This window comes from Fusarium coffeatum (assembly GCF_003316985.1).
Source record: "Fusarium coffeatum strain FIESC_28 chromosome Unknown BRIP53273_contig_167, whole genome shotgun sequence".
Taxonomy (NCBI): Eukaryota; Fungi; Ascomycota; class Sordariomycetes; order Hypocreales; family Nectriaceae; genus Fusarium; species Fusarium coffeatum.
The window spans coordinates 3721-71282 of record NW_022157960.1 but is presented as its reverse complement, the minus strand read 5'-3'; the positions used below and the strand labels follow the sequence as shown (position 1 = coordinate 71282).

The 67562-nt window shown below is 48.5% G+C and overlaps 20 protein-coding genes across 20 annotated transcripts; 10 read left to right on the top strand and 10 right to left on the bottom strand.

Annotated features, from left to right (window-relative positions):
- Positions 1–544: 544 nt before the first annotated feature.
- FIESC28_07528 (uncharacterized protein) lies at positions 545–3391 on the top strand (the record flags this gene model as incomplete). The annotated part of the gene is made up of 2 exons (XM_031161668.1): positions 545–845; positions 897–3391. The coding sequence occupies 2 exons, from the start codon at positions 545–547 to the stop codon at positions 3389–3391; spliced, it is 2796 nt and encodes a 931-aa protein (XP_031014276.1).
- Positions 3392–4597: 1206 nt separating this feature from the next.
- On the top strand, positions 4598–4915 carry FIESC28_07527 (uncharacterized protein; the record flags this gene model as incomplete). Its single annotated transcript, XM_031161667.1, has 1 exon — positions 4598–4915. One exon carries the CDS (start codon positions 4598–4600, stop codon positions 4913–4915), a length of 318 nt encoding a protein of 105 aa, XP_031014275.1.
- Positions 4916–8981: 4066 nt separating this feature from the next.
- FIESC28_07526 (uncharacterized protein) lies at positions 8982–9556 on the bottom strand (the record flags this gene model as incomplete). The annotated part of the gene is made up of 2 exons (XM_031161666.1): positions 8982–9314; positions 9380–9556. 2 exons carry the CDS (start codon positions 9554–9556, stop codon positions 8982–8984), a joined length of 510 nt encoding a protein of 169 aa, XP_031014274.1.
- Positions 9557–10666: 1110 nt separating this feature from the next.
- Positions 10667–12205, bottom strand: FIESC28_07525 (uncharacterized protein; the record flags this gene model as incomplete). Its single annotated transcript, XM_031161665.1, has 1 exon — positions 10667–12205. The coding sequence occupies one exon, from the start codon at positions 12203–12205 to the stop codon at positions 10667–10669; it is 1539 nt and encodes a 512-aa protein (XP_031014273.1).
- A 2178-nt stretch (positions 12206–14383) lies between these two features.
- FIESC28_07524 (uncharacterized protein) lies at positions 14384–15486 on the top strand (the record flags this gene model as incomplete). The annotated part of the gene is made up of 5 exons (XM_031161664.1): positions 14384–14594; positions 14648–14746; positions 14974–15048; positions 15195–15287; positions 15338–15486. 5 exons carry the CDS (start codon positions 14384–14386, stop codon positions 15484–15486), a joined length of 627 nt encoding a protein of 208 aa, XP_031014272.1.
- A 751-nt stretch (positions 15487–16237) lies between these two features.
- Positions 16238–19646, bottom strand: FIESC28_07523 (uncharacterized protein; the record flags this gene model as incomplete). The annotated part of the gene is made up of 7 exons (XM_031161663.1): positions 16238–16483; positions 16569–16716; positions 16788–16843; positions 16920–17243; positions 18140–19400; positions 19466–19522; positions 19576–19646. The coding sequence occupies 7 exons, from the start codon at positions 19644–19646 to the stop codon at positions 16238–16240; spliced, it is 2163 nt and encodes a 720-aa protein (XP_031014271.1).
- A 6895-nt stretch (positions 19647–26541) lies between these two features.
- On the top strand, positions 26542–30196 carry FIESC28_07522 (uncharacterized protein; the record flags this gene model as incomplete). Its single annotated transcript, XM_031161662.1, has 9 exons — positions 26542–26674; positions 27109–27142; positions 27196–27519; positions 27571–27700; positions 27754–27844; positions 27896–28083; positions 28141–28381; positions 28430–28497; positions 28556–30196. 9 exons carry the CDS (start codon positions 26542–26544, stop codon positions 30194–30196), a joined length of 2850 nt encoding a protein of 949 aa, XP_031014270.1.
- Positions 30197–31494: 1298 nt separating this feature from the next.
- On the top strand, positions 31495–33886 carry FIESC28_07521 (uncharacterized protein; the record flags this gene model as incomplete). Its single annotated transcript, XM_031161661.1, has 5 exons — positions 31495–31556; positions 31619–31698; positions 31747–31863; positions 32446–32790; positions 32838–33886. 5 exons carry the CDS (start codon positions 31495–31497, stop codon positions 33884–33886), a joined length of 1653 nt encoding a protein of 550 aa, XP_031014269.1.
- Positions 33887–34435: 549 nt separating this feature from the next.
- FIESC28_07520 (uncharacterized protein) lies at positions 34436–35345 on the bottom strand (the record flags this gene model as incomplete). Its single annotated transcript, XM_031161660.1, has 2 exons — positions 34436–35127; positions 35231–35345. 2 exons carry the CDS (start codon positions 35343–35345, stop codon positions 34436–34438), a joined length of 807 nt encoding a protein of 268 aa, XP_031014268.1.
- An 807-nt stretch (positions 35346–36152) lies between these two features.
- On the top strand, positions 36153–36997 carry FIESC28_07519 (uncharacterized protein; the record flags this gene model as incomplete). The annotated part of the gene is made up of 2 exons (XM_031161659.1): positions 36153–36231; positions 36282–36997. 2 exons carry the CDS (start codon positions 36153–36155, stop codon positions 36995–36997), a joined length of 795 nt encoding a protein of 264 aa, XP_031014267.1.
- Positions 36998–37162: 165 nt separating this feature from the next.
- FIESC28_07518 (uncharacterized protein) lies at positions 37163–39622 on the bottom strand (the record flags this gene model as incomplete). The annotated part of the gene is made up of 3 exons (XM_031161658.1): positions 37163–38666; positions 38719–38812; positions 38860–39622. The coding sequence occupies 3 exons, from the start codon at positions 39620–39622 to the stop codon at positions 37163–37165; spliced, it is 2361 nt and encodes a 786-aa protein (XP_031014266.1).
- A 982-nt stretch (positions 39623–40604) lies between these two features.
- FIESC28_07517 (uncharacterized protein) lies at positions 40605–41374 on the bottom strand (the record flags this gene model as incomplete). Its single annotated transcript, XM_031161657.1, has 5 exons — positions 40605–40650; positions 40794–40801; positions 40856–41015; positions 41138–41162; positions 41233–41374. The coding sequence occupies 5 exons, from the start codon at positions 41372–41374 to the stop codon at positions 40605–40607; spliced, it is 381 nt and encodes a 126-aa protein (XP_031014265.1).
- A 512-nt stretch (positions 41375–41886) lies between these two features.
- On the top strand, positions 41887–43896 carry FIESC28_07516 (uncharacterized protein; the record flags this gene model as incomplete). Its single annotated transcript, XM_031161656.1, has 5 exons — positions 41887–41914; positions 41962–41974; positions 42026–42071; positions 42132–42264; positions 42311–43896. 5 exons carry the CDS (start codon positions 41887–41889, stop codon positions 43894–43896), a joined length of 1806 nt encoding a protein of 601 aa, XP_031014264.1.
- A 1043-nt stretch (positions 43897–44939) lies between these two features.
- Positions 44940–45795, bottom strand: FIESC28_07515 (uncharacterized protein; the record flags this gene model as incomplete). Its single annotated transcript, XM_031161655.1, has 3 exons — positions 44940–45229; positions 45278–45540; positions 45596–45795. 3 exons carry the CDS (start codon positions 45793–45795, stop codon positions 44940–44942), a joined length of 753 nt encoding a protein of 250 aa, XP_031014263.1.
- A 1674-nt stretch (positions 45796–47469) lies between these two features.
- Positions 47470–48335, top strand: FIESC28_07514 (uncharacterized protein; the record flags this gene model as incomplete). The annotated part of the gene is made up of 3 exons (XM_031161654.1): positions 47470–47770; positions 47826–48167; positions 48220–48335. 3 exons carry the CDS (start codon positions 47470–47472, stop codon positions 48333–48335), a joined length of 759 nt encoding a protein of 252 aa, XP_031014262.1.
- Positions 48336–51148: 2813 nt separating this feature from the next.
- FIESC28_07513 (uncharacterized protein) lies at positions 51149–54699 on the bottom strand (the record flags this gene model as incomplete). The annotated part of the gene is made up of 5 exons (XM_031161653.1): positions 51149–51235; positions 51453–53866; positions 53923–54410; positions 54466–54606; positions 54665–54699. 5 exons carry the CDS (start codon positions 54697–54699, stop codon positions 51149–51151), a joined length of 3165 nt encoding a protein of 1054 aa, XP_031014261.1.
- Positions 54700–56039: 1340 nt separating this feature from the next.
- On the bottom strand, positions 56040–56702 carry FIESC28_07512 (uncharacterized protein; the record flags this gene model as incomplete). Its single annotated transcript, XM_031161652.1, has 3 exons — positions 56040–56370; positions 56484–56599; positions 56667–56702. The coding sequence occupies 3 exons, from the start codon at positions 56700–56702 to the stop codon at positions 56040–56042; spliced, it is 483 nt and encodes a 160-aa protein (XP_031014260.1).
- Positions 56703–57067: 365 nt separating this feature from the next.
- FIESC28_07511 (uncharacterized protein) lies at positions 57068–57782 on the top strand (the record flags this gene model as incomplete). Its single annotated transcript, XM_031161651.1, has 3 exons — positions 57068–57132; positions 57211–57309; positions 57371–57782. 3 exons carry the CDS (start codon positions 57068–57070, stop codon positions 57780–57782), a joined length of 576 nt encoding a protein of 191 aa, XP_031014259.1.
- Positions 57783–58095: 313 nt separating this feature from the next.
- On the bottom strand, positions 58096–59487 carry FIESC28_07510 (uncharacterized protein; the record flags this gene model as incomplete). Its single annotated transcript, XM_031161650.1, has 1 exon — positions 58096–59487. The coding sequence occupies one exon, from the start codon at positions 59485–59487 to the stop codon at positions 58096–58098; it is 1392 nt and encodes a 463-aa protein (XP_031014258.1).
- A 342-nt stretch (positions 59488–59829) lies between these two features.
- Positions 59830–64968, top strand: FIESC28_07509 (uncharacterized protein; the record flags this gene model as incomplete). The annotated part of the gene is made up of 2 exons (XM_031161649.1): positions 59830–60064; positions 60116–64968. 2 exons carry the CDS (start codon positions 59830–59832, stop codon positions 64966–64968), a joined length of 5088 nt encoding a protein of 1695 aa, XP_031014257.1.
- Between the last annotated feature and the right edge of the window lie 2594 nt (positions 64969–67562).

Sequence of the window (67562 nt, the reverse complement as noted above, 5' to 3'; positions counted from 1 at the left end):
TATCGTGTTTCTCGGATTTTGTTAATCTTTGGCGAGTTCACAACTGTCAGGTCGACTCCCCTTCCCCTAATTAGAACCCCTGCAGCGCCAACCTTAAATTCCCGTCGATCTTTAGCCGCGCCACTATTGTGTCTTGGGCTACGTCAAACAAACACGAGATCTTGCATTCGCACAAAGAACACCAAGCTTTAATCTCTCGTTACTCGGCGTCTCCCGTCTTCTCTTCTCTGACAAACCTTCCAATGTTTGACGATTCGTAACGACTGGTTTACGCTTTGCGACGACTTCTGACCGCTAGGATAGCGGCTTGCGAACGAAAACACTCACCGCGAACATCAATTCTAAGGCCTGCATTCCCCAACTTCATGTCCGAATCGACCGATTTCCCACCGCCGGACTCCTCAACCTCACTATACACTCCCTTCCATTCTTCAGAATAGCAAACGACTCCCGATAGCGATACTTGTATCGTAGAATCTGCCCTGGCGGGTTCGCCCGCATTCCGCCTTTTCCGACCCCTTACCATCATTTCTTGATCGTCAAAATGTTCGTGGTTCAACGACCCTCAGCAGCATCCTTTTGCTTCTTTGCTGCTCTGGGTGTTATTCCAACTGTATTCGGCCAAGATAGAATCTTCATTAATGGGACGGGCGACGATGGTGTATTCCACGATCGCCTAGACGTTAGCAGGACCCCTTCGCTCTATACCGGCGACTTCGATGACTGCTTAAATGATGGAAGTTTGTTCAATGTAACTGGCTTTGACACAGCTTATTACTCTGACAACCTCACTGTATCATTTCATCTATACGGAAGCTCCAATATCCGTCGAGAAAATGTCATGAGTGAGTTATGAAATCTATCCTGCCTTTCCGGCTCTTCTGACCAGATTCCAGTGCATCTCTCTATCGAGGTCTATGGGGAGGAGCGTTTCAATAAGACTTACGATCCATGCGCGGCTAACATCACAAGTCTCTGTCCACTTGAGGCCGGAGAGCTTGTCAACGCATATATCACTACTTCGATTTCAGCTGACGATATCGCCGGCATCCCTTCAATCGCGTTGAACATTCCTGATTTGGAAGGATTCTCCCGCCTGCGGATTTTTGCCAACTCGACACAGACCGAAATTGGATGTTTCCAGGCCACCATGAGCAACGGCAGGACTTTCTCACAGCCAGAGATCGTCGGAACGATCCTAGGAGTTTTCACCGTGTTTGCAGTCTTGGCCTCGTTCGCAACTGCTATTTACGGTGTGCAAATCCAGCACATGAGAATGCATTATGCCCATTCGTTCTCAATCTTAATCATCTTTGAGACTTTCCAGTCGATCTTTTTCTCGGGGGCGCTGTCTGTCAACTGGCCTGCTTTACTTCCGGCCTGGTGGAGCAACTTTGCATGGACCGCTGGTATGTTCGCGACCGACGATATGATCGGGGCTATCAGTCCCTTCGCAGGCGTTTCAGGCAACGCGAGCCAGGTTGGCTCTGCAGGTTCGATTCCTATCAACAATGGAGGCGGTCTGGCCCAACAAATCTTCGGCCGAAGCCTACAGAGTCGCGCTATTGTTCAGCAAGATGACGTTCTACACTCTCTCGTTCGCCGGGCTGATTTCAACTCTAGCAATCCATATGACTATAGTTGGGCCGGAGGACCTCGGAATCCAGGAATGCCACTACCGGGCGACTACTCTGGCTTTCCGGGAGTTTTATCTGTACTTGGGATCCCTCGGAATGATGCTTTCATTATTGGTCTCATTTGGCTTCTTGTCGTCTTGTTAGCCGTCGCCCTTTTCATAACGTTTGCCAAGCTCACACTTGAGTTGTGCGCCAAGTGCAAATTGACCAAGTCAGATGGCTTCGACTACTTCCGCTCGCACTGGCTTGGATATCTGGTAGCAGGCTTGCTGCGAACTCTTTTCATAGCGTTCTTCGTCATGACAACCCTTACACTGTTCCAATTCTCGATCAATGGGCCTCCAGGGCCAACTGCAATCGCCGCCGTCATCTTTGTCATGTTTATGGGGTTCGCCGGTTTTACAGCCTATGCTTGCTCGACAAGATTGCGTGAGGGCAAATATGAGGTTGTGTCTGACACTCTACGCTTTGAGCAAGGCAAGATTTTGAAAAAGATCCCATTTGTTGCGACGACTCTTGAGAGTTCGATAGGCGAAGAGGAACAAGCACAGAAGCCACGCCTGTTTGCCAGTTTGCCAATCCGACGTATCAGATTTGTTGACAAAGACCCCGAGCGACCCAAAGTTCACCAAGATGAGTCTTACATCAAGCGGTTTGGATGGCTCTCGGCTCGATATCGACTCTCTCGATGGTGGTTTTTCACAGTGTACCTGGCTTACCAATTTGTGCGCGCATGTCTTATCGGCGGAGGCCGTGCGAGCCCCTTGGCCCAAGTCTATGGTCTCTTTATATTTGAGATCATTTCTCTAACCATCATCATCAAACTCAAGCCCTTTGAGGGTTCTCGTAACACAACAGCAGCCATCTGGTTACTTTCAATTTCCAAGATTGTTACCACTGGCCTTTCCATCGCCTTCTTGCGAACTCTGGACCTGAGCCGCGTTGCAGCAACAGCTATTGGCATGATAATTCTTGTGGTCCAATGTTTTCTTGCGGCGGCTATCTTGGTTCTTATCGTGCTCGGAATGGTTTCCACGTGGATGTCCTTATCCCGGAACCGTGAGGATTTCCCCGAGAAAATTGACGATCTTCGTGTCCGATACTTCGAACACATGGAGGATAGGGCGGGTACTACGAAGCCCAAAGAGGACGACGTGGACGAACTTGAAGAGCTGTCGAAATCCATCTTCAGCGTGAGCAATGTGAAGCGTAACACCCACAACAATGCGTTTCCAACGTTGGAGGGCACGAGATCCCAAGTGCCGTCTCATCCAGCGCATCCACTGAACCGACCGCGCCGGACAAACAGTGCCAGTTCCCGGCACTCTGTCAATAGTCTGCCTCGGAGTGGTCGTACCCATCGTGCTTCATGGAGTTCAAAGGATTTTGCAGAGTGGGATGCTGATATGAATAGGGGCGACACGTCCCGAATCAGCCGCATGCGAAGCAGCTCGTTGCGCGTGCAAGCATCCAAATACTCTGTAAGCCGGCCCCCCATGACACCGACTCGAGAGTCTGCCGAGTTTCCGCGCATGAGTGTCAGCGCCGTGGACAAGGACGCGATTGCTCAAGACAAAATCGAAGAGAACGTTGCTACCCCGAAGAGAAGAAAAAGAACTGTCAGTTGGGCCGACCAGAGCTCAATATGCGAAGAGCCCCCCGAAGAGGTTTCAAAGAATGACGACAAGCCGCTGGAGAAGATTGACTCGACGGGGGGTCGACATGAAGCAACCGCGACAAAGTCCGAAGAATAATTGTCGCCTGTCTACTACAGAGATTCTGGATTTTCACCACGCAAGACTATCATCATCTCCCTGCATTTGCATTTGGAATTTAATCACGACCTTTACGCTTTGCGCTTACCCAGATTCCCCATATCGCCAGTCAGTAAATCTCAACTGCTGGGCATTAAACGTATGCATTTTGTAAATCCAAGCATGTTGCTGTCTTCCTGCAGGGACAGGAAGCAGCTTGTGGGTTTTGTTTTATTTACCGTTGGATTCATATTGAGATGAGGCATGAACACACACACAAAAGACTATAGAGTCTGGTCAACAATGATGTCTGGAGTTTCACGATGGGAATTTCAGATTGAGAATACATGGCATAGATAGTTAATTTGATCATTTTATGACATAAATGCGTCTTGGGTTGGCATGATCTCGTGTTGGTCGATATATCAGAGAGCAGACGATGTTTATTGGTAAGAAATTACAATTTCCATTACATTCCCTCAGAACCGTCTAGTCTAGATATCCAAGGCGGACAGAATGGATGCCAGTGCGCTCCAAGTGCCGCAAAATACAAGCCTCGTCATATAGCCCATTACCTAGTCAAAAAGGCGTGTTGCACGATTCTCCTCATGTCTAACACAGAAGATATTGGCATATAGCTGGATATCTATTAATAAAACGTGAACTGAACACCTAGATACCACATTATCGGGTTGTCGTGATGATCTTGTTGTATGTATACTTGGCTCCTTTAGATTTGAAAGGTCAGGTTCTCCGAAGTCGCACGCTCTCAACCTTCAAACAACTGAGCTCTTAGGTTTGTGCTCTTGTAAATAGCGAACCACGTTTGTGCTCTATTGTTAAACTGCGAGCTCCTCATGATGTGCTCATTCAGGCGCTCATTCGCCGCGCAGCCCTGCCTGTTATCGTCTGCAAAGCAAACGAACATTCATTTTCTACCCACTCATGTAAAGCACCCCTCGTTTTCAAATGATCTTTGTTTTAATTGTTCTTTCCATTGTCGAGAAAGGCTGCGTTAATGGCAGAGATTGCCAATGAAGCCTCCGAGTCCCTTCGTTGTTCCTTCTCTACGAGTTCCTTTTCTTCCAAGATCTGTAACGACTGACATTAGACACTTCCTTCCTCGCCGGTCGTCGACAACTCTGCGAGAATCAATCGGTTTTTGCAAAAGCAAACTTACCTACTTTTCGTCGCTCGCTATTAAGAATGTCTGATAACCATAACAATCACAAGAACAGTGACTCTCAACCCCTGAGCGAGGAGACCCGCGAAGATCTCCGTCGCATGACCCTTGGTCTCACTGACCAGAAGACCATCGACACCCTCACTCGAGTCGGTATGATGGCTAAGAATAAGCGAGAGAGCTCTCGAGCTCATCGTGAGCAGGCCGCCGCCCGTGCCGAGGCTGAAAAGGAAGCGACCGCCAAGAAGAAGGATACTCTCGTCGAGGAGACTGCTAATGAGGATGGCGGTGCCCAGGATGGAGGTACCAAGTCTTGCAAGGAAAGCAACAAGCAGACTTAGGTGGTTCTCTTACGATATGGATCTCGCCATCTGTCTCGCCTTCTGTACCTTTTGAGCTTTGATCAGACTGCGCTTAAGGTAAGATATCGTGATCCAGTCGCTCTACTTTTGTCGCCAATACTTACAACACCCTAGACGTCCTGTTCGACTATGGCAGACAGCATGTTATCGAAGCATGCGATCGGATACAAACCCTGGGGTTCCTATCTCGTTAGAGACCGACTGGAACTGGGAACAATGGAGACTGTGTAGTCTATGTCCCATGAAGGATCGAAATATCTGTGACTTCGGAAGGGGCGTGAACCGATTACTTTTCAGAACAAGATCTTTTCCCTTACTTCTCTTTTGCTCTTTCCTGTCTTGCTAGGCATAGCGAAGCAGGGTATCTTTTCTTTTTCCTTCAACGGTCACAACATACAGAAGCAACGGCATCTATTATTATGCTGTATAAACAGTGACAGTAGTGACAGTCTTCCTTGCATGGGTTTGGTGGAGTGACCGTGTCCGCCTGCATTAGTGTGAGACAAACAGCTCGACCTGCAACGCCCATTTGCACTTTTAGAGCCCGGAATTAAGGGTAGATCGAACAATGGCCTTTGGAGGAGTCAGATCATGTTCGAAGTGGAAGTTCTAGTGATCGAGACTTTGCACAGTTGAAGATGAACGAGTGACAAGTACAGTATGTGATGTTTCTGTTAGCCGCAGGAACTTCGTAACGCAGCGGGACTAGATCTGTCTTACCCGAGGAAGCATGTTCATTGTGATCATCACCTTATTTTCCCTTCTGCTTCCACCATGCAGATAGCCCCGAAGCGCCTCTATGCTGTGTTCCGTCTCCCCGGTCTGGGGAATTAAGAGCGCCAAAGACACAAATGATTGCGGACGGATATCCCTCCGAGATGGCACGTACCATAGTATGTTGTTATCTGAACCCAAGGACGCCATAATATACTGTACTAGTTGTAATTACTGAATATGTCGAGGTAAACCTCAGCAACAGGGGACCCTTGCTAGACCTACCGCAACCTGCAATGTACACGTCTTGGCAGGCTCGGGTCAAAGTTGTGTGGCCACGGGCCACGGCATAGTCTTACTATAGTAAGACAATCAAATCGCATGTTGTTTCCGTCTCACGGCACCAACGATGCACTAAGATCTACTCTTGATTTGAGGCCCTGAGACCCAAGTCAACCTCGCAGAGGCTAGCCAAGCTGGGAAATTCGACAACGCAGATGAACACCATTCACGATACGCAGCCCTGAGAAGTCAGTCCTGTATGTACAGACAGAAGATTATACAAGGATCAAGCACAAATGACACGATAATGACACTATTCCCTCGACACCCTTCCATCACTATCTCCACCGATCTTGCGTTCAAGGATCTAGATCGTAAGCGAAGTTGCTTCTAGATCGAACCAAATGAGGGTCGGCTGCCAGATCTATGTTAAAGAGACCTATCGAGGGCATGGTCTAGCTCATGCTTGTTTATTCTCATTCAAGCACGAGATAGGATATAACCCACTTAAGTTCTCGATCCTTTTCTCCGACTTAAGATACCCATGTCCTGTACTGTCAGTCCGAGAACTTTGCTGTGCCGCAGCCAGATCGAGAGACAGGCACAACTTCACACCCACTGCGGAGTCTGCCGCATCAGTTCATAACTGTTAGTTAACGTGTGCGTTGGCACCTAGCGGTTTGGTTACAACAGCATATAGTAGCTTCTGATCTCTCTTGTCCATTCAGGCGAGCGTGGGTACCATGCTTTAGCCTGCTTATCCCAGACGACATCCGTCAAACATCCAGATATCCAGACTCTTACTCTTAGGCTTTATAATCATGTGCCGTCTGCAAGTATCCGTGCAAGGGTGAACCGCGAAGGGTTCATATCAGTAATCACTCTTTTGGCGAACAGACAGGAATTATACGCCATCGGGACTTTGAACCGAGCCGATAGATATAGAAGAAGGGAAAAAAGCGAGAGTGCATATCGTAAAGGAGACCCCTGAATTGACGACAGCTTTCCGCGACGCCCACTGTCTGGTCCTCTGAAGATCGTGACAAGTGGAGTGATGACATGCTTGCTTCTTCTTCTCGGCCGACCTGATCCTACTATCGCATGTTAAAGACTCGTGCATATACTGATGTGACGAGACAAGACAAGACAAGAGTGGCGGCGCCATCAACAAACACTCAAGGACTGTACTGTACCTGACAATCAGAGTAAAGCGACATTCATCTGCTGCAATAATGCGGAGATCTCGGTGCACTGTAGGAAGTTGGCGCCATGTATGCGAGACAGAATATGCAGGTCGCTTTGTGCCGGGCAGCTCTGGACAAATTTTAGGCTGTTTGTTCTTGAAGCCTAGGCAGTTAAGATTAGATATCGAGTCTCTCGATGCTCCCAAGACCAATGATCTGCAAGTAGAGCGGTTTTCTAGCCTTAAATGGTGGAAATCTGGGGCTGAGGTTTAACAAAAAGAAGAGTGTATTCGTAGGGCTGCACCGTTTACTTGACATCTGCAACTAAAGTTGATCTTATTGACCGAACGAGTTCCAGGACAAGATACATACACCCTTGATCTGTTGTCCTGAGGCCATTGTCATCGTCACCACTTCATTAATAAACCAATCGCGCCAACCAAGAACCATTCATCTTCAAAAACACACTCGCCAGATATTAACATACTTTTTGTTAGTCACTTCTGTCGTATCCATCTCAATATCCTCCTCTCAGGTAACTGCACTCTTTTCAGAAACTCTGCCCTCGGTATTTGCCTGGCCTAGCTGACGATCTCTCAGCTTGCTACAGCACGGTGACCCGATAGTTTCGATTGCCATGGCAGATGATCAGCCTCGACTCACCATCAAGGGTGCTCGGCCGGACCATAACATGGTGTCCAAATCTCCCCCAGAATTCTACTCTGCCACTGGACCTAGCTCGACCCCGACCCTGATCCTTGACCCTGGAACTTGTCCGTCCCGAGCCACCTCAGACAACGATCCAGACAACCAGGAGAGCATTGCAGCCATCTACTCTGAGCAAGAGGAAACCCTTCGTAGGGCTACAGTTGCCCCGTGGTATCCATACGCTCTTCGCTTCCTTGCCCAGGTTCCTCGAAGCGACGCAGACTGGTCTCGACATATCTCTTGCAATAGGGACATACGTTCTCTGTGCCATCAGCTCAAGTTACCTTCGTTATGCCAAGGGATTCAAGGTCGTCTTGACTGGTCTCGTCTCTTCGACGAGTGTTCACAGTATCTCACCCAGACCTGCAACAACCCCCCTCTTGCTTCTTTCTTCACCATAATCTTTGTAGCAACATGTCAGGTTGCGTTGGTGAATGGCTGCCCGCGCCAAATAGTGCTAAGGGGCTTAGAGTCTTGTGCAAGACAATGCGGTATGGCAGACAATGAGTTAACAGAAATCGTATTGGACAGTGTCAGAGAAGGGGTCATCATAGGGATCCAATTATTAAAGGAGTATACAAGAGTAGTAGGCTGTCGTGCTAACGAGATTCCTTTGCATGGTACGTTTGAGAAAATCCTGATGTTCATTCTGGGAAGACCCCATCCCTAAGACTTCTTCTTCTTCTAGCACAAGGCTGTTTACAATTATTCCAGCGTTGCGACTCAGCCTGCTTCTCTTTCATTAAAAGCCACGTCCCATCGACATACCGACCAACAACTCCCCTGCAGTCCGAGTGCCTGGAAATCCCCACGCTTGTTTGGGACCTCTTAGATCATAAGATAAAGTCTGTTTGCAATCTCGTGGACCTTCGATCTTGGAGCTGACGCACCCCCAGGTACCGAGTTATTTGTCGCATCCTGTGCCCTGAGAAGTCCGACTGGGTTTATGGGTATAGTAGTGTTGATATGACCGACGTCATGGAATTCGATGAACGGGACGATGGTGATACTTGAGGTAGTCGTCTGAGCATCAAACCGATGCCCGTGATTAGTGTTGGAGATAGCTCAAGCTATCATGTTGGAGGTAGTATGGATGGAGTGGATGACGTCTTTGCTTCAGCTCATAGGAGCGTATTCGATACCTGACGAACGACGATTCACCAGACGTGATACTCGGGGCATGGCGCTGTCTGGAAAAGGATATAGATGAATCGAACACTCCCATTCCCCCGAAATTCGAATCCCATTTCGTTCAAGTGGATGAGGGTCCGCGGATCCCAATCGTGAGAGACACGGCTGTTACTTCCTCGCGGAAGCAAATCGATCTTCGCATTTCCGTTGCTCAAAGGAACAAGAAGTGCAGTGGAATTCTGTCCTGGCCAGAGTGCGCTTCCCTTCTGCAGTCTAAAAGCTTCGGATCGGAAACTGGGTCTGTGAAGATCGCTGATGATTAGACCACAGCCGCTTGCCCATCTGGCGAGAGGTCCATTCTACATTAGCTAATTAGCCGACACTCGATGGATGCAGTACTCCGTACGTGAAGCTCGATACATACCATGCCCCGTATTACTTCCTCGCTTAATTCCTCGCATAACTTGTCCAAGCCATATGAACCTAGTCTCAATCGCTTCTCTGCTGGTGTCGAAGTAAGAACCTCAACAATGGCTTTCTCTTGTAAAGACTTGATTTGGTCGTCGAAGCGATATACTTCGTAGCGTGGTTCCTGTGCCATGGTTGGGGGACACTGTGGAACAATGGGTAAGCCTCAGAAAACGCAGAGCTCAACGTTGATAATAGACGGCGGAGATAGGCTGAGAAAGACAGGATTCGTAATACAGGCGCTGAGAGGGTGCGCACGGGAATAGCGCCTTTTATGCATCATGTGTGATTGACTGACAGTCTATCAATTACATTGCTGTAAGTGAAAGCACATGCGAACGCCGAGTTGCTCACCTGAAGCAGCAGCTGTGGTTTGTTTCTACAGTGCAGTATCCGTACATATGTACATGGGTAGTACGCAAAGCAAGGCTCCTGGGGTGAGCCCAGTCGGTATAATAGTCCGATACTGTGCATCTGACTTGAAGGGCTCCCTCGATAAGCATTGCATTGCATTGCAGTAGTTTTATTGTTTGCTTATTCCACCCGCGGCAGCCCGGACCCTGGTGCCGTAAGCCAGATGTCTCACTGTCCTCGCTTAGAATGAGTGCATTGGCGTATCCGTACGTACTGTAAATGGATGCTTGCAGAGTACGATTCCAACGTTGACGTTGGAGACCAACATAGTGGAGGGCGAGTCCGATTGTTGTGATTTGCCCGTCCACGGCGACCGGGGTCTCGACATGTTTGCTCGTACCCTTGCTATTGCTGTGATTATGATTCATGGATGCTGATCAGCAACGGATGAGCTGCACTCAGCCGCTGTGCATAAAGAGGCTTGTGTGATGTGTCTGCAATATTCCAAAATAATAAAAACTGTGAAGGACGCATGCCCAGCTTGCCTTTCTGATCGCTTGCCGCATTGCGTACGTGAAGCATCCCTTCTTGGCTTCGCAGGCTTTATCTAGGGTGAGAAAACCTGGTTCAAAATGATCCATCCGGCTGCAGTACCCTCACCAAACGGACCGTTACATTTCCGAACCAATACAGCCAAGGGGTATGACAAGAGCCATAATGTGTAGTAGTATTGATAAAACCGCCTTTTGGGCAGTCTTTGTATCATCTGTGTCCGTACCCAAAGGAGGGATTTCTCAGCCACTGATAACCTGTCTGCCACTCTCTTATGTGCAGTGCATGCATGCAGGCATGTATGTATGCATGTATGTATGGTATTGGGCGACGCAGGTTAGTGGCCTCGGGGTGATGATTTGACAAGCTTTGCAACATTGCTGTAATAACCCTGAACTCCTCCGTACTTTTGCAATACCACACGCATGTCGATCTCTTGAATGTCTCTTATGTTTCTGCGGCCGACCAAACCCGTATTCCTGGTGCTCGGAATCCTCAACATTTCTGTCTCAACTTCCCATCCACAGTCCCCCGCGATTTGCGTGACCCAATCGACCAACGATGCAAACATACTCTTTGATTTGGACTTGTCCCGCGGTGGAGGGGCTCGCCATCGCTCGCCTGTGAGGTTGTGGCTGCAGCACGGGATCATAATGAAGGGGCACTGAGATATAGCGGCAAGTATGGGTGTCCATGGCGTGAGTTCATCGGCATGGTTGGAAATGATGAAGGTGCCTCGGGGAAAGAGGCCATCATGGATGTCTTCGGGGTCGATCGTTTTTGTATCACCACTGGTTGCTTCCACAGGAATTAAGCTGGGGAGCAGGAGTAGCTTTTGGAGGGACTTTCCAGAGGGCGAGCCCGAGAATGTCGAGTTGTACTGAGACCATGACTTGCGTTCGCGGGCATCAAAACCCCAGCCATCATACCCTTCAAGCCTCAGAATATGAACGAGCAGACCGTTTCCGCAACCGATATCCACAAAGCCAGGGAAGTCCGCGCCTCGGTACATATCCTGCCACAGCTCTATGAGAAATGCAGCTATGCCTAGATCCTCAAACACATGTTTTGTAGGATCAGTGGTCTCAAGCCAGGACTGGACTAGAGACCTGGCATATTTGTTTTTAAGTTCAGAGTACTTGTCTTGAAACCTCTCCCTAGGGACAATCACATCGTGGTTAACCCTTTTGACATAGCCTGCGGCTGTGCTGTGCCCATGCTTGTGGATGGTTTGAAGTAGGTGGTAAGCGATTCTACCGAGTTTGACTTGGTCGATCTCTTCCGTGGTTGCTTCGGCGTTGAAGAGAAGGAAATGAATAGATATCGTGCCAGTCTTTGTTGCCGGATCCCACTCGTGGAGTTGACTAATCCCTTGGACCTTGGGGTGGTAGAATGGCATCTCTGCTGCAGAAGAAGCATGAGGTATGTACACGACGAGAGACCGCATCGGACCGGCTTCTTCAACGGAGTCCATATCCTCCTTGCCTTGAGAAGAGTGATAGAATGAGCATGTTTGATCTAATGGGGCGTCGCGAAGTGTGTTCCGTGGTATGAGCCGACGCACTATCGTCCTTTGACGGCTGAAACCCTTGAACTCTTGAGTTTGAGGGTGGTATTTTGTGTCACTGATATCTGCAGGAACGGGAGGCTGAATACAATCGTCTTGGAGAACGTCTGCACGGAATAGCCACTTGGAGTTGAGGTTCGGGTTCTCGACAAGATTAAGCATAATCTTGTCGAAATCTTGAGTCTCGAATGTGCATGTGTGACGGCACATGGGTATCCAGTTTGCTTTGCCGCAGCTTTCGTGAAGCAAGGGCGGTGATCCTTGAGGATACTCCTCGGGCTCGAATGGAGCCTTCTTCCGATTTTCCATTCTCAGGTCAGAATTGTGAGCGGAAGGGTCGCCGATATGACCGAGTATGCAGGTCAGAAAGTTGGCCTATATAAGAAAATCTGAAAGTGGTAAGATATTGTCGCTTCTGCAGAGGCATACAGCGCCGCAGTATGCGTGTCGACCTTTGCGGTTCCAGCCACCGTTCCGGTGAAGTTGATTCTAACTTGAACTCAAAGTGACCAAAAATAGAGACAATAGTTGTTGAGCACCGCGCGTGTGAAGCAGAATTGTATCGAGACCTTGTTGAAACGAGGCTAGCTGGCATACCCTCCCATCAAGGCAACTGAAGCCCTAAACAGTGGAGGTGGGTAACAAAACAGAAGAATTGTCGTCTAAGCCTTAGGCTACTATAATAAAGTAGCCCAACTGTTGGTCTAAGCTGACATAAAGTGACCAAATTATTTCGTCTCCTTATGCTACTGGGGCCAATTCTTCGATACACTGAGGCTCAAGTTCAACGCCAGGGTACGGTGTTACCTTTTGTTTCAGGGTCTAGGGAATGAACAAAACACCGGTGAGTTATAACGAATCATGAATAGTCTAGTCTACGGCTTGGACAATCCGCTCCAAGATCTGGGGAAGATAAAGTGGCTCCGGGAACTAGGGCTCGCCCCTGCTCCAGTCCCTCCTTCCCTGTATTACTGACATTCAGTCATACCAGATGGAATTGGGTTAGAAAATTCCCTATTCTCTACCCAAGATCCGAATAAGAGCTGACACCAGCGGCTCATCGTGTCTGTTGATAACTGCTAAGCTAGATAGGTCTAAATTGATCAAATCGAGAAAACTAGAATAGGTACTACCTAAGGTGTGGTTAGATTACTACTACCGGCAATAGACCTACCCTATTCCGTCGCCGTAATGTAACAGATAGTCTAGCGTTGGGTATCTATACGCAACCAGAGAGCTCTTTCCTGCATCCAAGTCTCTATAATTCCTCGCTAAAGACATGATATTGCAGAGACCATGATCTCTTCTGACAGAAACTTGTTGCTGTTGCTGGTTATTGCATCATTAAAATGGAGTTATGGTTGTACTTGCGTCGGGTAGCTGAGCAAATACCTGATACCGCTACAGATATCAGGAAGTGAAGAAAAAAGGTGACATAGGTAATCATGGAGCATCTTTCTCATTCTTGGAGAGCCGCATATTCTGATAGGAGGAAAGAATCATTCTAACATAGTGTCACGATGCTGGACCCTAACTCTTCTCGTGGCCCCGAACGTGGCTCTGCGCGTCAGAAGGGAGAGACCGGGTGACATGCAGATCCATGACTTGCTAGGCTAGGGTACCTTAAGTTAGTACTTATTATAGGTGTCACCTTTGCGCCGCAGTATTCAGTTGGTAGGGACTGCACAGGCCAAACGTACGTAGGTATCAAATGTAACGATATGATATGAGGCTCACCATACTCTGTATCTAAGGTATGGTATGCAAAGGCGGCGCATTTCTAGCCGTTCGTTCGTATGATGTCTGTGGCATTGTTTTAAAATACCTATGGGACCTCAAAGAAGTCTGCAGGGTACTGATACATTGAGTCTAGCAGAAATGCTTCATCAGAATACCATGTATACATAAGTTGAGGGTAAGACATTTGCCGATTTCAACGGCCTCACCGAAACAGAAGAGTCATTGGCGGCTGTCACGGCCTTGTATTGGACCACGCATCGATGTAACTTGGCGTCAGGGTATCAGAAGAATTGGCTGTCGAGACGGGAGCATAAGAGACGAAATAGTTTGGTCATCTTATGCTGGCTAAGGCAGCGTTTAGGCTACTTTATTTCTGTACCCTAGGCCTCAGAGGACAATTCTGACACCCACCTGGGCTGCTTGGCCAACAGTAAACATTTGCGCGAGGCGCATACGCAGGCACAATGTACAATGCTCACCGATCAGAAGAGTGAGCGAGTGAGTCTACAATTGCGTATTCGAAAGAATCCTATAGCGAGCCAATAGAAAAAAGGAATGATCAACCTTGTTGGAGAGTTTGTCTGATATGATTAATACTTAATGATAGTTTTGAGTCATTGCTGCGATAAAACAAGGAGGGTTCTACCTACCTACCTAGGTACCTATGCTCCATTCATAGAGGGTAGTGGATGCCTATCGAAATCATGGCTCTTCTAAAGTTAAGGCTTAATGCCTTATAAGTTAGGCATGAACAGCTCTCACCGTGCTTCCCCCCCGTGCAGGGCTCCCACCAAAGCAAAGCCTAAAGGACTTACTCATCTTTGCCCCTCCCCCTTCTACCAAACTCCCGCCTCTTTCTTCTCCCTACAACGTCACCAACACAAATACCCGCAACTCTCAAAGACTTTGCACTTCGCAAATCGTCGCAAGACATATCCATCGCTCGTCTTCCACCCTTGTACGCACACCAGTACTTTCGATACCCATACAGCGAGGCGCTATTCTAGCAAGCGGTCGCTGAACACATCCTCAACCCTTTCACAAAACCCATTTCCCAAGGTCACCCCAGTACCTCCGAGTTTATGTCCATCGAAAATCTCAAGACCTACGGTAAGTCCCTGTGCTGTCACCTGCTGGATCCTTCCCCCCTTATCCCTGGGGCCTCATCTTGCTCGCGCGAATCGCTTCGACTCCTGGATTTGGAATCGCCGCGCCTTATCATCTTGTACCTGCATTTGTTGTTGCCAAGCCACATGTCAAATCCCCACCGAACTTCCACATCTTCAAACACCACGATCGAGCTTTACAAGCATGACAACTAACGCCTGGCTTAATAGACCCCTTCGCCGAAGCCGACGAGGACACCGGAGAAACCAAGCAGACGCAGAATTACATCCATATACGCATTCAGCGTAAGTTACATACCCGCCACCTAAGCCGATGTCGCGTCGAAACATTACACCGCAATTTCCTCTAGAGTTGCTGGGTACTAACGTGAATCCACGTCGCATCTGGTTTTGAATCGTCATACTTGCGCACACTACTAACAGGTTTTTAGAGCGTAATGGACGTAAGACTTTGACCACTGTTCAGGGTCTCCCCAAGAAGTTTGACCAGAAGAAGATTCTCAAGGTCATCAAGAAGAAGTTTGGTAAGTGACATACCTGTCGGCTCCTCATTCGTCAAGCTAACACGACTCAGCCTGCAATGGCACCATTGTCAACGACTCCGAGATGGGAGAGGTGATCCAGCTCCAGGGTGATCAGCGCAAAGATGTTCAGGAATTTCTTGTTGACAAGAAGGAAGGCCTGGAGCTAGATGCCAAGACCATTAAGGTCCACGGTTTCTAAAGCTCTGCATGCCCCGTCGTCCTGTCAGTCGCCGTTCCCGGGCGTCTTGACGTAGAGGGACAGGGATGCATGGCCTCCTCGGCTTGTGCCTTTTCCGGACGTGTTCTCTTGCTTTCGCAACAGACACACCGAGGCTCGGCTCCGATTACTCTAGGACGACGGGCATCCACACAGGGTGAGCTTATACTCCTGGTGGCTTTTTGGAAGAGTATTTATTTTATGCTGTACGTTCTGCAGCAGGTAGAGACAGGGTTTTCGACATCTACCTCGCTCACGTGCACAAGGACGAGGCTACGGGCAAAGCATCTGTTTTTGAACAAACATGGCTTGTCAGTCACTCGTTAGTCAGATATGTCTACATGGGCAAGCCCCGCAGTAGTTTCAGGCAAATAGAAAGTCGATTCCGAAGTCGAAAGTGGTTCAGTTGATGTGAATTCTATTGCATGCAACCCTGAAATTTATGTTGTATTTGACCTGACGTCAGGTCCCACATGTACAGGCGGGAACTGGGTTATGCTGACCGAAACTCCGACTGCTTTCTCTTACGAACCCTGAATCACAGTACATAGGTATACAAAGTTGACCCCCTTCTGAACACGGCAAGATAATAATGATGGGGGAAATGGTTGAAGCCGGCATTTAACAATTGAAAAGGGTAATGTATGAAACGTTCGCTCATTCGTCATACCGACTTGCAAACAAGTGTTGTTGGCCGCACAAGAGCCTGAGCAGACCTGGTATGGACGTGGTGTTACAAGTCGTTATGTTGCTCAACGCTACCTCTGACCTGGGCGACAACACGCGATGCCTCATCCCATGCGCGCCGACCATTTGTTACTATTGGCATCTGAGGGTATTCAGGCGTGAACTGGTGCATATGCGCCAGCAGAGTTACCATACTAAGAAAACTGGCTATGGAAAAGACGTTGATGGATGTAGACGTCTCCTTGCGAATGTTGATCTTTTGGTGAGTGATGTGGTACATAACAGTAAGAGTCTGCGGCGTAGTTTGTCAGTAAACCCGTCCGATAATTGCGGTGAAAGCCGTTTGTGTCGCGTGTGCGGGGGAAGTGAGGACGTACAGTTGCTATACCAATCCAGCCTGGTAGGAAGAGACGAGGATCTTCAAAACCACCCGCGATCGAGAGAACAATTTGGGTGAGATAGGCGTTACATATGTTGGTCGTGAGAAGCCGGACCATTGTCGCCTGGGGAGTGTAATTGATGAGCCTGTGCATAGTTAATATGATGTTTATCACGAGACCTGTCTGGCATGGGCATGCACAGGAAGCCAACCATACCATCTGGACATTAGGCAGTCTGTAAAGAAGAATGATAGATATCCTGAAGCAAAGCACTATTCCAACATATCAGCATAGCTCTTTTCTTTGGTGTATTTGTCCTGTCATGTCTAGGACATGTCCCACACGCACCCATATCGTTGCAAGCCCAGTCTCAGTAAGAGCGTACCGCGCATCTTGCTCAACGCTCATAGCCACGGATCCTCCCGCCGTCGACGGAACCACAACGACTATTTCTGGTCCCGGCAGGACACGCAAGAGCAATTGAACCGCAGAAGGCAATCCCCACCATAGTGCCGGCAGGATGGACAACAGCCGTAGGGCAAAGAGCCAAGGATGCCATGGTGTAGGAACATTGAGAACCACAGCTACGCGAGGCTGAAGGAGAGACGGGTGCACGGGAGGAACATGGATATCTGGAGAAGCTGTCGTGGTGGTGGTGGTCGCGGTCGTGGGCTGCGGCGGGGGAGATTTGGTCGAGTTCGAAGTCACGGACGCAAGCGGTTGTGGAAGATGGCCTGTAGAAGAGCCCCGACGAAGGGGGGGAGGATTGCCCATCTCACGACAGAACGTTTCAGGCCATTTGAAGCAATCCAAAAAAGTTAATTAATTGTGCTAACGAAAATGCAAGAATCAGAAGTGATGAGGCGAAAGAAGCCAGGTGGACGCAAGGGGGGGTAAGCTGCCTGAACAGGTCTGTATGTTCAGTAGCTATTGGCGATCCATAGATGAATGGGATGGCGTCAAAGGCTGTTTCTCTCAGATTGAAGTGCCAGGGGTCGTGGGGGGAGGTGCGTCAAGGTTGCGCTTTATGTGGAGTAGAAAATAATACGCACAAAGAGATCTTACTTTACCGACGGGCAGCTACCGATGAGAATAAGCATGCTATACTTGGGTGAAGGAATGGGCTAACTTTTCTGTCAAGTGGTTCTAGTGCTCGAATTAATCTTTCTAGCCAAGTGGGAACACAAAACTATTCTATCCGCCGTAAAGTGGACGCTTTATTACGCCCATGGGTTAGGGTTAAGACGAAGCATGGATGCGTATCTAATGTCTTAAATTGCATGTAACTTCTTATGTCGATCTCTACAAAATGGTCAGAAACATGCCATCATGACTTTGACGGTATCATCAGTGACATGCAATTTTCTGTGACAGCAACTGATTTTTCTATACCTGGCTTCGGCCTTTTCCCCTGCTGTAACTGATATCCACCATGCCACGTACATCCAAGCCAAGCAGCCCTCAACTCCTACATAGATATCGCTAACAGATAACCCCATAGATGACAAATAATTTCTTTTTAATATATAAACAGATATCATAACGTATTTACTTCATAGCTGGCTTACTCTAGAGTCAGAGTCGACACTATGTCTTGAACGTTTTGGACGGGCGTTGTTGTTGTTACTGCTCTGTGTGGCTTCACCTGAGATGCTCTCAAGGCGGCATCGTTTCTTGCTCTCGCTTCGCTGCAATCCACTAGGCTCGCATACTGACGAAGTACAAGAAGAGTCAATGCTGTCACCCTGGTCGTCGCTCTCGTCGCTCTCAGTTTCCGTGAGCATATCGCCATCCAGCGTTAGACGCTGTGTTGAGCACGACAGTCCCAGCTCTTTCTCAATCAAAGGTATTTGTTGCTGCACCCATCCTAAAAGGATTTGATGGCGATGAGCCCCCTGCCTTGCTTCTCTATATGTCGATGTAGCCTCGCGGTACTTTTTAATCGCATCTATTCGATGCTGCAGCCGATCAAATGCCTCAATTGCCGAGTCGAGGTTAGCCTGGGCTTCGAATAGCTTACGTTGAGCCAAAGGTCCTCTTAGCGACGGGTTCAGAGAGTCTCTTTCCGCCAACAAAACCTCTGAGCTGGCCGCTTCGACAGCTTGTCTCAAATTCGTCTTCTCGTCGTTGTGTAAGGATGCATATTCGATAGTCTCTACCTGACTTCGACTTTCATCTGAGTGTAGTACCTTGGAGTCGACAAGTATTCGCCAGGCGTTTTCGTAATGTTGGTGATACCGCTTATACCACGAGTACCTTTTACACTCAGATAGCTCAAAGCACAGATACTCAAGCCATTGTGACAGAGAGTCTTGGTCATTCAGGTCCTGCTTCATATCCAGTGCTGCAGATGACAATTGGTTAGAGAGCCGCCTGTTGCATCGGGCTGAATATTCCTTGAAAGTATCCGAGTTTCTCCTTGCCCTCCTTTGATACCTGCAGAACAGGTTCCACCTTTCCAGTTGTCGTTCAAACACCATCCACTGTCCCTTCTCTGACTCGGTGGGGTCCTTCTTCCAATATTGAAGAAGCTCGTCGTAATTGCCCGGGTTTCTCGCAACATGAGCAATAAGGGTCCTTGAATACCAAGGCCGCCCCCCAGCCCTAGTCAGTGAGTCGTGGAATGCCCTTTCGCGTTCAATATCCTTGGCTTGTTGTTCTTCGAGTGACACGGTGCGGTCGACTTGGGTTTCTGAGGAAGTTTCCCTGGTATTCGTGCTGACATCCAAATCTGAAGTCCATAGCTGAAGCATATCCATGTAGCTACCACATTTGTCGATTGGACGAGCTACACTGGAGATGTCAGGCAGATGGTCGCAATAGAGAACCCTGAGATAATGTTAGTATATGAACTGGTAAAATAGAGACTGGCGAAAGTAATGGGGCACCCGTACTGTATACCATCTCTCATCCATCGAGTGACCTTATCCTGGCCGAGAACATCAAGCGATCTGATCTTTGGGTTAGTCGTGTTGTACGAGAGAAGCATTGAGCTTATACTCACGACGATCGGTCATTCTTCTGTTGTTGATCATCATCCTCACACCAGTCAACAGCCTTGAAGATTGGATTCATTGGTTAGACTGGATGCAAGAAAATAGATCCAGTTCGATTGTGGTCTGTCCAAGTGGGAAATGTACTCCAAGGTTCTTTCTCTTGTTTATTTAGGTTGTAAGGATGAAAACATATGTAGACTGTTTAGGTTGTTATGGAGTAGATGGTCTTTTTGCTGTTCTTGTAAGGTAGGAAGTTAAGTTGTGTATGACGGGCATGCGTCACCGATGCAGTACTTGGGTAGGTAGGTACTTGGGTAGGTATAAATGAGTGAGACAACAAGATGGATCCTGAAAAGGAAAGAATGAGGCTGAGCCAGTGCCTTGGTTATTTTGTTTTCGTCTTTCCTTTCATTTCATTTCGTGCGAGTAGGGAAGTTGCATGTCAAGCAAGCTGCACGCACGCACCTGCTTGTTGCTTGCTGCTCTTGGCTTGTCACAGGTTTTGATTTAATCAAGGGAAGCGCGGCACCATTGATCCCCTGTATAAGTTAGTACGGGCAGGCCCGGGGACACCCATGATCCGCGCCCTGCAGCGACAAAGGCAGCTACGGATGTCTACCCGCCAGTAGCGTCGGCCAACTTGATTGGTTGCCGACAGCGTGTTCTGACATGTGGATGACCTATGGGAAAGGAAGTGCCCTGGAAGTTCCTTCTCTTGGTCCATCAGGTTCATGGGTTCATTGAATCAAGCTCATCTTTACCATTGCCGCGGGTTAAGCGCCAGAAAGTTCTAGGCAAGCTGTCAACCCCTTAGCTTCAGATAACCCTGTATTCTTGATTGATATGGAGTCTTGTTCAACTGAAGAATGCCCCTGCTGACGTTAATCATCGTCATCATCATCATTGGGTACTGTATGTCCGGTCCTTGCTCCAAGTACAGTACATTGCAGTTGTCAGGCTAGGTAAGTCTTGGAGGATAATTCTTCTGCCCCACGTACCTAGGTATGTACATACCGTATTAAAGAGCATGCAGCTTATCATTGTTCCTACATACATGGCCTTGTGATCTATACTGCATGTCGACTTGTCGGGGAAGTTGGGCATATGGAGATGTTACTTGGAATGTCCGATATTGCATCATTGTACTTGTTACTAGTAGGTTGTTGCCTCTTCCAAGAGTCATCTCTCTTCTCTTCTCTTCTCTCCTCACTTGGTATCTGCTGTCATAAAGTGGAAACAAGCGGCACTTACCGATGAATATCTCGAAGCGCCATAACCTCACGATAATCACCGAATTAATGCCAGAATTTGTGCTGGACAACCATAAATGCAACCTGGACAGATCGTCCACTTGTTGCCCTATCAATTCGTGCATTGAAGATTCAGGTGTAACTTGCATGTCTAGCCAGACACACCGGCTCCATACCGGTATGTAGGAGTGTCCGCCTAATAGATTTGCTGAACTTTCATGTCAAGCAATCTCAAGGTACTTACATCTACCTACCTACCTACCTAGGTACGTAGTTACCGGTCAGCTAGCTGCAGTATCATTGTACAAAGATTTAGTGATTCAGGAGTTTACTTCCCTAAATTGACGTGATGTTAATTGAAGGGAAGAGAAGAGAACAAGTGGGGAGGATGGGGAGGCAATCTGATTCATGCAAGATCTGTTCTCAGCCCATGAGTGACTCGACGACAGCCCTGTAACCTACTTAAAAAGAGTACCTGCTCTGATTGTGGAGCCATCTTGGCTAGATTTCTTCTTTCTTCTCGTTTCAACATTCACAGGGTATTGCTAGCGTTAGTACGGATACCATTGGACTTCAGCCCTGGGGACTCAATTTGATCAATAAAATCTCGTTTATCTATGGTTAGATACTAAAATGTGAGACATAACATAGTAAGACCTAGTGTCATGCTCTGGGCCCTCATCCTAATCCTGCCAGCAAAGTGTTATTCGACAACAAGCAGGTACGCATACAAGTCGTTTGATCGAGATATTGCCGGTGAATTGCACGTTTTGAGTTGCACGATCATCCAAGTTTTCCTTTGTCAAGTTCTTACGCACAGAACAACGATTCTTCAATCAATTATGTGATTGAATACGTAGTAGATAATTTGCTTCTCAAAATTTGTGCCTCTTGCCCTTCCGTTGCTATTCATATGAACGATGTACCTGGTACGCCGACCAAGTTCTTGGGCATGAGTAAGTCTGTCCTCACTCGACTGCAGATCGGTTTTGCGCCTGAGGTTTGAAAGAGAAAGCTTTAGGGGCAAGTCGAGCTTCGACATGAATTCTCTTCATACGGAGTAGATCGTCTGAGGTAATACGAAGGTTGGTTCTCGTGATAGTTCGAACTGGAAGGAACTGGTGCTCTCGACTCGGGGGTAGGCAACTGAACATCAACTCAACGGTCAGCAACAATGCGGCAATTTTAAGGCTTAGAATATAAGATCTCGAAAGGACACGGGAGAGCGCAACGTACATATAGGTCCTGTCCAAGAAGAAAAGCGACAGCGGACTGTTGAGCATGAGGTCCAAAAGCCATTACCGATCCTATATGCGACCCCCAGCATCAGGAACCATGGCCGACCTAATGCAGTTCTGTGTCTTGTACAGAAATTCTCCAATGAACTCTCGTGGAGACAGAATAGCAATTACGGAGTCATTTTGTCTTCATTTTCGAATTTGTTCTATAGTGGTCTTTGTTCTGACCAGACTGTATGGAGCGTTCGCGCTACGTGCGCAACTCAGGGCTATTTCAACCTTGAAGGCAGCTAATTCGGACCTAAGAACTCACGCAGGGGTTAACAGATACCACCTCTTCAAGGGCAGAGAACATACCTGTCGAGCTACTCATTCGCTCGGGATGATGAGACTAAAGGCTTTACACATTTGAAGCATCATGACTTCAATGCTCGTACCAGACTGTTTTCTTTTGCCATACCTAGCATGTGGTTTCTACCAAGGCAGAATTGTTCGTCCAAAGAAAGTTAGGTAACTACTTATAATTGTATCGACATTAGTGAGCTGGCTTTCTGACGGTCCAAACATGACCAAGGGGCATTGTAGCTGACCTGACTAATACTCCCTTTACCCCAAGTCGACTGCTATTAGCATACTATTCAGAACGTTCAACAAACTTTTCATGTGTTGATGTCTTTCTGCCAGGTCTCATTGATCCGCTGAATCTTTCAAGTTCAAGGCCTCGGAATATGTAATCAAGTCCAACGAAGGAGTCTTGAACAAACAACGCTAACCCACCTGTCAAGACCCCCATGAGCTCTTACAGCGACGGGGAACCTGGATAATATGAAGTAACAGGGACCCGTATTCCATTTGTGTTGGATCGTCTTAAGTCGTCGGAATGGCATTCTTCATTCTTCGGTTCGGTTGGGGTCTCGTTCGCTGTGTGATCCTGTAACAGAGGAAAAGCCAGATATTAGTTTCAAATACTCATCTTTTGTTTGAACTTACCCGGATATGAGCCGATCTTATTGGATTGGTGTCAGGGGCTACCAGAAGTAGTAGCACCACAGGAGATAGATTATTCAAGGTATACTGAACTCTCCTTTCCAGAAAGGTTCCCCCTTTTGTGCGTATTTCTTATCAAGTAGGAACAGATTGGGCAAAGCAAACTGTATCAAGATCGAAAGGCGGCCAGTTGAATTTCGGGCTCATCGAGACCCCTACCTTGAGCCGGCCTACTATCTGGTTTGCGCGAGAGAAATAGCAGAGCCGCACTGAGCTCCTGACCACGTTGTATGCGATTTAGCTCTACAACCAGGGGCTTGAGTCGGTAAGGACTAGTCTCAAAGCCCTACAAAAGGAGGCGGGTATTGAGGAAAGCTAAGAGTGAAAGGACCTTAGGCAGTCGACGGGTAGCCACTTGTCAATTCGGGAACTCAGATGGCGGCGGAGTTTCGACGTCGGGTAAGGTGGGTATAACAAAGGTTGTGAATACTATCAATAAGAGATCATGGTATTGTTAGTACAGCTATGTGTTAAAAGAGAATGATCACTTACAGACAGTATAGTCTTTGCTGGTACCAAAAGATATCAGGAACTGAATGGCCAAGTAAAGGAGAAGTCTGCAGCAGAGCTTCCCCTTAACTTACGTTCTGTTTATCCCAATCTCTGTTCTTTTCTGGTAGTAAAGGCTAGTATAATCGCACATGGGCCATCCAAAATATCAGCGAGACAAGCTTCAAGCCATCTGGACTGTTCTTTCCCGGTGAAAAGCTGAGTGACAGCGTCCAGGATGACTCGTTGTCTGCGTTCTCAATGGCGAGATCAATGACTCCCAAAGCCGGTCGCTCTGGGGATCCTAGCTGACTGTTCGAAGGCGTTGAGGAGTATTCTAGCTGGTATAGAATGTCCTTTCGTATGGCATGATGGTGAAGATCAACTCTTGAGGTGTGAAAGAGAGCGCTTCCCTTTTGATCGTCGAAACTATGGTAAATGGGCTTGGCATTTCGAGAAATAGTACTTGTGTGAAGAGGGTAAGTAGTAGGCAATATATACTGGTAAAGGGGCTATCGAAAGAACCATAGCTCAAGACTTCCAACTCACCAAGTATGTGGGAGGCCACAAATCTAATTGCTTCCGCCAAAGCCCTAGAATGCAATATCCTCTACCAACGATGGAAGTCGAGCTGAGAGAATCGATCAATGTCATCTATTGATGGTCTGAGAAACCATTGAGTTTCTGGGCTGTTCTCGAGGAAGGATATATGTTCTACCGTCCATTTTCTTGGGTGTTGAGTCTTTGGAGGGCCGGTCCGCTCGAAGAATTGGTAGACTACTGTGACAATTGGTCCCAACTAGATACCTTACCCTTGAGGGACTCATCAGGGGACAATTGCTAGTATAAAATAGCCACTGTAGACTGCTACGGACAGCCAAGGCGCCTTAGTCCCTTCGGGGGCACTTTGAGCGCCATTTCGATTTTCTCTGCAACCACAACAAGTAGAGTGCGGATTCTTGAAGCTGCTTAGTCTCTGGATGATAGAGTACGCTATGGGTGTTGTCTCATTGTTTAACAAGGCTCTTGTCTAGGAGATGTTGGCGCTCGTTCAAGATTGGGAGTGTCGGTTCTGTTGATCATATTTGTATCTGCGCTTCCGCGTCTTCGATTCTGTAGATACTGTAGGACTACATAATGATATATTGTCAGCGAAACAAGTCAAAGGAGGCGCTAAGAGAAGCTGATTCCTGTAGAGAGGGTTTCTTACCATACTGTTGTGGATAGATCCGGTACGTACGGCTTGATGGCTTGCACCAGGGATCTGCGAGCTCGTCCGTACTGGACCATCGCCAGCTTCTCAAGATCCTTTTTTGTGTAAGGACTTATTCGAAAGGAGGAATCAGTGGCTTAGGATCGGGGTCGAGTTGGTTTACTGCAAGGTTGAATTCAAAGTCGTGCAAAGTAGGCTGGCGTCGGAGGATAGGTAGAGTGGAGTATCGTGCACTACCTTTGACTTTTAGCAATATTCTGCTGAACGATAAGACATAAATAATCCATGATGAATTCACTCGATACTACTTACTCGTAAAACCTTTATGGGAATTCATGGCATATTTGTGAGTTCAAGTGGTTACAGGTCAGAGGCGGTAGTGTTGGGAGCCCTGGTACAAGATGGGCCCGATATTTTCGACGTAATCAAAATGAAGAACTCACAGGGTTAACCAAGAATCACGTTTAGTCTCTGGAAGTAGCACCAAGTTAGAAATCCAGAATTTCAAGAAGGTATCGACGAGTGTTTGCCAGGAACAAACGAGATTCTTTTGCTCTTCGTTCATTCTTTGGTATCCGGCTGTTTGTGACGGCAAGCTTCGATACTTTGCCTTGAGCATACACATGAGCCAAGTGAATGGACTGGATTAACCGCAGTCAGATGCAGCAAAGGTATTCCTCTGAGTTATACTCCAATATTTTCAAGTGTGTTCTGGACTCGCAGGGCAGATATGCATCATTGGACGGCTGCTAAAACCAGACGCCCAACGGTGAGTACAAAGGTTCTACGGCCATTTATATGCTTCTCAGGGAGTGGCATACGCCTGTAGTAGTTGACAGTAGCCTATATGTGCGAGGTCATGTCACCTATCTTACTCTTTGTAGAGGACTATCCCAGAACCCCATCACCGCCATAACTACTCTCTCATGACGAAAAAGCGTACATGATAATGTAAAAGAAATACGAATAGAATCTATAGATACTTGATAGTGGTTTGGATCTTTCTAAAAAGTATCCTGGAGTCCTGGATGATTTGTGATAGCAGTCATAGTTAAAGTGCCTCGAGTTTTCTGGTCATATCTATGTTTTAGCTTGGTCAAGTCCCCTACCCCTACTCGGTTCGATCCGCCCTCTGAGTGATTCGTCTCTGACCCCCTCTCCCACCAAACCACCACTTCTCCCCCACTCCTCCTCCTCTCCCGAACTCCGTCGAGAAACAAAGCAGAGACAACAACCGCCGCTCCCACAGTAAGTATCACCCTTTGCCTCGACTCCTTCTATTGAAACAAGAATACACTCTTCTCCCCTCCCTTTTCCTCTCCTCCGTCTTTCTCTTCTCTATAAGAAGTTTCCGTTTGTGTTCACTCCCTTCGCTGCTCACTTGATCCCCTTGTGTCCTTTCACGATAACATTTCTCGAGCTTCACATTTCCTTCTTCAACCTAACACATACCTACAGATCACAAGCAACGCCTCAAACCCCTCTGCCGCTCATCTCGTTGTCCTACAAGTCCTCTTGATCATCAGACCGCTCGGGAGCACACTCCTCCCATTCAAAACAACACTCCAAAACATCGCGACGAAACTTCAAGGTAAGCCAGCTCTCTCTCATTCTGGAGCAGATCAACAGAACCTCTCTCTCCTATCCCGACTCTTTCTCTGTCTCTCTTGGATTGAAGCTGATGTCGTATTCTCGCTACTCACTAGTAACCGCTATTGTTTTTGCGACGACATCGCCATGTCGTCTCCTCCGGAGTTCCGTCGCCCGCACGACCCTGCGACGTCAGAACGCCAGCAGAGGAGCGCGTTGGCGATCTTTGGAATCGACGAGTCTGCTTTTGAGACACAGTCGGATGCTGGCTCGTCCAGGGGTAAGTGATTCTCTTGCTTCCGCTATCATGACAGCCCATTATGTCCTGTAATCTCTCTTGTTCTTCTTCCTTTCCTTCATTCTTCTATCTGGCGATCTCTCGTTCTTCATCATGCCTTTTGTGTTTTCCTTTTCGGATCTGTTGTGTGCCTTCCCACCCCCTTCGTTCACAATCGAGAATGCAGAAGACTCACACCAAAGGGTGTTGAGCCGTTTGTATCATTTCTTGTCTCTTTCCGTTTAAACATTCGCTTCTTCTGTCTTGAAGGCAACTCCAGTCTATCTCTTCGCGATATAGCACATTCTCTTTGTCTACATAGTTTGCGTGTGGCTTGTCGCTTTTGCGTTTTCCCTCCAGGGTGACCCCTGAAACTCCTTTGTTATCAAGCAGCCTTCCTCAACGTGCCAAAACGAAAAAATACTAATGCTCTCTAGGTTCACCTTACCGACCTCTTTCAAACGTGAAAAGGTAGGCTTTGACTTTGAAATGCTATTGTTTGGACGTCCCTGACAAAAGCTTAGTCTCCCTACACTCCCTAAAACAGCATATGATTCACCTGAGAAGAAGGACGACTATGACGAAAGCGCCCAATCTCACTGGGAGTTCGTCGAACCCAACTATGGTTATGTTAAAGATAGCATCTCTAACTTGACTAGACCTCCATCCTCCGAAGAGGACAACCAGCAAAATGTCGAAGCAGTGCCCTCCGAAGACCACACTCAACTTGCCGAGTCTCAAGCTCAGACTACCACTGTCATTGAAGGCTCCCAGCCTGTCGCCAATTCAAACCCAGCCTTTGACGCCCAGGCTGTCTACCCAGCTGAGGCATGCCTTTTCGTTGCCAAGTAAGTCACACGTCTAACCGTTAGCTGATGAATCTGCTAACTTCTCCCAAGTCTATCTCAGGCAGTCGACGACAGAAGCATCGAATCCGAACTCACCAAGTTCTTTGGCAACTTTGGGACTGTATTCGTCAAAGTGAAGCGCGATCGAAGACTCATGCCCTACGCATTTGCACAATTCACCGTAAGTTAGCTCTTAGTTGTCTCTTGTGATAGACCGACTAACTAGTTTTATAGGAGCGTAAGCATGCCGACTTCGCCTTGGAGAAGGCATGGGGAGAGTCTATCATGGGCCGTAAACTCCGGTTGGAGAAGTGCGGCGGAAACTGTATGAGCCCTTACATTCATGTTGATAGGCTCGCTACTAACCTTCTTTTAGTAGCCTACATCATCTTCCGCAGGAACAACCGTCCAGTTCAGCGCGAAGAAGCGCAGAACATCTTCTCTCGTTTCGGAAAGATTGCCAAGATTGAGCCCTTGAGCCAGCAAATCCAATCGAAGCTTAGCGTCCCCCCTTCTCTGCTGGTGCAGTATGAGAAGTTCGATCCGAGACGCGATGTTGTCAAGGTAGGTTTTGATATAGAGTCTTATTAAGCTGGACATGACTAACAGATGATTATCTAGTCCTTTGGTCTCTCGAACGTCTTCATGATTATGTCGTACGACCCCAAGATTGGTCAGGACCGTTCTGAACGTGCTCCAGGCGATCAAACATTCATGGAGCACTATGACAGGGACCGCCGTTCAATCTTCATGGGGAACCTGCCTCCTCATGCTGACGAAGCCCTCGTACACAGACTAACCTCCTGGTGCGGAGAGGTTACATCTATTGACTTGAGAAAAGACCCTAGTATCCATGGTGGCCGTAAGAAACACAACTCGTCTCATATGGCTCTTCAACTAACCATCTCAGCTCCCAATGTTTACGCTTTCGTCGAGTTTGACCGCCCCGATACCCCTGATGAGGCTATTCGTCAATTCGTAAGTATTCAGTGAAGTCCCTCAATTCCTCAACTTCCATACTAACTGATACTCTAAGAATGGGACACACGTTGAAGGCTCTATCTTGCGAGTTGAGAGAAAGCGCACCAAGCCTACTCGAGATATACGAAGCTTCTCACAGTCTCTCCACCCACTACCATTGAAGCTACCTCTGCGTCCTCATCGTCGTGCAGCTTCCGCAGCCATTGCAGCCATGGAGCACCCAAACTCCTACCAGCAAGTAGATTCTGTAACTGTGGCGCCCATCAACCCTCAGAACAACCACGGCCGAGCGCTCCCTGTTCCTCCTGCACCCGCTGGTGTCCAGGCCAACCATAACCGCATGCTCTCTACTGTAGGACTTTCTCCTATTCCTCGGGACATCGTTGCTACATCTCAGAAGAACGAACGAGCAAACCACCAACAACGAGTCATGTCTCCAGCCAAGGTGCCTATGTTCGATGGCACTGGGTTGGATGAGTTTACTCCAATCCAGTCCCCTGAAAAGGCTGGCGTACCCAACTACATGGGTAACAACGTTCACTGGGGTCCATCACGCTTTGTTGAAGCCTCTCCGGTTTATGTCCTGTCTCCTACAGATTCGTCTCCTGAGCAGAACTGCCCCAACAAGGCTCTTTTGAAATCCTTTGCCGATCGTATGACTGCTCCGGAACGCTCCATCTCTTATGCGTTCTCGCCTGCTGCCGACTTTGCGGCGGATCGATGCGAAATCGCCATCGATGATCAGGATGGTGATGCAGCGAAGGGACATCGTCGTGGGCCCTCCGCCCTCTTCCCCGTTCCACCGGCCCTCGATGTCAGTGAAAGTGAGGGGTCTAGTGACTGGCGAACTCCGGGCACTGCAGAGGAAGAGAAAGGATTCAAGCAAAAGAAAGCCAAGGTCCGTTCGAAGCTTAGACGAAATCACCTCTCAGAACAAAATCTCAAGAGAAATGAACTTGTCGAAAAGCGCTATCTTAAAGAGCACAAGTCAGCAGAAGCTCTTCAGGCAAAGGCAAGGAAAGCGTCTACTTCCAAGAAGGATGCTGTGACTATGACTGAAGATGTCCCTCTTCAGCAGGCTTCCGGACAAGGACCCCTGGCTGGTCTTGTTCCATACCAGGGAGCACAAGTGCAGACACAGATGCCTCCTCAAACCGTTGGTGGCTTTGTATACTTTGCTGTACCTGTTGAACAACTTGCTGCACAGCTCCCTACAAACTCCCAATTCAACAGCTACCCTGCACAACAGCCTGGAGGTCAATACCAGGCACCTCCTCAAGTGCAACAACTTCCACAGGCCCCCTTTCAGGCTCCAGGTCAACCCATCTACGGCGACGGCGCACTTACTCCTTACCAGGCTTCATCTCAAACCCCCTTTCATGGAAACGTCCAGAATCCGTACCAGGGATATGCTCAGGCATCCTATGGCAATGGTGGCCCAGCATATCAGACTCCTCAAGTCCAGTATCAGAATGCGCAACAAGTTCACGCCCAAAGCCAGCCCCATGCTGCGTATGTTCATCCTCAACAGTACGGCGCACCGCTTCCCATGTCTCAGTATGTTGGCAACAACCACATGGCGCCCACTGGCAACTTACCTATGCCAAGTCATCCAGCGGAGACTTATCACCAGATGCCACAGCGCAACGAACCAAAGCGATACAATCGCTACAATGGTCCATCTCGCCGACGATAACCCGCAAAAACGCTGTGTGAGTATAACGATTCGCTTTCAGATGTCTTTCTGTCGAGCCGAATCTTTCTTTCAACCTTCTAATTTTGACAACTTGATCTTACTTCATCTTCGACCCTTTTAGTCGACAAATCTTCGATTCGCAAGTTTGTATGCACGTACGTATGTTCGCTCGCGTTGATTATTCCAGCATCTTCAGTCTCTTCATCCTCGCTACTTCACTACCAGCTTGACTTATTAGTATAAGTCAGTTCGACATCATGATGCTCAGCTCGTTTCTTTTTGTTCTTCTATGCATATCAGCTTTCGGCGTGGCAGTCTAGGCCATCCAACAGCTGAACTCACTTCCTCAACTATGCGCAGCATCAGCGACACGGCTTAGTAGTTCAGGCCATTCATCAGCTGAATTCACTTCCTCAACTATGCGCAACATCAGCGACACAGCCTAGCAGTCTAGGCTCATCAACGTTCACAAGGCTCAGCTTAGTTTTCTTTCGAACGTTTCTTCTTGGTCAATGCTGTTCAAGCACATGCTGGCACAGTTGCCATTTTGCCACAGCCCGGCGGCTTTTTATGAGAAGCTTAGCAGAAGCATACAAGGATGCAATTCTGCTCACACAGACTTCTCTACTCACAGACGGATCTTCCTGCTCAGAAACAGACGTTGAATCTAACAGACAGATGTCCGTGGGAGCCAAGAGGACATACGGGGTTGAGAAATCAGGTTCGAGGCGGGGAGATTCTCGCATTGGTCTCATCAATATTGTACGGATTTATACACATAAAACTCTCTAGAAAAGCACAGAAAAAGATAAAAAGAGAACAGTGTTCTCACTAATGGGTTTTTACCCACCAAAACTTGTGTCCCTTAAACTATTCCTCGATGCGAGTGACTGTAAATGCGACATGATGTGATGATGTCCAGAGGAGCAAAAGGGCCGAAATCGCCAAATAATATGATATGATATCCATGATAAGTTATGCCTCATGTAAGTTGAATCGTGGGTCCTCAGGCGGTTTACAGTAGTAGAGTCCATTAAACGACCCCCACTCTCTTAGCCAAAAGACAAGCATTCGATGGCCTGGAACTGTTCGCCAAGCGTCCTTGTTACAGTTAATTTGGCGATCAAAACGTTACTCGATCGGGCGTAGGACTCAACGCTAGATAGATAAATAATCAGGCGAGACTTTTAATTTATTCCCTTTGAATACAGTTTTTTCTTCTCAATCCTCAACTCTCAACTCTTCACTATTCTCATCAATCGAATATAGCCCAACAAAACAAGACATCGCCAGCTAGAATGGGGTTTCCTTCCTTTGCGGCATCAAACGCCGTCATCTACGTCACTTATGGCGCCTTTTTGTTCGTGATCCAATTTTGCTGATACTGACACTGGTGATTATGAAGCTGATAACTGGATCTAGACTTATGGGAACTGGCATTGCTTGGAAGATGAGAAACCAGTCCAAGGCCGACTTCCTTTCAGGCAACGGAACGCAGACGGGTTAGAACTTTCAACCTTTGAGATGTTCATGAGATGAAAACACTGTAGCCACAAGTTACACTGATGGAATCTTTCATGAGCATCTCGCCACTCTTCTCAACTCGTTTGACAACCGGCTGACCATCATAACAGCCTTCCCTCTGGCCCTCAACTTCATCGCTTCCGGTGAGTAGAGCTAGTAAAGCTCTCACTTAAGCATTCCGGAGCGGTAGCAAATGCAAACGCAACACAACAGCAAAGACTTGCGCAGTCATGAAGAAACCGGCTGCAAGGACTCAAACGAGTTCCAATCCGATACTTCTCATGGTCGAGTATACCAATCAAAGATGAACGAGCAGGTTCGTACATTGAATCAAGGATCTTCTTCTTCTCCCCTCTTCCAACCCCCCGAGTTGCCCTCGACTCTGTTGCTACTAACCTCTTTCTGGGCTCAGTTGAGAAGACTTTTCTCACAGCTGAGCCTGGCTACTTCAAACCTGCTCCAGAGAGGCAATCTCGGGAGGCTGGGGGGAGAGGATGCGGCTCACTACGGGCGCTGAGTTGACGTAACATCTGGATCCAACCTTGGAACACTTGCTTGCTGTGGCAGAGTATGTGTCTTTCTGGGGAGATCCAGATGTGCGACGGCGAAGCTGAGATTGTACCGTAAATACTCGATCAAGTTAATGCTTGCGTGGGAAAAGTGTTGCCGCTCCAATTCCTTCCCTGCCCCTCTGAAAACGATGGAATGACAACTGACTCTTATAGCTCTCGGTTCTGGTATTCTCTTCTCGTATCCTGAGCTGGCCACCATCTCTGGTGTACAGGGTATGTTGGTGTATGCTCTCGCGTCCTCTCTGCCCATGCTTATCTTCGGATACCTTGGTCCCATCATCCGACGCCGATGTCCCGAGGGCTTCGTCCTCACTGAGTGGACTCGACAGCGCTACGGCGTTATCACCATGTTGTATCTGAGTTTTATGTCGCTAGTGACTTTGTTCTTATACATGGTTTCCGAGCTCTCAGCTATCGGGCAGGTGGTTCAAGCCTTGACTGGTCTTGATCCCCTTCCGGTCATGATTGTCCAGTGTGCTATCACTACTATCTACACATGTAAGTTTTGTGGTTTGCTATTCAAAATTCCTATCTAACTTTGCAAGCCCTTGGTGGATTCAGAATCTCTTTCATCACCGATGTCGTTCAAGGTACCATGGTCATTGGCCTTGTTATCATCGCTGCCATCACCATTGGTGCCAAGACTGAGATCCAGCGACCTCTTATCGATGAGTCCGGTCTTACCAAGCCCAACTTGCTTGGCTGGCAGCTTCTGTACATTCTACCCGTTGCTGTTCTGACCAATGACTTCTTCCTCTCTTCCTTCTGGCTGCGAACCTTTGCTTCCAAGACAGACAAGGACCTCCGAATTGGAACCACCATTGCCACGATTGTTATCCTGTGCGTCCTTACTCTTGTTGGTTCTACTGGTCTCATTGCTGTTTGGTCGGGAGCCTTGCCTCTCGAGGACAGTGCCGGCTCTGGTTCGGTAGCCTTCTTCATCCTTCTTGAGACCCTTCCCAGCTGGGTCGTTGGTATTGTTCTCGTCATGGTTGTCACTATGAGCACAGCTGCCTTCGACAGTCTTCAGTCTGCCATGGTCTCTTCAGGCTCGAACGATCTCTTCCGCAACAAGCTCAACATCTGGTACATCCGTGGCATTGTGGTACTCGTCATCATTCCCGTCATTGCCATCGCCCTCAAAGCTCCCTCTGTTCTTCAGATCTGGCTTATTACCGATCTCATTTCTGCTGCTACCATCCCAGTCCTGGTCATCGGGCTTATCGACAAGTTCTACTGGTGGCGCGGCTTCGAGGTCGTTGTGGGTGGTCTTGGTGGTATCCTGACCGTCTTCATCTTCGGTTGTGTTTACTACGGAAACGCTCAGGAGGCAGGGGAGCTTCTCCTTGTGCAGAAAGGACTATACGGCAATGACTGGAGTGCTTTTGGTGCTTTCGTTGCCGCACCCGTCGGTAGTCTCCTTTGGGGCTGTGGTGCTCTGGTTCTCCGTATTGCCTTCCAGTTTGTTTATGCCAAGGTCCGTGGACATCGCTTTGACGCCCTGGACCGTCCCCTGAATCTCCGTCCTGCCAGCAGGGAGGACGATACTCCTTCTGAGAACCTTGTGTCTCAGACTACGGGCAAGTTTTTCTAAACAGGTTTTTGGACAGATGCCGTTGGATTCTGTTTCACCATTGGAGAGTGGCATCCAATTCAATACAATCGGTGCTGTATTTATCATAACTCGGGAGTGTAGTAAGAGGGGGTGTAAAAAAAGTACATTTAGTTTGATTAGATTGTCTGTTCTTCGCAAGACTTTCTTTGAGCTTTAAATATCATTTCGTTCTCACGCATATACATGTTCACTTTGATCGAGACATGGCAGTTGACCCAGGCTATTTGCAGATAACAACTGCCAAAGCTCTAGTCCTTTCCACAACACGATGAAACCATTGTGCGTTGTTTCTTTCTGTTCTACAACTCTCGAGAATCAATTGACGCAATAGAATTGTTTCAAGGGTGAATTATTCGGAACTGATTTGGAGAAGTACTTTGCAAACCTCCGTTCGCCGGCCCCAATGCTGTTTTATAGTACATATATGCTTCTCGTACAATATACACGATCATTTTACACGATTCCGTTTTCTCGGCTCGAGCTCACTCATGTTCTGGACACCACTTGCCCAATGTATACAATTTCCCTTTATTTCAAGGGACCTTTCCACCCAGCACGCTGAGCCTGCTCCCTCATAATCCAATCCTGCTCTTTTTGGTATGACTCAAGTGTTGTAGCAGGGACGGTTCCCCAGATTCGCCATGGCGTGGACTGGAATGTCTTCTCGTTGACCTGTCGTGAGAGCACCACGTACTCCAGCTTGTCTTGCACCTTTGTGCTACCAGGCACAAGCTCACCAGTGGGCTTCTTGTATTTTGCGACACGCTGCGTCGAGGCGATTGCAATAACAGCCTGCTCTGTGCAGTTGTCCTTGTCGTGGGGGTTGATATTGTGCACCTGGTGTGCTACCACACGGGGATAGAATAATGGCTTATTGACCTTGATAAGCTCGAATGTCACACGTTCACCGGCATTGCGACGGTCGATAGCTGCTGTGAGCTTTTTGCCGAACTGGCCAAGGCATAGGCTGTTGATTGTAGACTTGTCGCCCGCCGCAAAGGCTCCAAGCATCTCCATATACATGTTCTTTGCGGTAGGCGCGATCTTGCCACGGCCGATCTTCCACTTGGGTCGTGTTGTCCAATTGGGCATGGACTTTAGCTTGAATTGGAGGAGGGAAAGGAACTCGATACCCCATTGACGAAACCGGTACCAGGTATAGTTCAGGGAGTTGGAGGCGCCAGAGGGGTACCGTGATAGAGGGAGAGGAACGAATGTGCCTAGTATACTGTTAGTTCTTCTTTTCCATATCAAATCCATGGCTTTTTGCATCAATTGGGGTATGTATGGACCAAGATGTCAATCTATCCATCTTGCACTCACCAGGAAACAATGGGCCGCCCCCAGACTTGAAGTACTCGTCGTTGGCTCTCTTCTGAATTGCAGACATGGACTCAACATCCGTCTTCTTGGAGTCTTTCGTAGCCGCCCTTCGCATTTCTCGCAACATTCTCTCCCGGGAGGGCATTGACATGTACCGACATTGTACCCTCGCTGCTCCGAAAACGCTCTGGCGCAAAATGGCCGGGCGCAGCGCCATCGCTGAGGAAGACATTGGCGAACCTCTCTATTTTTTACGTTTTTTTCTTTTGGTCTGAACCGAGTTGACGAAACGCACAAAAAAGGTATTGATGGACACCCGGCAGTTACCGGCGGCGCAGGGTCATAATCGATCTGGAGCTGGCTTCGGCCATCATCGTCTTCTGCCACTGAAGAATTTCATGGTTCTGGGCTGATAACGGAACAACTATGTGCCGATACCGGCGCACATGGTCAGGACACCCGTCCTCCAACCTAAGTATGGATATGGATATATTCTGTTTCGAATTAGAACGAGGCAGGCTACTGAATTTGCTGAAGAGTTCGAAACATAGCCATCAGATTCAGTAGAAGTATTAATAAAACATTTATCATGCAGGTAAGGTAGTAGGTACTCGAGCAGTCCAAGTGATAAGGTGGGGGTATTCGGTATTCATCGTCCATAATCGTGCAATACACACAGGGTACTACGTGTAAATCACATATGTTCCTTACAGGTAGAACTTCAACTCTACACACACCATCATAGCTGAACAGCCTAATCCACGTGCACAGGCTCACTATCACAGCTTCAGCTGCTACTAAGATCAAATCTAATGTTCTTCGACTCCCGGTGAGCCAATTGGGCTCTACGGAAAAGCTTGCGACAGCTTAAACTTCTACTCAAATTCTCCATCGAACCATCCATCACAGTCGATTGCCCATCATGAGGGTCTCCCATACACTCTTCTCGAGAAGCTTTTTTGGTCGGAGTATGGACGAGCTAAAAAGGCGCACTCAAATAGGTACATTATTGTTTCTTCAAGTCTAGTACAAAGCTAACTGGTAATCACAGCCGTGACCTTTGAAACCATCAAAGGCGCCACACAGCCCAAGCCTCTATATAACTTCAATACCCTCGACAGTGTCCGCGACTGTATTGTCATGTCTGATAAGACGATTGGCGGTTTCTCACAAAGCAACTTTGACTTCGAAAAGTCTGCCGAGTCAAGCGCCAGCTCCAACAAGACACCCTCCGCCTATGCTCGTTTTCACGGCAACATCTCTACCCGCCTCCCTGACGACCGCCCCAACATCCAACGTACAGGCTTCGCTGGTTTCCGATCTCCCGACCAAAGACCTACTATGTTCGGTCGTTCCATGTGGGATATTGATCCCTATATCTACCTCGCCTTACGTATCAAATCTGATGGTCGTAGTTACTTCGTCAATCTGCAAACAGAGAGCGTTGAGCCATCAGATCTGCACCAGCATCGACTGTTTCCAAAACGACCGGGTCAGTGGGAGACAGTGCTGATCAAATGGAATGATTTTGTGAGAACAAATCACGGCTTTGTTGTCGAGCCGCAGACCGAGATGTTACGACAGAAGGTATTGACCGTAGGTGTTGGACTAACGGACCGCGTTGACGGTCCTTTCGAGCTTTGTATAGAGAGAGCTTGGGCCACCAACGACGCGAGTGAGGCGGAAATAACAGAAGAACCTCAAGCTTCAGCTATTCCAGAAGGGGGTGAATTGAGGAATAAAAAGGGCGAAAAGGTGCGATGGTAGATGCTATGGGACAGTCGATACACATGTACTTATAGATTCGATGACCTTGAGTGAGCTTCTACGAACCAGCCACTGTATCACTGGTTACTGTACAAATAAAACTGTAATGAACTCTATGAATTGTTTCCCGGGTATATATACATTTATCTTCGCAATCATCAATCATTACCCTTCGAGACTGAGTGATTCAGCGGTCTTCCGTAGTGAAACATAAGCCGCAGCATAATCTGCAGCCAAGGCCAGATCTCCTGTCACCTTCATGATCATGGCCTTTTTCGCCATCATCTGGCATTGCATATTGATGTCTTCGATGCTTGAGTAGTGGTCAAAAGACTTCTGTACAGCAGCGAGAGCTTTAGTCATGTATTCCAACCGTTTCGACGATTTAGGCTCGCATTTGCCGGCAAGACCCATGTTAGCATCTGCGAGATAACAGTAGAGCTGTGCCGTAAGGCTCGCAGTCTCGCATTCTAAAGAACGGGGTATAATAGCAAGCAAGAGTTGGGAAGCAGCTTCGAACTCTGTAAGTGAGATTAGGATGTTCGACACAGACCCGATCGCTTGCCAGAGACATGGGATGAGACGGGCCCCCCATGAAATGCTTGCAGCCCGCATGGCAGTAGTGAATCCTCTCTGTGGCCGCCCACACTTGTCAAGGAGGGAAGCCTTGAGGAGCAGGAGTTTGACTCGAAGAACAACGTCCTTCTTTTCGTCTTGAAGTTGCGACATCATGCTGTCAACCTTACTAAAAGCGGCTTGTAGGTCTCCTCGGCGAGTAAGATAGTCAATGTGAAGGGTGTCCACCAAAAACGCCATGTCAGGTTCAAGGTCGTCCATTTTAGACTGCAAAATTTGCGATAATAGCCTCTCGGCGCCTTCCAGGTTATTATGATGTAGGTCTCTCTTCAGCTTGACGATTCCTCGGTACTTATGCCAGTATTGGCTAGGCTTCCAAGACCTGAGCGAGTTTTCTTCCAGTTGTTCTAATTTGCTCAACGCATCATCGTAACGACCACGCAATGCTAGCAAAAGAGAAAGGCGACAGGTAAGCTTAAGCTCGTCGTCAAATATGGCGTGACGAGCGTGGCATCTCAAGAAGACCTCACAAGTCGCTGAGGAAAGTGTTGACAGCCCAAGTCTATCCCAAAGAGCCGAGGTGAGTGATAAGTGAGAACCGAACATGTTCTTCATGTTTCTCTCGACGATAATGTGTGAGCTTCGAACTATGGATTCAAAGGCTGTGGCCACGCTGTCGCCGTTGAGCAGTCCGAGTTTCGCTTCACTGAGGAGAACTGAGCTCCATAGTGTCCACATCCCCGTCTCCTTAGCCTTCACTCTGAGAAAGGCGAGGCTTTCTTTTCCAGTACCAAGCATACTGTTAGATTCCAGATTCTGGACAAGATCGGGGTGTGCACGACCAAAGTGGAAAAGCCAATTCAAGGCAAAGTTGAGACATGTCATATCGCGGTTTTCCCGTGCTGTGGACACTGTCTCGAGCATGGCAGCCACTGCTTCCTTGTGACAGCCAAAGTCTGCTTGCAGAACAGCGAGATTCATGAGAGCGTACTGGTAGAATAAACGGTCTCGGTTCTGCATGGTGTAATCAAAATATCTATGGAGACAGTCGAATGCAGTGGGATAGTCCCCAGCTCTCCAAGAGTCAAGAAATCTATGCGTTGTTAGATTGCAAGTGGCCTATCCAGTGACAAAGGTCGACTTACTTCAGGTAGTGTGTCAGGCTGGGGATGAGGGAACTGTCGTTAAGCAGGTCGTGGAATTGATGACGGATCTCGAGCGGAACTCTGTTGCCAGATTCTTATCCTATTAGCATCGATAAAATCAAGCCACCAAGGGTTCCTTACTCTGCATTTGTTCGATTTGGAATTCCAGGAGACTTTCAATGTCATCCGTACTGACAGGGAGTGATCCGTTTTGATCTCCCGTAAGCATATCACCATATGCCACTGAAGCCAAGGCCATAACACTTTGGTGGTCCCAATCCTCTTGTTCACCCACTAGGAGAACATTGTCAAAGCTCAGTCGCCCAAATCCAGGGATTTTGCGCTTCAAGTAAGAGGCAGTGGGTTGTCGATATCGCACAAAGTGCTTCCACAGCTCTGTACAGTCGTGAAAGTGCAGTCGTTGATATTCAAGTCTGGCTCTCCGCACAAAGGTTCCAAAGGGAGAGTTTGGCGTGAGCTTGATGCCTTCGTCCTCTTCTACGGGCTGGCCCAACTCAGCCAGTCTCTTTCGCTCCTCTTTCGTTTTGCTCAGCATTCCAGACAAGTTGTCGAAGAAGTTGTGGAGGGCATCTAGCGAGTTGATATCCCAAAGCTTTCCGAGGAATTGATCCCATAATCTTCGTCCTGGCATACCCATCAGAAAGGGATAACTTCCAAGAAGTTTCTCGAAATCTTTGATGCTGATGACGAGCCCGACTGTGCGCTCAGCTCTGCCCCATCGCTCAGACTGATCAGCAGAGCCTTTTGGAGGAGAGTGGTCCATAAGGTGAGAAGTGACAAAGGACAATACAGGCAGGATAGCATCACTCGGTACTGCCCCTTCAACATAGAGCTCTACAAGGGCGAGAAGGCCGATTTTGGCCGGGTTGAGGTAACGAGCCATGGTTATGAGCCATTAATTGGAGAACGTATTGAGAACAAAATTTCATGGAGGAGAAATGAGGGAGGGCCTGACACGTCCAACGACGTTCTACACAGCACCCGCACGCGCCTGCCTAAGAGTCAATCAGGTGTCCAAGGATCACCTACCTCCAGAGTAGGTAGGTAGGCACCTACTTAGTACCTTAGCTAAGGGCAGGCACCTCAGCTATGGATAGCGAATTTCTCCAACCTTCTTCAGCATTAAAAACCCCGTTGAACGATGTTATAATTGCTAGACCTCTTGTGGCTGGCGCGTCTCTATTGGTGTTGTGTTGCTGGGGGTTGCGATTTGGCCGGGGCTTCTTCGGAAAATTCCGGTCGATGCTATAGAAGTGGGATGACACAATCTCTGTTAGTGGGGGCTACATCACGACGTCAAAGGGGAGTTTTCAAGAATAAGATGTAATTCAGGTCAGATAATCTGCTCCAAGAAATACGTAGAAACACGGTGCACAGTTATGATAAAAAATAGTATGATGGATGAGTTATAGCAGAATTCAAATGTCACTAGAGACCTAAGCTTTGGAGAGAAGACAACAGCAGCAATAACCATCGAATACAGACGGTACAGAGTAATCGAGAACCATGAGTAGTTGTCTAAGCCAAAGAACTAACACCTTTGAACGAGTTTAACAGGTATCAAACTTATATTAGACGAGGTAAACCAGTATTCGGAAAATTGGAAGGTCAAGGCTTCATCAAATCTGACGAATGCTACGAAGATAAACGTAGAAATCAGCTGTCTGATACAAGGCTCTATTCCTACCAACACAAGGCAACACCAGTTTTGCTCTGCTCAGTGCACCAGTAATGCAGGAGTTTGGGATTTTCAGCAATCAGTCAATTCGAGTCTAGGGAACAGATACAAGGCATCTCCAGAGGGAGTAGTCCATGAAGGAGTGGTCCAGCAATTGTCCAACGTATGAGCTGTCAACACATCATATTTAGGCGGTCTTGTCCTTGTTGTGATAGTTAACCTCATCGTTCCAGCTACGCAAAGGTTAGTATATAATCTTCAGGGGTCTTAGGATCAGAAAACTTCGAGCTCAACAGCTTAGACCCGACCTCTAAGCTTGTTGTCGCTCTACTATAGCTACTCAAGCTTCTGTTTCTGCAATGATGTCACAACTTACAAAAGAGTCTGCGACAATGTTAGTAACGAGCAAACCAGCCATAGGAATCCTTTCAGACTCACCTTGTCTCCGTTACCCCACTGGTAGTTCTTGGTACGGATGTTCTGGTAAGGGTACTCGGTGCGCTCCTCCAGAGGAGGCATGTGGCTCCAGTGCTCCCAGTGCTCACTCCAGAGCCAGTAGGCGTTGGCACCAGCGGCGATAAGGCAGGGAGCGACACCGCTTCAATCTCGTTAGCCATTGCTATCCCAATGCATAACCACAATCTTGTCGTCTCCAACTTTCGATACTCCGGGTTCGGTGCCGGGTTCGTAATTCGCTCAAAGGATCAGTGTCAGACGTACTAGAGAGAGATCTTCTTCCACAGCTCTGTCTACCGTTAGCAACCATGCCAATGCCTACAATTGGCAAAATTCGGCGTCGTCGGCTGTCGACTCACCAGTGGTACCAGTGGCGTGCTCCTTGATGTGCTGACGCTCCTTGATGAACTCGTTTTGGGTGCTGGCAAAGCGGCGCTGGACGGGAGCGCGAAGCTGCGCGGTAGTGCGCGTAGCGGCGCGGGTGAATCGGACGGCGGACATCGTGGACGGTGTTGTTCGCTTTGACGGTTGATGAGTCTAAGCAAGTTTGTGATCAGGTCATTATTGGACGAGCTCGGTTAGAACCGCCAATGAAAGCTGCCTCAATTGTAAGGTAGCAATTTCCCCAGATCGTGTCTTGACATGCACGTGATCTCGTGGCGGAGGCGCGCTTAGAAGTTCAACACCACGCGGTGGGTCTCTGCGTCATTGTAAGGATCGCGGCGTCTTATACTCAATTGACTTGTGGTTGGAGAGCAGGGCTACTCAGTTTTAAGTTCTAATCTTCTATACTACTCACTAAACTTGTTCCAAGTCTTATACCGACGTAATTCTTCTCTGTCTCCGTTTCTTTCCATCGCCATACCAACCTAAGCACCAATTCCTTCTAGACTCGACTCATGACCACAGGATCTTCATCACCCCGAGATGAGTCTTGAGATACTTGCAACAGTCGCTTCTGTTCCCCTGTGACACCTGCCTTCCCTCAAGCTTCCACATTCACAGCTTGAAATATGACGTTTCGGCTCACCACCTGGAATGGTGAGTATACCGACTTCTTCCAAGGCCTTCGCTAACACAATCTATAGTCAACGGCATCAGGTTAGTGAATCACAGTCACTCGCCAATCTCACGCTAAATATTCGGCCTTAGGAATCCTTTTGGTTATCAACCATGGAGGGAGAAGAGAACCTTCCAAGTAAGCTTCTTCCTCGCGCAACTTTCCTTCAATCCTTTCCATCCACTTACGTCTCTGCAGGCTATGTTCGATATCCTTGAAGCGGATATCGTTGTCATACAAGAGACTAAAATCCAACAAAAAGATTTGCGAGATGACATGGTTCTCGTCCCTGGATGGGATGTCTTCTTCAGCTTACCCAAACATAAAAAGGGTAAGGCACTCTCTCTGTTCAGTTACACCCACTGAAACGCCATCAGGATATTCTGGCGTCGCCATCTACACACGCAACTCTACCTGTACTCCGATCCGAGCTGAAGAAGGCGTCACTGGTATTTTGACACCTCCAAAATCTACGACTAGATATCGCGACCTCCCAGAACATCAGCAGATAGGCGGCTATCCCCGTCCTGGTCAGCTCGATGGCATTATTGATGAAGCAACTCTGGACTCCGAAGGCCGTTGCGTGATACTTGAATTTCCAGGCTTTGTACTCCTTGGCGTTTACAGTCCTGCAAACCGCGACGAAACCCGTGACGACTTTCGCGTTGGTTTCTTCCAAGCACTTGATGTTAGGATACGAAACCTAATCGCTGTAGGGAAACAAGTCATCCTCACAGGCGATTTAAACGTCGTTCGCTCTGAAATGGACTCGACCAACGTTGCAGAAACACTCCGCAAAGAAAATATTGATCTTAGTGACTGGATGAATATGCCTGTCCGACGCATCTTCAACCAGCTTATCTTTGAAGGGAGTGTGCTGGGCGCGAGAGATCAAGGGCGCGAATCTCCTGTCCTTTGGGATCTTTGTCGCTGCTTTCACCCTGAACGAGTTGGCATGAACACCTGCTGGGATACAAAACGCAACACGCGACCAGCTAACAATGGCAGTCGGATCGACTACGTCTTATGCAGCAACGGTATCAAAAGCTGGTTCAACTTCTCAAATATTCAGGAGGGCTTGATGGGGTCCGATCATTGCCCAGTCTTTGCCACATTCACGGACAAGGTGATGGTCGCTGACGAAGAACGTGCCCTACTGGAAATGATGAACCCTCCTGGCATGTTTCAGGGCGAGAGGCGCCTTCGGGATTGGAGTGCTAAAGACCTACTTCCTTTGTCTGCAAAGCTGATACCAGAATTCGATCGACGGCAGAGTATCCGCGACATGTTCACAAAGAAAGCTACTTCAGTCGCCCCTCCACCAGCGTCTGCTGGCTTGGGCGTTGCTGCAAAGTCTTCAGTGAATGGAGATTGCAGCACCGAAGAGGTCGCGGATAATTTTGATGGAACTTCGGAGCCTCAGACTACCGCTACTCTCACGGCACAGCTGGGAGATACGACTGGCTCAACCAAACAATCTTTGGCTCACAAAAGACCTGGGTCAGCGGTCGACACAACAAATCGACCACTCAAGAAAACGAAGTCTACGATAGGTGCCAAAGATCTCAAGGTCAAGGTGGCACCTGGTCAACGAACATTACAAGGGTTCTTCAAGCCAAAAGCGCCAGTGGCTCACGACGGCAAGCCAGAGCGAGTGGCGGCAAGTTCTACGCCCTCTCCGACAAAGAAACCAATATTGCCAAAAACAGGGTCAGCTAGTCCACAGCAACCACCAAGTGCTTCACAAGCTATGTTCACAGAAGGACCACCATTGAGTATAAGTCGAGGCGGGAACGATCCCGATTCTTCCGACAGAGTCTTTGACCCAATAGAAGCCAAAGAGTCGTGGTCCAAGTTGCTGCGAAAGAGGGTTGCGCCAAGATGCGAACACGACGAACCCTGCATCAGCCTTACTACCAAAAAGCCAGGGGTCAATTGTGGTACGTCTCACAACGGCAGCTGATTCAACGTGCGTGCGGTGGCGTTTCCGTTGCATAACGACGTGGCTGCAACTTTGACTGCCGGCACAAGGTCAAACTTTGAAGGCTAACTCTGATAACAGGTCGTTCATTCTATATTTGTCCACGTCCACTGGGCCCGTCAGGAGAGAAAGAGAAGAACTCAGAATGGCGTTGCGGTACATTTATTTGGAGCAGTGACTGGAGTGGCTCATGACTGAGTTCTCTGTTTTGGGTACTATTCTACTGAACTCAATACGCTTGTACCGAGACTGGGCTGTGATCTTTCAACGGGATGTTCGGGCTGTTTATATTGGGTGTGTGCTCAATTACGTAGAAGTGTTGGCCTCCTATGGAGAGCTGAGAGACAACGAGGTATAGATACGACGGCAGCAGAGTAGAGTGATCACAATAGAACCGTTAAAGCTACGTGATATGGGTTTTATCAGTGTCATAATTTGAATCGCTACTAGACATTTCACACACATCACTGCAAGTAACCCAGAGTTCAATGGTTTTCCTCGATTGAGTTCTACCGTTGGACAATACATTATGTTGCCAATCGGCTACATCTGTATCTAGCTAGCCAGTAGGCCTCAAAGTAGCATGTATTCCGTAAACCAGTGCAACATTAAACGGATCAAATGGGTTGCAAGCCACGCTATCGCCGTTACCGCTACGCTGTTGCTGATCAGAGTTACTCGCGAGCCAAGAGAGGCTTCGTACAAAAATCAGAGCAACGACACGAGGTCACAATCCCATACCAACAGCTGGAGATCCGGAGATCGAGCTACTTGCAGCCCACCGTGGGTATCATCAAATCAAAAAATACATCCCCGCTTTGCTTCATGTCCTGAACTCCCATCGTTTGAGTTCACAATTATTCCCGTTCCACGTCTATCCTCTGTGTAACTAAGCAAAATTAGCCATTTTCCAATGTCTCTCTTGAAGTGCAACTTACTCTTTCCAGTCGATAACAACGCTCAAGATCCTAATTGGATGCTTGTGCTTAGTTGCTGTGGTGAAAGTCAATGATGTTAAGAATCATTTAGACAATGTTCTGCTGAGCAGCCGCAAGCTGAGCAGGAGCAACAATCTGCGCGGGAGCAGAGAACTGAGGGAGATTTCCGAGCTGAGTGGGAGCAGGAGCAGAAGTGTGAGCACTGATCAGGATAGTGTGAGGGTGCTGGCGACGGCGGCGCTCAGATGGTCGGCGAGGGCGGTACTGGTAATCAGGGTGAAGGCGCTTGTGCTCCTCCTTGATCTCGTCTGCCTTCTTCTTGTAGTAGAGGCGAACCTCGCTAGTCTCCATGTTCCAGCATCGGCCAAGGATTTGGGCTGGACAAAAGTCAGTGGAAGTCTATAATCATGGCACTTGTTACTTACAAATTTCATTGTTGGTGATATCAGGACGCTTGTTCTTGACGATCTGGTGACGCTCCTTACGGTAAAGGATGTAGGCATTTGGGGGTCGTGGGACATGGACGCGGTTGACCGAAAGCTCAGGACGCTGCAGGAAAATCGCCTCGTGGGCACCTTGGGCATTCAAGAGCATTCCACCATCGCTCAGAAAGTCGCGAGGGACTCCGAGATAATAGCAGCCCTTCTTGTTGTCACGGGCGTAGAGAACAGGCTCCCCGAATTCGACCCTGGAGAAGAGAATGAGTGAACGTTCACGAGTGCATTCAAGACGTATTAACTCACATGAAAAGGTTGGCGAGCCCAGCTTTGGCGCCTTGGTCCATCTGCTCATAGAGCTCGGCAGGAATGTCGATGAGCTTGCGAAGCTGCTTCTCCTTAGGGACAAGACACTGAAAGACGCTGTCAATATGCTCGCTGGTCCACTGTGTGTGATACACTTGAGGATGAACGGAGCCGGGGCCCATCAAGACGAGAGTGCTCATGGCGAAGATTGTTGTGACCTAAGATGGTTCTGTTGGCGTTTTGTGAGTTGGAGGAAGTACACTTCGAAAGAAGTTGGTAGGAGAAAGAAGATGGTTAGAAACAGAATCGTTGTAAGGATGAGAAAGGGAGAAAATAGATGAGCACCCTCGATGGGAATTTGTAGTAACACTGGCAGTGCTACAAGCGCCTTTGCAAGCAAACGCCTAACGACTTGTTGTTGCTTGCTATTGATGCACGCAGGTGGGGCAGTTTCGGCTGGCCAGCAGTGGTGTGCAAGTGTCAGTCAGGTACGTATGTTTCTGGTATTCTCCTCTGGATCTCCAGCTCCCCGTCTTTTCTTTGTTTGAGTCCTGGTCTGTGCGTTCCTGCATGGCTGTGGAATCAACACTGTGTGAAATTGCAGAACAGGGTCTCGAGGTTAGTTAGCTCAGTTGGCATGCGGAAGAACGAGAAGAGTTAGATGCAATCGAGCCTGTCGATGAAATGGCATTATCCTTATATAGGTAAAGTAAGCGGTGTTTGCAATGCCAGCAGAGAGTTTTAGTCAGGTAGACATATTTCTTCTTCTTGTGTCTTCTGGTGATATAATCATGACTGTTTACCTAAATGCGGTGCGCTTCTGAACCACTACAATGAAACTGTGAAGTAAACTAACACCGAGTATACACCTTGCTAGAACTTTTTCACGTATCCCCGAACAAAAAAAGAGAGCATTCGTGCTCATCCCGGCTTTGAAAACTCTTCAGTGGTATAAACTTGTCGTATTATCTCGGAGTTCTTCTTGTTACTGGATTAAGCACAAAGAATAACTAAGACTAGTATCAGGTAGGAGCTATTATACTAAATTATGTTATCAGAGGTTACATCTGATAGAAAACCTAGGCATTACTCCCTGGCGTAAGGTACATGTGATCCATCTCTACTCTAAACTCAGAACTTAAGTCAATGGTTTCAGTTTCTTGCCCTGAAAAGATGCAACCAATTCCCGGGTCAGATGAGAGCGATGATGTACCTCTCTCGCTCGAGGTTGAAGTTGAAGTTGAAGTTTTGGCATTGTAAGTTCGTACATCTTGCTTGCTGAACAGATATGTAGATGCGAGTTGAAATATTTATAGCAGTACTTGTCATTTCACGCTGATTTGGTTTTTAATACATGCTCATGTCTCATTTGTCACTGGTGCTGCATAGCGGGTATCGTGATATGAGTACGAATGAGAGATATGCCATTCTAGAAATCTCCGAAAAGTGCGCAAGTTCAGGCAAAGGAATATCGTTTCGAAAGGCTATATGTATATACTTGTAGCTTATGCTCTATGGTATCAGTGTCTCGTAAAATTGTCTTGAAAGTTTTACAGTATTAAACCTGAGGTGCTCGCCAGTGCCAGTGCTGGTGTCGGTGCCAAGCCTAAGCGGTGCTCTTCCACACTGCCCAGCTCCATGTGCCTCAACCCCGAATTAGGGATCGGTGTTGACATTGTTTATGCCCCTGGGCGTGCCCGATCTTTTTACACCCCTCACTGCATATCCATCCCATCTCCAGCATCAGGGCTTCTCTTTTTCTTCCACTACACACCAAACATTATTCTCTCAACTCTCGCTCCTTACACTCTAATTACTAGAACGCTCTGAGGACTCCTTCATTTCGAGCTTCTCCTTCTTTACTCATTGCAGCAATGGAGTCTCAGCCTCAGCCTCAACCTCAGAGTGAAACTCGTGCTCCGGCTCAGAACATCCCTTCCATGCCCACCAGAGCCACAGAGGAGGATGTCCAGGCTATCTTGAAAGGACCAGCGTTGAACCATCTGGCACCTGTTCCTGGTGGCAAATGGAGAGTGCTCAGTCGAACGACGAACGCAATAGAGGTCGCGTACGTTGTTAACCACACCCAAATCTTGGCCATGACTGTCCAACTTGGTGCCAACCCCGCTCTGGTCGCTGATCAATGTTGGCAACATGTTTACGGCTATCCTACAGGTAAGCGCTTATTTTCTTTCATGCTATCTCCTACCTTTGGACTAAAGACAAAAAGGTGTAGCTTCACTCGTCGATGGCGCTCTGCAAGAGTGGGAACCACCTGTTTCGAATGTTGGAAACCGTGCTGAAGAGATGGAGTCTCTTACCCAGATGTACAACCAGGTACTGGACGCGAATAGCATCATGGCGACAGGTACTATCGCTCGTCAATCTGACACATCGCCGACGTCTCTCGATGTCTCGCTCTCTGAGCCTGATCATTTTCCTACTTCCACTGTCGACCATGAGCAGCCTTACAGTCAGGCTCAGATACACGTTCCGGTGGTGACTCAGGCGGGGTCGTTCCAGCAGGTGCAGGTCATGAACATGTCTGGACATGGCACAAGTGTAGTCCCCGGTAAGTCTGTGTATTGAGATCGAAAGAAGACCTATTGCTAAATATCAAGTAGCGTTCCAGGACATGGCCGACTCGATGCAGGCTACCCTTCCATTCATGTCTCATGACGGACATGTCAACGAACCTGATGACAACCCTCGTTGGGACTCTTTTACCCAGAATACTTGATTGGATACTTCGGTCACCATGCACAAACCTGTGGATCGGATCTTCCTGTAGCGCATTCATAGAAATGAACTATCCTCTCAGACCATCTTTATCAACTGCCTGAGAACATTCCTCAGGTGTTTGAGTTCTTCTTGATATTTCTGACAACGCTGGTATCATCGACCTGTCCAGCGCTTGGTCTGTTGATAAGGTGATGACTGATCGTCTTCACCGAGACCAAGGTACCTCGAAGCTTTACCTAAACTCCGCCTAATCTGACTGGTCGTCTTGACCAAGGTACGTTCTCCTCAAGCTCATCTAAATTGTCATAAGTATTTTCTAAAAGTTTAGAGTAGCACACGAGGATGCCTAGAAGGCTACCGTCGAAGTTGGAGTTGGGTCAGTGATGAGGCAGGCGATTTGAGAAAGGGCGAGAATGGACTATTTGCAATGATACCCAATTATCGAGGGCATTCCCGAAAGTAGCATCATGGATTCGATTAATACAGATGATTCACTAGAACTTGATGCTTGATACCGTAGTGCCTTAGTAGGTACCAAGTGAGGTCGGAATTGCGTTTGACATCTATGGCCCACAGGAAGCTGAGGGTGGGGTGCGTATAGTACCTAAGGACGGATAGATACATTAGTACCTAGACCACGGGCTGTAAGTGTAAGTGTAAGCTACGGATACTAGTGGAGGGTTTGACAAGCAGGGGCGTTAGTCGCTTGGCGATCGCCAGGATGGATCTGAGGACATGGGGGTCCATGTTATTCCCAGCGACCAACCCACCAATTTTCCTTTTCTCTCGACACATTGTCTAGGTTATCAGTACAGTACATTGGGTGATGGAACGAAATGAAGAAAGGTCACACAGTCCTTGAGTGCTCGGCCTGCATGGCGATGAGTCTAGATGTTCTTGAGGTACCGCGCTAATTCAATGCAGCATATCGGTACAGTACCATACTGTTCCTCAGTCCCTTGCGCTTGATCCACAACATTTAACCGAACTGCCATGACATTCATTGGCAGCTACTGGTCGTCCATCTGCGCAAACGATCAACAGAAATCAGACTAGTGTGTTCCATATTCGCAATTATCGCCCATTGAAGTTACGTTGCTGGTCCGTGATCCCTCCTATCAGACTACTCTTCAGCCTTACTGCACTATCCAGTACGTTATTTACTGTACAGTACCGGAACGGAAATAGCATGGATGGGATCCAAGATGGGGTAGTGGAGGGTAGCAGGGGTGGGCGTCATCGAGCAATCGTACTATTACAGTACTTTATGTCCGGACATTCATGCCTTGAGTGACAGCTAACAGGAGTTGGATTTCATATGATGCAAAGATAGATGATCCAGTCACTCACTCTATGTGAGCTCACAGGTACCGTACCGCCTCTCAGACTACATCTTAGTACCGTGCCGTACTGTACCAGGGACCGGGCTAGGAGACATAGTTGGGCCTTACGCAGGCTTGGCAGTTCCTGGTGTTTGCCTGCATGTCTCAGAAGGCCAGTCGCGAGTCTAAGATTCTTAGTGGGACGGGGTCGACCGGCGAGGTTCTCTCCGGATCTTTCTCAGCTTCGTTGATCGAATGAGGTATGGACCGGGACCTTTCGACCTTTCGACCTTTCGACCTTTCGACCTACCGTGCAGCCAGCACAGTACCACCCATTCATGGGTCAGTCCGAAGGCTTGCTTGCAGCTAAGTTAAATCCCTGGGTCTAGTAGGCGTTGCGAACAACAGTGCTGTAGTCGCTCTGCGATTTCAATGTCCATGTTCCTGCGCGAGCGCGAGTTTGGTCTACGCCAGATTGAATGCCGACAAGCCCGTTCAGTACCGAGCTGCGCTATTCAAGGAGTCCAAACATGGCTGGCACTATATCTCTTGCCCGTACTCACATAAGAGAGTAACAGAAGCAAATGAGAGGTCGACACCAGAGAGTTACAGGGGCACAACGATCTAGACAACCATTGAGATCAGGGCGAGTGTCATCGGACTCAAGTCCCCTGAGAAACCACATCTTTCAGCCCCTCAAATGTTATGTACGAGGACGCCAAGAATAAAGTTCCAGTAAGCGAGGTGACAGGGAAGTCAGAGGTATGTTCAGAAGATCCAAGAATTCGGATAACGCACACTCGACGTATCTGATAGATCTAACCTGTTTCCCTCTAGACGAAGCTATTCTCGTTGTAGTCTAGCAAGCCGGACAGTTTGTGCTTACTGTAATGGTATAAGTGACTTGAAGCTAGTTTCGGTACTGTACGAATGATCTACGGTTACGGATAGCCCGTCTACACTTAACCTCCATGTTACTGTACAGTAGCTCGCGGTCACTCGCGTCGCGAAGGGAAGTGAAGGGAAGGAAGCTTCTATAGTGGTCTCTTGGCGAAGTCCACACGAAACAGCAAGTGAGCTCCTGTCAAAACGTCTACGCACTTAACTTTATTTCAGTGCTTCGCAAGGGCTAAATTTTGGTTGGGTTTGCGTTTGCGTTTGCGTTTCATCCATCGTGTCAGGCTGCAAGGAGTTCTTTGGATTCGCTTGTGCTGGATATGCATGTCGCGTGTGATCAGCCCACCCAAAGACCTACTTGTGTGCCAACCTCAGATGTGACTGCATAGCAGAAGAGTTGTCAATTAGTGAGATTGAGCAATGATGCCAAAACCTTGTAGACTATGTATACAAAAGTCGCTGCGATTAAATGTCTTAATTGAAATGTCTAACTTGATATTGGTGGACAAGCCGGCATCCTTGCTGCACATTTCCAGCCGGTATACCGGATACCACAAATACCTACCGCCCGGGCAAGCGCAAATTCGCGTCCTCACTCTTCCTGGTATGAGATCTTCCGCATCTCGCCCAAGCGATGACGAGCCGAAGCCAAGGCGTTCTCCAATTGGAGGATCTCGACCTGTTGTGTTGGTGGCTTGTCAGTCACTGATCTTACACGAGAATCTAATCGGAACTTTGCCGGATATAGTAACCGTTATGCCCGCACAGGACCGGGAATGGCCTGTGAAGGGGGGGGACAGGGGAATCGGAGATAGGAGTGGGGCGTGGGGCGTGGGATGAGACATGGGAGCAAAAGGGTTGGCAAACAAATGACAGGAAACAGTTTCTGAACTTACTTGTTGTTCCATCTCCCGCACCTTGAACTCGTGCGCGCCAAGATTGGTGTAGTCCACCTGGTCTTCTTCTTGGCTACGCTCCTTGATCAAACTCTGGACCTGGCGCACCAACGCTCGACAAGCTGCACCCACAGCCTTGCTGGCCTGTTCGAGCTTTTCTTGGCTCTTGGACATGAACCCTGCCTTGACTCTGCTTGCAGCCACAAGCTGGGCTGTGGAGGCAGCCACATCGTTCGAGGCCACGATAAGCTGTTCTGGGCTGTTACGTCCAGAGATGACGCCGTCTGCTGTCTCAATCAGAGTGTTGGTCGACGACGCCACAGCCTTGGCAGCAGAAATGAGACCTTCCGTCCATCGGTTGTTCTTCTTGTAAAATGCCGTCCTGGATGTCGATCCACGTCCGGCCTGTACGATCTCCTGCTGTGTCACAGTGGCCGCCTGGATGAGTTGCGTAATGGCGTTGGTGATCGCCGTGGCCGCATCCAGAATCGAATCGTTTACCTTGAGCTCATAGGTTGAGTAGCCGTCACGAGGCTTGTTCCTGAGCTTGGCCAGTCGTGCAGCAGCTGCCGCGATGGCATCCGCAGCTTTGCTGAGTTCTGAATCGACGAGATCGCCCAAGTCTCCCTTCTTGTTGGCGAGCTGTCCGAAGCCTGGGGCGAACGTCTCAACCAATTTGTTGAGCTTTTGCAGGTTCATTTGGACATCATTGTTGCTGTTGATGACTACATCGGTCTTCTGCAGGGGGTCCATGCCTTCCAGTCTGAAGCTCTGGAGACCTCGGAGGAATTGGACCGCCGAAATAGCAGGCTGCCGGGTCCCGTTCATTAGGGAATCAGTCTTCTTATCATCTGTAGCCAGACGAGTGAGACCCTTTGTGTTGCTGCAAACATCAGCAATGGCACCAGAGAACACGTTGATAGCCTTGATGAGATCTGCGTGCGTCGCATTAGGACCGTCCGCGATGAAATTGTTAAACGATGTAGCAAACTCCATAGCACTGGCTGATGCCTTCTCGATTTGTGACAATACGTATGACGGTGATGCATTCTGGTTACCAGCCTGCATGTTAGAGTCCAGCTCGTATAGAGCATCGTCTACACGCGCAACACCCGCCTGGAGAACTGAGTCGATAATGTCATTGATCTTGTCGAGATTCGACATGATAAGTGCATCAATCTGTCCATCCAGAGCATTGTCAGTATCGCCCTGATTCATCTTGAGCTCGTTGAGCTCGATGAGTGTCTGGTCCATGCCCGCTTTGTACACCTCGAGCTCCTCCTCCTTGTCTCGGAGAAGCTGTTCGAGATCAGAGCTGCCATCTCGGAGGTTCATTTGAGCGTCCTCCAGCTGGCGCGACTTGTTGCGCAGCGCCTCTTCAAGATCCGCCATCTCGCGGTTGTACTTGGCAAGCATTGTCGACAATTCGTTGCCCTTGCTGCGCTCCAGATTGTCGGCTTTATCTTGAGCAAGTCGGAGCTCGCGCTTGAGCTTCTCAACTTCATCCTTGCTGCTTCCACTCGCGCGATCCTTGTCATGGAGAGCACGGTCACGCTCACGGATCATGTCGGCCAACTCGAGGTTCTTCGTCTTGATCTCACGCTCGAGCTTCTCTCGTCGATCGATGGCCTCCTGTGCGCTTGCTGCCTTGAGTTGAACTGCCTTGAATTTCTGTAGAAGGTCGAGATGCTCGTGCCGTAGCTGGGAATAGAGCTTCGCCAGCGCCTCGTATTTCGTCCTCCATGTGTTGACCTGCTCCTGGAGAGCCCTGATTTGGTCATCCTTGCTGTGCATCTGCTGGCCAAGGCTGTTTTGGATATGCGACAGCTCACCCTCCAGAGCCTTGACTCGCTGGTCGTATTGCTGAAGCATCAGCTGGTCACGCTCATACTGGGCACGTGCATTGAGGTTTTCGCGCTCCAATTCTGCAAGACGCCCTTGGGTCTGCCATTGAGCCTGTTGCGCCATAAGTGCCTCCTGTTCACGCTGCTGCTGCTCCATGAGCTGCTGTTGCTGTTGCTCGAATTCGCGCTGTGCTTGCAGCTGCGCCTGTTGTTGCGCCATGAGAGCTTGCTGTTGCTGCTGCTCAAGGATACGCTGCTGCTCTTCGTATTCTCGGTTTTGACGATCCAACTCACTCTTCCAAAACTCATTCATCTCGTCAGGGGCTTCATTCTTGGGCTCCGGCAAGGGGGACGGCTTTCGCTCAATCTCCTGTTTCGGACGGGCTGGAAGGGCAGGAGCGTCATCGTCTTCGGCCAGCAGGTTGGGGGGGTCTTGTGGAAGCTTGGGGATGGTGATAAGGCTAGTGAGATATCGAAGGTTTGAACACTCATAATAGAACTTGACCAAGCGATAATGCTGTGCATTGTAACGTTCACGGAGTGGTTCAAGTGCTTCGTCGTCGCCGGTTGCTGCATTTTCGTTAACCCTAAAGATCCTAAAAAGGGGGGGTGAGTGAATCACTGACTTGAGTGCATTGCACGGAGCATGCTAGTAATGAACTTGTAAATTCCGTAACTCTCCTGCACCAGGGGCACCAGAGCCGCGATGCGACACTCGTTGTTTCCAACATTGCGGAAGTGTGAGAAAATCAGCTTCTGGAACTGCTCAATCTTATCTTGCAGCACCATCAGGTCGCTGATGGTCTCATAGCCTTCATTAGGGTCGTTGATAGCCTTGAGACTCAGGTACTCTTCGTATTCGAAAGTTCCGTTGAACTCAGGGTGTTGGTGGTGAAAGGAAAGCTTCGCAAGGAGGTAGTAAACGTATTCGCGGATCAGAGGTGCGTAGCCGCGCATGCCTTCACCTCCTCCGCCCATGCCGCGGTTCAAGCTATCGATCCAGGCGCGATTAGCCATCGCTTCCTTCAGAGCGCTAGGGTGGCCTTCTTGGAGCACTTTGTGGATCGTGATAAGTGCCTTGAACGTCTGAACTTCATCGGCAAGGATCGGTTGACTATTAGATTCTGGGTCAGTATAAGTTGACACAATAGAGGGCGTGTGTGACATACACCTTGATGCCAGACCAGAAGGCGGCAGAGGATCTATGGTCCCATGTATAGACGATGCATGCGCGAACATGTTTGCGCTTCGGGGAGATCTCTTCGGCATTCGTAGCTTTCTTGATGTTGATGGCGAGCTCTTGATCAGTCCTGCGCAAGATGATGAAGTCAGCTTGTTGTTCTTGAAGCGCCGCGATGTGTCACTGACTTGGTATGCTCAGTACCACGCACAGCTGCAGACATCTTTGCAATTGGTAGCGGATAAGCTCCGCGATGCTAGATTCCGGTATGTGGTAAAGGTATCTGCGCAGGTAGAGTTCGTCGCGAGCTTCGAAGGTGTCGTAGTAACCCCTGGAAATCACGAGACAATTTCCCCGTCGAGCCCGACACCGCGCAAGCCAAACGAATTAGGCAGAAGGTAAACGGTCAGCGACAGGTAAAGGTATGGTAGGATTCAGGCGTCAACTATTCAGAAACACCCAATGTAGGGCAAGAATTGGAGGTCGTCGTCGTCAGCCTTTACAAGTTCGGGCGACTGTTGGGCGTGGCTCGTCTTGGCTACTATTCGATGCCGTAGCTTTCGTGGCTGGGCCGAAGCCATGGAAGAGGCCTGGCGAGCGTCATATGGGGTACGTATTCTTGTTTTGTGGGGCGCAGTAAATTGAAGATGGGATTCCTTGAAGAACCACATTCAATATGATATCTGCAAGATGAACTAGACCTCACACAACATATGATTGCTTATTCTAGGAGGCATTCAAAAGCGCCTTCATTAATAGCGGTTCCGAAGTTCCTCCTTCTCCAGATATCAATGGGTGAGTATGTTTGTATTACTTGTATTGAAGTAATGTCGAACAGTGTTGTTATTCAAGCAGCAGTAATGGACAATTGATGTCAGTAGCATTGCGTATACTGTGCCAAACACAGCGAGAGTTGTTTTTGACGATCCCTCGTGTGCAGAATCGTAGAAATGGTAAGGCAGAAATCTGTAAACTACCTTGATACTAACACTTAGACTACAGGGTAGGTATAATTGACATTTGGCTTTACTATAAATTACTCTAGATATGAATGCACAATGTATATCAAACGCTTAATATCTAATAAAAGCAGACAGATAGTGATCGATTACCATATCCCAGACTCAATTCTTCATATTCGTAACTCTTTAATACTAACATGATTTGCTGTGTGGATGGGGTTTGCCACAAAAAATAAACCCTTTCCTTTGAGTACAGAACATGAATGTAAGTAACCTCGATTGGAATGATGGGTTCTTTCACATGTAGTCCTGGAATTCTGATCATCACTGGAGAAGCACATTTCAGAGGGCATTTGGGAGAAGCGGCAGTTCATTTTTACGCCAAGTCAATACCGAGCCCTCTACACGGGCTGGACACAGTTCACCAGAGGTATCTTCAAGTACAGGGAAGAGGCATGCTTCAAACGATGTCATTTTTTTGGTCCTATGCCGTACAGACATCAAAAGGCAAGCCCTTGCCATGCAGATTTCTTTCCCATCCGGACGCAATACCCCAAGTAAAAAGAAGCAAGCACCACCAACCCTCGCAATATCTTTTCTTTTAGATCGTAGTCTCGTAAGCAAGAGGGGTAACGGTCATAGGGGGGTTGTCGGAGAGCGACAGTGTGTGGGCCTCACGAGGTCCAGCGGGCTGACGCTTGACCTGGACGACGGTGCCGTTGGCCTTGGCCTCACGCTTAGCCTCGGCGTTAGCCTTGACTCGCTTGAGGAAGTCCTCACGAGATCGGGACTGCTGGATGTGCTCGATTCGGACGTTGATTCGCTTCTCGATGTATCGGTGCTTGACCTGCTTGTAGATGATGACACCGACAGCAGACTTGGTGACGTTGTAGATGACACCAGTCTTTCCGTGGTAGACCTTGAAGGGCATACTGGAATTCATTGTTAGCCCTCCTGTTGCTTTGCCCACAAGATTTCCAAAAAGCGTCCAAGTTCCGCAATTTCGCGTATGTTTTGTCGCAGGTTGGCAAAGGGCGTTGCTTACCCCTTCTGGACGGCACCGTTCGCCTTAATGTCGACGATATCTCCAACGCGGTACTGTCGGAGGTAGGTGTTCAGGGCAATCATACCCTTCTTGCGGAAGTCCCGGCTGAAGGCATACTATAATTTCACATCGTCAGTCTCATGCCGACGTCGTCGAAATTCGCAAATCGCTGGTTGAACATACGCGGGTGCCCGCTCTCTTTCCGTAGGAGTGACCCATCTCGAATCGTGTGATCTGCCGGTCGCGGGAGGGTTGGGGTTAGTAGTCGTGGGTTGGCGAAAGAGATGGTGAAGTCCGTCGCTTTGGTGTTCTGGATTTCTCGAGCGTCCTTGTGGGACGGCACCTCAGATTTTCCGATTTTTTTTCGGTAGGGCAAGGGCGACCCACCCGCACCTGCCAAATTTGCCAAATTTAGGGTTCCTCAGATCACCCACACGTGACCTCGAGCTGCCGCCAAATTTCCTTCGCACATTTTTGTTGGATCTCGTGAGAAAGTTCAACTCCCGCAGAACACCCAAGGAGCAAGTCAAGTAAGTGTCACGACGAGAATATCACCAAGTCCTTCAATTAACAAAGACTTCAGGATGCCTCCCCGCGCCCACTCCAAGACCTCCCGTGTCCCCCGCCGACCCTTCGAGTCTGCCCGACTGTCAGTATCACCGGCCACTGAACATGAGCTTGACTCTGTTTAAGTCGATTGTGAACCAAGACTGACCGATAATAATAGTGACTCCGAGCTTAAGCTCGTCGGCGAGTATGGCCTGCGCAATAAGCGTGAGGTCTGGCGAGTCGGTCTGACTCTGTCCAAGATCCGTCGTGCTGCCCGGTATGAAGACCTTGACACTTTTCACGTCATGCTGGTTCAAACTTTCTAACACCTCACACAGTCAGCTCCTCACCCTCGACGAGAAGGACCCCAAGCGTCTCTTCGAAGGCAATGCCCTCATTCGACGTCTCGTCCGTGTCGGTGTTCTCGACGAGTCCCGCATGAAGCTGGATTACGTCCTGGCCCTCAAGATCGAGGATTTCCTTGAGCGTCGTCTCCAGACCTGTGTCTGGAAGCTCGGTCTCGCCAAGTCTATCCACCACGCTCGTGTCCTGATCCGCCAGCGCCACATCCGAGTCGGAAAGCAGATCGTCAACGTTCCTTCTTTCATCGTCCGTCTCGACTCCCAGAAGCACATTGACTTCGCTCTTACCTCGCCCTTCGGTGGTGGCCGTCCCGGCCGTGTCCGCAGAAAGAAGGCCAAGGCCGCCGAGGGCGGTGAGGGTGGCGAGGACGAGGAGGACGAGGAGTAAATGCAATCAAAAATGCAAAAACGGTTCTCCCTGTCTAGGGCACTTGGTGATGGGATACCACTCATGGGAAGGGGATTCTCTTCATAGCTTGCGGCGTTGGCCAGAGGAAAAAAATGGAATGATTTCACCGGATAACGACAAACAAAAATCTCCCGGTGTCTCCTCAACTGTGTACATGAATCTCATGAAACATGAATCCAATCACGACATCATCCACCCATCATGCTTGATCACTGTGAATACTCAAAACGCCCTGCGTGTTGCTGCAATATGTTCGTGATGTCAATCGGAATTAGTTTTAATGAACGCTTCGCTATGATAAAAGTTCATCCCTGCCCAACATCTTTGCCATGGGATCATCCGTTGCTCGTCTCTTCTTCCTAAACTCTTCCATCTCCTCCTCCGTGACCCCGTTCATCATTTCCTCTCTTGTACGCTTATGCGGTTGCTCTTCTTTGTTCTTCTCCTCATCCTCTTTCGTGGTATCCTCGGGATCTTCTTCCTTATCCTCAATCAGATTGGCGCCAGTGCGTTGACGCTCGGCTGCCTCCCATGCTGTCTTGCCATCATCTCCAGTGCAGTAGCTGTTCTTGATAAATGAGTGACAACAAGCGTACCCCCATTTGAAGTTGGACCACCAGCTGCCCCATACGGAAGTATGGTTGTTGATGAGAACATCCTCGGCATACTTGGACTTGGCCTCCTTCTTGGGCGCGCCCTTGATTAAGCCAGCCTCATCGTACTCGACGAATGTTTCGGATTCAGTCACAGTCATGTTGCGCAAAGCAGCTGGCATTGCCTTTTGGTCTCCCCCATATTTGTCCAAGAGCAGCTTCTCTCGTTCCGCACGCTTTGCCTCGGCCTCTTCTCTCTCCTTCTTGCGGTAGAACTCACCTGCCGTTGGATTGGCTTGCAAGTGTTGGCTCGTGTCTCCTGACTTCTCTTGGGCTTCCCATGCATAACGTTGAGCATTCTCAAAAGCACCAGCATCGCCAGACGACCGCATGAATCCCTCTTCCGCAAAGACATCGGCCGCCTTATCTGCGGTTGCACCAGCATCCACCAACGATCGTGTCTTGGGGTCGTATTTCGCAGATTCCAGATCAAGGTTCAAAAGATATTTGGCTGTATCTTCTCGAATTCGCAACTGTCGAGTTGCTGTGCTCTGGTGCTTGCTCATGTCATTCTCCTCGGCGTACTTGTCGCCCTCGTCCGCCTCTTCATCGCCATTTTCTCCTTTCGTGGCTTGTTTGCGCAGCTCCTCCATTTGGTTGAACTCGTCCACTACGTTGCGATATTCCTTCGCATCGTAGCCATTCCAACGATCGCGCTTGGCGTCCCATCCCATTTTGACATCCTGAATCACTTCGTCGGCCTGGATATCCCTTCCTGTCCACTTAGCGCCTTTTGCGCGCGGCCGACTTAGGCAATCTTTCTTCTTATGCGTCATGGCGCCGCAGTTCTCACAAGCGCCCTTCCGATACTTTGTAGCCGCTGGGCCCGCCTTCCTGCCGCGGTCATACCATTGTGATTTCTCATCTTTCTCTTCGCGGCGCTGATGCTTGAGATAGTCGGTGTCGTCGCCTTCTTCGCCGGCATAGAAAGGTCGCTTACTGATAAAGGATGGGATGTAGATGTTCTCTTCCTTTGACGCAGCACCTGCGCCGGCGCCTGAAGGGGGCGGTTTTGGAGGGGGAGCAGGCATATTGGGGGATTTTCGAAGCTCTTTCGGTTTTCGTAGTGGTTATAAGAACGAGAATGCGGCCGACCATAAGATTGTAGGAGAAAAGCAGGTGACAATGCTTAAGCTTGCAGATCAACTCTAGGAGCAGAAAGTTGTTTAGATAAGCTCTATCAGCACGTGACCACGCGCGTCTGTCGATGGCTGGCAGGGATGGCAATGGCAAATCGCGTCTCATGCTAGGTATAGTACCTATAGATCTTGACAGTGAAGTACACTTATTAGGACCAAGTTTTCCACCGGTGTTTGGTTATTCTGCTCCTTGAATTACTTTTGAGCCCCCGATGGATCCGAGCTTTGAAGAATATGGACTTGTTCCGGGTCAGGTTGAATTGTATCGACAACTATCAAGCGACGCCCACACAATACGACCCTCAGCTGCGTAATGATATACGTCCTTCTCAGATTTCCAAGGGCCCCAAAGTCCCTATAGTACGCGTCTTTGGAGCCACTGAGACAGGCCAAAAAGTATGTGCGCATATTCACGGTGCATTCCCATATTTGTATGTGGAATACGAAGGGGGCTTGTCTCGCGATGAAGGTTCGTTAACTACTATCTCACATTCTGTAGGTAGTTGCTGATATGTACTAGTCGGCGCCTACATTTATCGTTTCCATTTGTCCATCGACCACGCATTGGCTGTCAGCTACCGCAGAGATCAGAAGAACGACAATGCAAGGTTTGTGGCAAGGATTACTCTCGTCAAGGGTATACCCTTCTATGGCTTTCATGTCGGGTATAAGTTCTTCTTAAAGATCTACATGTTCAACCCTATTGTTATGACTCGACTGGCCGATCTCCTCCAGCAAGGCGTTATTATGAAACAAAAGTTTCAGCCATACGAAGCCCATCTGCAATTCCTTCTTCAGTTCATGACGGATTTCAACTTGTATGGCTGCGATTATTTGGAATCAACGAGTACCGGATTCCGGTCACCGGTCCCCGAATATGATCAAAGACCGGATTCCTCTCACCTCTGGCACAGCCAGTCTATCCCCCAGGAGTGCATTACCGACGAAACTACACTCCCGCGCAGCAGCCATTGCTCGATTGAAGTTGATATATGCGTCCAGGATATAGTCAACAGGCACAAAGTCAAGGAAAGGCCACTTCACCATGATTTTACCGAGCGGACCAACCCTCTTCCCTCAGACATGAAGCTGGTTTACAGCATGGCTGGGCTATGGAAAGATGAGACCAAGAGGCGTAAAAGAAAAATGCCAAACCCTACTGAAGGCAGCAGTCCATTTCCTCCAGAAGTCCTTGTATCAATGTCAGCCAATCCACGCGACTCACAGCCTCAGGGTTGGATACACGAAGAAGAGTACAGAACCGAGATTCAGAACCTTATCGCATCAGAGAATGTTGCCCTCGATACAGAGGAGCTCACTTTTGAGGCTTTTGCAAAGCCTCATCCCTACGAAGAGCATGTCAAGACCACGCTGGAGTCGATCGAAGACCTTTTCCCATCGAATCTCGCGGCAGCTTTGGGATTGCCCTTAGGCATCCAGCCTGGCCAAGACCTGAAAAGCAGCATCATAGTCGACGAGGGGAAAATGCGCGAAGTCCGAGAGGCCCATGGCGAAGTCTTCCCAGAAGACTCAGATGAAGAGGCCATCACGGCATTGGTGGCAATGGGGAAAGCTGCTGATAAGGAGTCTCGCGGTTGTACCAACCAATTTCCAGAAGATCTGGAACAGGCGGCAGCAATCGATATCGGCTTCGAAAAATCAAGCCAGAAGCCATTTTGGTCTTCAATTCTTGGTGTCTGTCAGAGTGGTCTGGCCTCTGGCAATTTGCCTGCCGTTCCCTTGAATCAAGCTTTGTTTCACCGCGTGGAGGATGAAGGCCTGGTTGGCCGTGCGGTTGACGCTCCGAAATATACTTCCTCTGCTTCAACACAGCTGAAGCGACCAATGACTGATGTTGCGTCATCCCAATTGTCGAGCAAAAAGCTCAAACCTCACGAGCAGCCAACAATCGACGAGGACGAGGATGAGGATGAAATGGACTTGGTCCCCATACCTTCCACACACCTAAGCAAGCGGCCTACACCCTCTTTTAGGGGATCATCTATTCTCAAGGGCCACTCCTCCCATAAAAAGACCTTGGGGTCTGTCCTGAAAGGTACCACCGGGAATAACCATAAACTGAATTTCCCTACTGTTAAAGATCAGAATGATCCAAGCACGAAGCTCCGTCTCAGTCAAATAAGCCAAAAATCCGCTTCGCAACAAACCGACGAAGGTCGGCACACCAAACATGTTTCATTCGATCCCAGCAGCTTTCTACCTGCTGAATCGGGACCTTCTCGGGTGGCTCTGGTACCATCTTTGATATGTGAAGAAGAAAGCAAAAGTAATCTCTCTAAAATCCAGCGAGCTATGGGCAGATTTGCCAGTCCACCAGTATATTTGCTTTCCTCTCTACCGCCAATCGCAGCTTCTGTGGTATCATCATTGAAGGAACATATGCTCCCTGAAGTCCTCTACCAAGACGCATATTATAGCAAGGAAAAGGATGTCCCTGGTCGAATACGTGAGTACGCCGGGAAAGAGTTTCGATTAGAAGGCAATACTGTACCGTTTCTTCCCGAATTCGATCCAACGGCTACATCGCCAGCCAACTACGGACTCAAGTACGAATCTCTTGATAAAGCTACCATTGAACTCCAGTATGAACGACAAGGGAAGGAATGTTCATGGAGGAGCTGGGAATTTTCAAGCCCCCCACCCACTTACAACGAAGTTGAGAGCTGGCGGCTTGAACAAGAGCGCAAAGCCAATACCCAGGATGTGTCCAAACTGCCGTCAACTCCTAGACACTGCCGCTCTCAGATCGAAGGACCAACGCCAAAGAACAAGCACGGCTTCAAGTACACACCAGGCAAAAAAGCGACAAGCGTGCAGCACGAGGTCCAATACATGAGTACAATGAGCCTGGAGGTTCATGTAAACACTAGGGGAAATTTCGTTCCAAATCCTGAAGAAGATGAAATCCAGTGTGTTTTCTGGGCAATCAAGTCTGACGGAGCTTCCGCTGGCAGTCAGGACTCAATGAGAACGATTCAAACAGGGATTCTACTACTGTCCAACGATCTCGAATTTACGCAGCGTGTTCACCGCCAAGCATTTGCCGATGTCATTGAGGAAACTTCTGAGCTAGATCTCATGGTTCGTATGGTAGAAATAGTGAGGACTTATGATCCTGACATCCTGACTGGCTACGAAGTCCATGGCAGCTCATGGGGTTATCTGATCGAGAGAGCCCGGCTAAAATACGACTATAACCTTTGTGATGAGTTTTCTCGCATGAAAGCCGAATCCCATGGCAGGTTCGGTAAAGAAAACGACCGATGGGGATTTAACACTACCTCTACGATTCGAGTTACGGGTCGTCACATGGTTAATATCTGGCGGGCAATGCGAGGAGAGCTTAATCTCCTTCAGTACACAATGGAGAACGTTGCCTGGCACCTGCTGCATCAGCGTATACCCCATTACACTTGGAAATCATTAACAAGTTGGTACAAGAGTGGCAAGCACCGAGAGCTCAGCAGGATGCTGAGATACTACCAGAATCGCACAAAGCTCGACATCGAGATATTAGATGCCAACGAATTGATCGCCAGAACAAGTGAGCAAGCAAGGCTTCTTGGTGTAGATTTCTTCTCGGTTTTTTCGCGGGGATCACAGTTCAAGGTTGAGTCGATCATGTTCAGAATCGCCAAACCAGAAAACTTTCTTCTTGTATCGCCCAGTCGCAAGCAAGTCGGCGGTCAAAACGCTCTTGAGTGTTTACCACTTGTCATGGAACCCCAAAGTGCCTTCTATAACAGCCCCCTTCTGGTCCTTGACTTTCAGAGTCTATACCCAAGTGTCATGATCGCTTACAATTATTGTTATTCAACTTTCTTGGGTCGAGTCACCAACTGGAGAGGCATGAACAAAATGGGTTTCACCGAGTATAAGCGTCAGCAAGGTCTTCTTGCCCTTTTAAAGGACTACATCAACATCGCACCGAACGGTATGATGTATGCAAAGACAGAAATCAGAAAGTCATTGCTTGCCAAGATGCTGACTGAGATCCTCGAAACTCGCGTTATGGTCAAGAGCGGTATGAAGCAAGACAAAGACGATAAAACTCTTCAACAACTTCTCAACAACCGACAACTCGCTCTCAAGTTGCTCGCGAATGTCACATATGGTTATACTTCGGCCTCGTTTTCTGGCCGTATGCCTTGCTCGGAAATTGCAGACAGTATCGTGCAAACTGGTAGGGAGACTCTTGAAAGAGCAATTGCGTATATCCACTCGGTCGAGAAATGGGGCGCAGAAGTCGTGTATGGCGATACCGACAGTTTGTTCATTTATTTGAAAGGTCGAACCAAAGACGAGGCATTTGACATCGGCAACGAGATCTCAAAGGCGATCACTGAGATGAACCCACGGCCAATCAAACTCAAGTTTGAGAAAGTCTATCACCCATGCGTACTTCTCGCCAAGAAGCGATACGTCGGCTACAAGTACGAGAGCAAGGATCAGGTGAAGCCTGAGTTTGACGCTAAAGGAATCGAGACTGTCCGCCGTGACGGTACACCTGCTGAGCAGAAGATTGAGGAGAAGGCCCTACGCCTACTTTTCGAGACTGCAGACCTCAGTCAAGTAAAGGAGTACTTCCAGGAGCAATGTCAAAAGATCATGCGCAACAATGTGTCTGTTCAGGACTTTTGCTTCGCGAAGGAAGTTCGTCTAGGCACATACTCTGATAAAGGTGCACCACCTGCAGGAGCCCTCATCAGTACCAAGCGTATGCTTCAAGATGCTCGCGCAGAGCCACAGTATGGCGAGAGAGTCCCTTACGTAGTGATTACTGGTGCTCCAGGAGCTCGCCTCATCGATCGATGTGTTGCTCCTGAAGAGCTTCTCGGCAATCCGCACTGGCAGCTAGATGCTGAGTATTACATCTCCAAGAATCTCATACCCCCTCTCGAGCGCATCTTCAACCTCATGGGTGCAAACGTGCGGCAGTGGTATGATGAAATGCCAAAAGTGCAGCGCGTTCATCATGCAACCACAATTGGGAACAAGAAAGCGACTCTCGAATCGTACATGAAGTCGACGCACTGCCTTGTTTGCGGCATTAGGTTCTCCCAGGAAGACAATCCTCTTTGTATATCTTGTCGCACAAACATCCCCTCGGCACTACTCGCGCTTCAAACACGACTGACGACTGAGGAACGTCGCTTACAGGAGGTGCTCTCGCTCTGTCAAAGCTGCTCTGGTATTGGACCCGTTGAGGATGTCCAGTGTGACAGTAAGGATTGCCCTGTATTTTGGACACGCATGAGGCAAGTCGGCAGAACACGAGGGGTGCGAAACTCAAGCCAGCCTGTGATTCAATCGCTGATACAAGATATTGAGAAGTTATCACTGGATTGGTAAAATCGGACGACGATTGGGACACAATCATGGGATATTCATGGGTTAGCGGTTATGTTTTTCATCTGCATTGCGAGGCGAAATGGACAGTATAGACTTGGATAAGAACTTCCCGAATGGAAGCCACCCTAAAGATATGTATATTGATTTATTTCATCGCCATGAAACATTGGCAAGATTATCATGCCTGGCTCTACTGCAACGATATACTTTACTGATGTCTCATAAAACTTCTGAACATCGTGATTCGTATTGCCTTAGGTCATACTTGACTTGCTCAGTGGCACAAATGTCCTTTTGAAGTTACGAGCATTTTGTGAATATCACCCGTCCTGTATATATGACGTTATTGGGCTGCCTGCGGTATCCTATAGTTCGCCTGTTCAAGCAAATTAGTTTACATTCGAACTTATGGGTGCTCTTCCCGACAACCCGGCCAGCTATTCACCATGCGTTGACGATCTGTCCTCGTCGACGGATTTTGCTACCGAATTCCCCGTACCACGGCCCCACATCTATTTCGTCCGAACCCTGCGGGGCCGGTTGATGTTTGACTCATGGGCATTAAAGATATCAATGTCGACAGTATGGAGATTAATAAATCATGCTACAAAATTGATGTAACTACATATATCGTCACCAAATTCTTGACTAAACATATGAGCATGCAACTAGGTCTCTCGTGACGAGAGCATAGCTTTGTATGTATGAATGAATGATGAATGGTATGTGTTGGAGCCTCTTTGAGATGTAAGAAATCACATGTCTTGCTCTTGCACAACAACAGCTCCCTGGCTAAGCTCGACACCAGTCCAGTCCAGTCCAGTCCACAAATAGAATCAGGTACAGCTCGAGTCAGACAATCACTGACATGTGAAGCAGACCGAGATCGAAGGTAAAGCTTAACGATCTAGATCAGGAACCAAGTCTGTCTAGTTTCTAGCTTGGGTGACTTGGGTTGCGCGGCACCTCCACATTCCCAAAGGCCACATCCAGCCAGCCACATGGCATGGCTGACTCTGGCGCAATTGGCCGGAGCAAAAGATGAGAAAGGGGACAGGCTTGGCTGGGCTGCAATGCGTTGACAGCGAACCCCTCTGAGATAACGCGCGGTGTGAGGTGTACAGTACTGTAAGTGTACCGTACCGTCCATCCATCCACCCATTGATGCGTTGTTCGGCTTCAATGTGGAGCAATGGTATGGGTTGAATTTGACTAATGATTATGATGAAACACAAGCCCTGATGCTTCCATTGAAATCAATCAAGCATGGAACATGTTCCCGAGTAGTCTAAGAAACAGATGGACAACAAATGTGTTTTATCATACTATGACTTTCTCAAACTCACTAAACGATAGATAATATTCTGATGCATGTTTAGGTTTGGTCGAGTGTGCCTAAGCGTTGACCAGAAAGATGGCAAAAACTAATGGAACTTAGCCCCCAAACCTAATCAGATATGGATGGATTCTAGATAACAGCCAACTCAAGCTAGAAGCTTGAAGGGGCCGAACCGCGGTGGAGGTCGCCCTTGCAGTGGAAAAAATTGGAGGCGTTCCGTTTGGTCTCTGGTGCGCACACATGTCGATCGAGTGGCCAATATCGATGATGATCTGAGGCCAGGATGCGACCTTGACATTGACAAGACAAGACAAGTAAGTCAAGTTCACAACCAGGTAAGCATATAGGCGGCACAGCGTCAAGGAATGGGAGGTACAGCACACCACACCACACTACAGGCTGCTGTATCAAACAGATCCGGTATTGACGTTAACATTGACGTTGATGTTGTGGTTGTGTCTGTGTCCAGATTCCCTACAGTATCGTCCAGTACTGTACTCCATTATTTAGGTGCTAACCCTGTACAAAGGGTCTTCAACTTTTTGCATTGAATTAGCCCCATGTTGTCGGTTCCTTGCCTGCCCCTGTCTGCACTGCACGGCAATTCAGCCAAGAGAAGTGTCCAGCATGAATCTCCGAGGGATGGCCGCAGAGAGCCCGTAAGTGTATGTACATATGTACGCAGTACTGTGCAGTAGCAAGAAAATGTATCAGAGCCTGAAACAACGGATCCCGATACTGTACGTGCTGTACACGTAGCCCACTGTCCTCTTCACCGTGATATCAATCTGACGAATGAATTGGATGCTTTGATATCGCAACAAAATCCAGCTGAGTTTTCAGAAAAGGCCCATCCATGCGCCCGTCCTTTGGTCCTCCCGGCGGTCCGGTCTCTACCGCAACGCCCCGTCCCTTGCAAAGAAGAAGCAAGCAGGTCGAGTGAGGCATGACAGATGATGCTAGAAGGCTGAGACAATGGAATGCTTGGGATATCGAATCGCACAAGAAGCAAGGGTCGTTTGCCACAAGTGTCTTCACTTCAACATTAAATCCCCCATCCCCCATACCGTGGTCTTCGCCATGTGTAAGACCACAATATGACTGCAAGACATGGTCCAGTTGGGCAAACCTCCTCTTCCGGTCATTCCTCCCAGGTGGTGGGAAGAGAAAATCTGGGGAGACCAGGGATCACATTCAGCCGAATTGGAAAAGAAATAACGTACTGTATCCGTACAGCACAAGAACAAGTGCATGG